The following is a 72,089-nucleotide window of genomic DNA, read 5'->3' on the forward strand; positions in this document are numbered from 1 at the left end:
CGAGGCTCGGTTTCTCCCTCACCTCCCTCCCTCCTTCTCTCCTTTTTTTCCTTCCTTCCTTTGTCCTAAGTACTTTACAAAATTATCTCATTTATTCTTCAGAACAACCTGTGAAGCAGAAACTTTTTTCATCCTTCTCATTTATAGACTGGAAAACTAAGGTACAGGGTGTAAGCAACTCATCTGTGTTCACACAGCTAGTAAGAGGCTGAGCAAGGAAGGATTCAGATCCAGATAGACTGGCCCCAGAGTCTGCGTACTTCCCTCCTATGCTCAGCTACACAGCCACTATTGTCAGCCAAAAGTAATAACCATCTCTGGGTCTTGTGATGCTTAAATAATAGAAGTAAAGTCCCTGGCAAATAGTAAGGCTTTAATAAATGACAGTCATCACCTTCAATCTCCAGGTTGCCAGTCTTTAACACACATAGAGAATAATAATATACTCTACTTGTATTGTTTTACAAGTCTGGAAAAAGGCTTCAGATAAATTATCCTCCCTGGCTCTTCCAATAGTCTGTTTTTCTTATAATAATGTTAGCATACAGTACTTTGTATGTCCCAGGCATTATTCTGTGTGCCTTATATATCCATTTAATCCTAAACTCACTGGGTCCTATAGCTCAGTGAGATAAGTAGTAGTATTATCTCCTTATTACTGGCCCAGAGAAGTTAAGACACGTGCTCAGGGTCACACAGCTAGTAAGTAGTGGTGCTGGGATGAAATTCAGAGAGTCTGTTTCAGACTGAGCTCTGATCCTCTACTCTAGGGGGACTGTGTAGAATGCAATTCCGGCTCACAAACCCTGTGATGAGTAAGAGTCAGTAAGTGCCAGAGCCAGAACTCAAACCCAGGCCTGTCTGCCACCAGTGTCCATAGTAGGTGATTTCTCTAACTCTGTTGCCTTGTACATCCAAATGGCCTGATGGTCATCGCCCTGAATTGGGGCTTAGAAGACATAGGCTCTTGTCATGCCGATAAAATAACTGGTCAACAGCAGGGAGACCTTGAACAAATCATTTTGTCTCCAACCTTCATCTAAAAATTTGGGAGTCATGCACACTCAATCTTTAATGTCCTCTAATCCTCAGCAACTGTTTTCCAAGAAGAATTGCAATTCTGTTTGAAGGAAAGAAATGTAGCATGTTTCTTATGGTTCAATGTCAATCCCACCCCCACCCCTGAGGAAAACTCTAGAAAATGCTTCTTTTTACCTGATACAAATCCTACGTGTGCTGTGAAGTACAGCTCAAATGCACAGCGGCCAGAAATACAGCCATTTCTCTGGAGGCCTCTCAAGCTTCTAGTCCCTTTCCCTCACCCTTACTGGTAAGAACTGTGCACACACTACTCTGTGCTCCTGCAATACTGAGCTTGTGCCTCTAGATTAACAATTCCTATATTCACAGACAGCAGCAGCGTGGGTGCACGTGCGTGTGTACGTGAATGCAGGTCCTAGTAGCTCCTTAAGGGCACGTCTCTGTACTCCATTCATTTTCCTATGTTTGGAAAGTTATGTTACATTGACCATATGTGTAAGTACCAATATTTGACCATTTTTGACCTACACAAATGGCAATTTAATACGGTGCAACCCAATATATGCTCATTAAATATAAGCGTACTTACTATTATACAACAGTTGCATTCCTGAAAAACTTCATGTTCTAAAAGAGGGGTAAGCTTTTTCTATAAAGAGCCATGTAGTAAATACTTGGACTTTGTGTGTTATACAGTCTCTATCCCAAGTATTCAACTTCATTCATTCAATTCATCATTGTTGTATCAAACAATATGTCAATAAATGAGTATGGTTGTGTTCCAGTAAAAACCCCATTTACAAAAACAGGTTGGACTCATGAAAAAAACAGAGAATCTTCACAGCCCTAGAACAAGTAAAGAAATTGAATTAGTAATAAAAAAAATGTTTTTAAATTCTCCCACAAAGAAAAGGTCAGGACCAGATAGCTACACTGGTGAATTCTACCAAACATTTAAAGAAGAATGAATACCACTGATTTCTTCACAAACACTTCCAGAAAATAAAGGAGGAATGAACACTTGCCAACTCCTTCTGTGAGGCCAGTATCACCCTGATACAAAAACCAAGTAAGGATATCACAAGAAAAAAAAAAAAATCTACAGGCCATTAAGAATAATGGACAGATGGACAAATGCAAAGTCCTCAAAAATTACTAGCAAATTCTTTAATTTGTTCTTCAGAAGTATTTTGGAGCCTTTGGAGAGATTGAGAATATTGAACTTCCCATGGATACAAAAACAAACGAAAGAAGAGGATTTTGTTTTATCACATATACAGATGAAGAGCCAGTAAAGAAATTGTTAGAAAGCATCAAATCGGTTCTGGGAAGTGTGAAATCAAAGTTGCACAACCCAAAGAGGTATACAGGCAGCAAGAGTAGCAACAGAAAGGAGGAAGAGGTGCTGCAGCTGGTGGACGAGGTGGTACTAGGGGTCGTGGACGAGGTCCAGGGCCAAAACTGGAACCAAGGATTTAATAACTATTATGACCAAGGATATGGAAATTACAATAGTGCCTATGGTGGTGGTCAAAACTATGACGGCTATGATTATATGGGTATAACTATGGAAACTATGGATATGGACTGGGATACGCAGACTACAGTGGCCAAGAGAGCACTTACGGCAAGGCATATCGAGGGGGTGGCAATCACCAAAACAATTACCAGCCATACTAAAGGAGGACGTTGGAGAAAACAGGAGGAAATTGCTAAAGTTAACCCATCTTGCAGGACGACATTGAAGATCGGTCTTCTGTTGATCTAAAATGATTATTTTGTAAAAGACTTTCTAGTGTACAAGACACAACTGTGTCCAACTGTATATAAGCCGCCAATTAGTTTTCTTTGTTTTTACTTTGTCTTTTGCTATCTGTGTTATGACTCAATGTGGATTTGTGTTTATACAAATTTTACTTGTATGATTTCATGTTAAACCATGGGACGCCTGGGTGGCTCAGTTGGTTGGACGACTGCCTTCGGCTCAGGTCATGATCCCAGAGTCCCGGGATCGAGTCCCGCATCGGGCTCCCAGCTCCATGGGGAGTCTGCTTCTCCCTCTGACCTTCTCCTCGCTCATGCTCTCTCTCACTGTCTCTCTCTCTCAAATAAATAAATAAAATCTTTAAAAAAAAAAAAACCTCAAATAAATACTTCCTTATGTGAAAAAAATTACTAGCAAATTGAATCCAGCAATATAATAAAAGGATTATATACCGTAAGCAAATAGACTATATGCCAGGAATGCAAGTCTCGTTTAGTATCTGGAAATCAAGTATTAGAATCCACCTCATAAACATAACAATGCACAAAAAAACATATGAACAGTTATCAAAAAAGCATTTGACCGAATTCAATACCCCTTTCTGATAAATTGTAAAAACTCGGAATAGTTCAAGCTGATAAAGGTATCCACAAGAAAAAAAAAAAAGAAAGAAAGAAAGAAAAAGGAAAAAAAAAAATCACAACTAAGGTCCTACTTAAAAGTGAAAAGACTGAATCTTTTCCCCCTAAGATCAGGACAAGACAAGAAGGTTCAGCCTCACTCCTTCTATTTAACACTGCACTGGAGGCTCCAGCCAGGAAATTAGGCAAGAAAAAGTGTCAATATTAAAAAAGAAGAAGTAAAATTATGTTTATTTGCATGATCTTGCATATAAAAAATCTTGCACATAAGAAATTTAGGAAAAGAACCACTAGAAAATCCTTCTTATATGTAAGAAATACACAAAAAAACTATTAGCATAAATAAAGGAGTTCAGCAAACTTGAAGGATGTGAGATTAATATACAAAAATCTATTCTATTTCAATATACTAGCAACAAACAATCTAAAAATGAAATTCAAAAAACAATTCCTTCTACAATATCATCAATATATTATGTAGGAATAAATTCAACAAAGGAGATACAAAACTATAAACCATTTTTAAAAGAAATGAAAGAACTAAATAAGCAGAAAGATATCCCAGACTCCTGGATCCAAAGACCTAATACCTAATGTTGTTAAAATGGCAACAATTGGTCTACTTATATAATCAGTTCAAACCTTATCTACTTACATAATCCTCATCTACTTATATAATCAGTTCAATCCTTTTTATAAATGGGGTTGATAGTATGGACAGAGTGGAATGCCAAAAGGTAGATAAGTAGAAATGAAGGGAGAAGGAAAGTCGTGGCTGGACTAAAAAAGAAGCTACTTTCATAATCACACACACAGCAAAAGACAATAAGCAATTTAAGAACTGGAAATTAATATTCATAATCATTACATATAATCTATTGCTACGTGAAAAACACACAGTCTACAATTCTCATTCTACAGTTTGGACTCATTTTTCTCAGCTTTGTCATATTCATAAAATTCAGAGTTAACTTTTGGGGAATATCATCTGAGATCGCTGTCAGAACTGAATGGACCCTCCTTGATAATTACAGTCACTATGTTGTTGCTGAAGTGGTAGACAAACCTATTTTTTAGTAGTGCCAGGCTCTATCTTTAGTTCATTTCTATCCAGGAATGTTAAACAGTACCCAAATAGGGGCAGGCACATCAGTAATGAGTATCATCATCATCTATGTGATTCTCTTGCTGCCAAAGAACTGATCTAGCTGGAAGGAACTATGTATTTCATTTCAGTTATTCAGCTTGTACTGAACACTTGCCACGATGCCACACATGGGGGTGGGTACTAGAAGATACCAGAGCCCCGACTCTGGCTTCAGTCCTGAAACTTGTAAACTGTTTATCATCTAATATCATCTAATTCAGTGGTTCCCAACCAGGGTGATTTTATGTCCAAGGCATATGTGGCAATGTCTAGGGACACCGTTGGTCACAGTGAGGGAAATACTATTGGCGTCTACTGAGTCAAGGCCAGGGATGCTTCTAGACGTTCCGCAATGAATGTCTAACAGCTTCCACAACAAGAATTATCCAGACCAGAATGTCAACAGTATATTGGGACACTTGATCTAACTTCATCTCCCCATTATTTCAGAAGGAGAAACTAGGGCCAATGTCAGCGATATACCCAAGATCATCAGTTCTTCAGCAGAGTCTACATGTCCTGGTTCCATTCTTGATGCAAAAGATTTTAAGTTTAAAAAAAAAAAAAGATTTTTAGTTTCCCCTTTTTGAAATGAAATTGAGGACTAATTCTTCTGTGTTTGTGTCTTCCTCAAAGCAATGAGTTCTGCAGTGGCATCCTAGTGGAAAGCTGCTTTAGACAGCAACAGAAAAACATTCAAGCTTTGATCTGCATGCTTCACTGCAAGAAATGGGCTCTAGACTTGAGTGACACAGGTGCCTTGGCATGGTTGGATATGGCTTCTGGATTTTACTTGAAAGGAAGGATGCTGTGAAAAAAAAAAAGCATGGACTCAGAAGTTCCATTTATTCTTTCCTTTCCTTGTTTATTCACAGATTCAACAAAAGCATACTGACCTCCTACTGTGTGCCAACAACCAGACTAGAAACCTAAGGCAAGAGGATGAATAATAAATATGTGCTCTCTCCTTTCAACAGCCTGCAGTAAACAGGAGACACACACATAAATAAGGCATTACAACATGTTGAGAGAGAAGCACTAAAGGTGGCAAGCGCAGGATGGAATAAGGATGTGCCAGTCAGAGTTAATGGCTGCAAGCAACAGAAACCAATTTTGGCTTATTTAAGCAGGAAAGAAATTTACTGGAAATATCCCAGGGAGCTCACAGCAGCTCCAGAAAGCCTGAAGAACAAGGCTCAGAAAACAGATAGGAAAAGGGAGGCTCAGCTGCAGCTAGTACCCCAGTCTCAAAACTACCATGGTGAAGACTCTGCAACCACGGTGAGTAAACACTGACCATCTCAGTTAAACAGCACTACCCCAGCACTAGACACCATAAGTTGCACTGGACTCCTCTTGACCCACACCCCTGGAGCCAACACATGGCTGCCACAGCTATTCCAGGATGGATTCTCCACTCTCCTCACTTATCTTGCCAGATCCCAAAGCAAAGTCTTTGGATTCAATTATTTTAGATCACTCACCCTCACTCTAGCTGCAAGGCATGCTGGGAAAATGAGCATCTCACCTGATAAGTTTCTACAGTTAGAGATGCACTTTGTCTCTTATCACCAAAACTCTTATGGTAAAGGGAAGTCCTCTTTCCGGTTTTGCTCAAAAGTCACCTTCTAAGTGAGACCACTCTATTTAAAACTCTAAAACCTCCCTTTTCCAGCACCTGTCACTACCCTTCCATGCTATATTTTCCCCCATGGCTCTTACAACCATCTCACACACTATATGTATATCTATTTATATACTCATCTATTTCTCCCTACTCAAATGTGAGTTCCAGAAAGAAAGATGTGTGTCTGGTTTATTCATTGCTGTGTCCTCAGTGCCAAGGATGGTGCCTGGAACACAGCAGGCTCTCAATAAATATTATTGAACAAATGAGTTAATGAATGAATGAATGAATGAATGAATGAATGAATTCTCCAAACACAGGGAAATCAAAGATCCTGAAAATCCAAACTTCCAACAAATTCTCACTATAAAAAGCCTATGAGAGACACATAACATAACCTAGTCTGGAAATAAATCAGACAGAGCGCCCTAAGGGAAAGGATACTTGAGCTGAGTCTTCAGAAAAGGCAATGCAGACAAATCAAAATTAGGAAAGAAAGACTGAAGCAACTAGGTGGGATTCCTCAAATGTATTGTTTTATGGTTTCATATGATCCTGGGATACTCCCTAGCCAAGCTCCCTGCATCTTTCCTATATGGAAGAGGCCCTCGTTTGGACCAGTGCAGCTTCAGGCCTGACCATGAAAAGCCAAGATTAGAGTTTGGAGGTGGAAGAAATCTGACCAAAAGCATCCCAAGAATTAGTCCTTTATAGAATAGAGTGGTAGATTCCAAGGAACACCTTGAGCCTTGAATAAAAAGGTATTACTCTGAACATTATTCCAGAGAAAGGCAATCAGAGCAGCGAGAAAATAAATAATGATCAAACCTAAAAGGCAAATGAGTTTTTCTCCATTTTAAAGGTGCTTGTGTTATTACCCGGATAACTTTTTGTTTAAGTGATTATGCTGCTGTAGAACTTTTTGTAATTCATCAAAATTCATAGACTGGGAAGGCCAGGAAAAAAAAGAGTAGGTGGCAGGGTTATTACTTGAAGTTCAATTCAATAAATATAATTTATCTTTCTATAGAGTCCTTTATACGAAATATTGCCAGAGGCTTTACGGTCCAACAAGACCGAGTTTGAATGACTTAAGTTATTTGCTTACAGACTGAATGGACTTTTATGAACATGTTGACTCCCCCTGCACTAAATGAAGTGATGTACAGCTATTCTCAACATAATTTCTGTCACCACCATTATCTTTTCTCGCTTCAGCTCGTTTCCAGAGCGTCAGGATGACATTAAGTGATAATTGCTGCAGTATTCCCCCTGCACAGGGAACCGCTCTTGCTTCTTTCAGTCGATCCCTTTAGAAGGGCCTTTCACAAGGTGTTGGGGATAATGTAAGAGAAAAAAAGGGAGCCGAGAAAAACGAGATCCTCATGATCATGCAGAGGATCAACTCCTCTGTCAAATACAGCTGACTCAGTCACGACTATAGGACAGTTTCCTAGGTCCTAGAGATGCAAATGGGACCCAAAGGGGACCTTGTCACCTTGTGTCTCAGCTCATCTCCTTATGACTTTCAAATAAATAGTAATCAAAAGGCAATTTACGTCTCCTCTGCAGTGTTTGCTAACAATGCCAAGGAAAAAGACTGCCTTAGTGCACAGCAAAACTCTACACTCCTCTCCCCGGGCTGTCTCTGTTCCCGTCATTCCATGCTCTGCAAGACTCGCTCATAAATCAAACCCTTGTAGTCTTTCTGCTTTTTCTCTTCTCCCTATTCGGTGTCAGCTCTCTGGCTTCTCCCACTTTTCCTTTTCTACCATCAGCAAGATACTGTGTAAGAAAAGAGAGTAGAAAGCAAGGTGGGCCTGGGGCAGAAACAGATCGCAAAGATTTATAACTTAATATATTTTCTTTTATAACCTGTCATACATTCTCCCTTCAAGCCCATTCTCTGAACATGGATGTGTTTTAGTTAAACTGAGGGTGTAAAATATTATGTTATCACCTGTTTGTTTATAAATAAGCCTTAGCATTAGTTCAAAAAAAGAAAGAACTTAAGAAGATTTAATGACCTCAAATGTGATCCAGGAATAGCTCCTTTGTGAAAGTGGAGAAAACAGACCTGCTTTTTCCTAATTCCTCTAGCCAATGGCCAGTTCTTTAAAATCAGCCTAGGAGTCAGGACAACAGTTTTAAAGACACACATATCAACACGTTCCATTTCTCAGCATAGAGTTAAATAGCACTAAGGACACTATAGTTGTGCAACCATCAACACTGTACATCTCCACAATTTTCCCATCTTCCCAAACTGAAACTCTTGTCCTCATAAAACAACGCCTTGTTCTCTCCTCATTCTGGTCCCTGGTAAGCACTTTCTGTCTCTATTAACTAGGTTACTCTAGGCATTTCATAAATAGAACCAGATAGTATTTGCTCTTTTCTAGTTGGCTTATTTCATTTTATGTAACAACCTCAAGGTCCATCCATGTGGTACCATGGGTCAGCATTTTCTTCCTTTTTAAGACTATAGAATCCTCCACTGCAGGTCTATGCTACCTCAGTTTATCCTTTCATCCCTGATGGACATGCGGGGCCCTTTCACCTTTTGTCTATTGAGAATAATGCTACTATGAACACAGGGGTATTCAAGCCACCATTTTGTTTGTTTCTTTCCAAACTTCTTTTTTTAAAAAAGTATTTTATTTATTTATTTATTTAGAGTGAGCATAAACACGGGGAGGTGCAGAGGGAGAGAGAGAAAGGGAATCCCAAGCAGGCTCCCCGATGTGCACAGTGCCCAACATGGGGCTTGATCCCATGACCCCGAGATCATGAGCTGAGCCAAAGTCAAGAGTTGGATACTTCACCCACTGGGCCACCCAGGCGCCCCTCCAAACTTCAAACTTATTAAGAGACTATGGGTATCCATCAAAGGAGAAATGCACAAATGGGGCACAACCATACAATGGAGCCCCACTCAAGGAACGAAGTACTGACAGGTGTCACAACACAGATGAATTGGAAAAACACTACACTAGGCAAAAGAAACCAGTCACATAAAGGTCACATATCAAGTGATTTCAGTTATTTGAAATATCCAAAATAGGTAATCCACAGAGACAGAAAGTAGATGAGATGCTGGCAGGGACTGAAGGTGGGGGCATGGGGAGAAAACTGCTTAATGAGCACAGGGTTTCTTGTCAAAAATGTTCTGAAGCTAGTTAGAGGTGATGGTCACACAACCCTGTACTAAACGCCACTGAATTAGTCACCTTATTTTTTCATTAATTACCTTTCATTTCAGTATAGTGAACATGCAGCCCTCTATTAGTTCCAGGTGTACAGCACAGTGATTCAACAGTTCTGTACATCACTCGCTGCTGCCCACGGTAAGTGTCCTCTTAATCTCCTTCAGCTGTTTCTCCCATCCTCCCAGCCACATATTGCTACTGCTGTATTGTACTAAGATCGCACGGTCCAGTGTGGGAGCCCCTAGCACACGGGGCTGCCGAGCGCTCCACATGTGCTTCGTCCAAGCTGAGACATGGCGTCAGTGTAAAATACACACTGGAGTTCAATGGCATAGTATGACCAACTGATGCAAAATATCTCATTAATACTTTCATACTGATAACATGTTCAAACGGCAATATTGTGAATATACTGAGTTAAAGAAAACCTATTAGTATAATAAATTTCAGCCATTTTATTATACTATTTTCAGGTGGTACTGGGAAATTTTAAATTACATATGAGGCTCAAGTTAGATTTCTCCAGGACAGGGTCAGGTGAAGGTCTAAGCCAGTCTTGGGGTGGAGGGAGGGGAACGGCCAGAGCATCTCTGACTTCCAGGAGTCCCTCTTGTCCTCAGGGGGCAGGTCAGACTGAGCACAGAATTAAGTGGGGGTCACTGCAGAGGAGCAAGGAGAGAAGGGTTGGTACCTGAATGGAGGACAGAGGACTTTCACCCTGGAAGAGAACTGGAGTCCCCAGGACCAAGACGGTACAGCAAGGCAGACTCTAAGTGCTGGAGACTTGTGCTCTTCTCGCTTGCAGTGTCCCAAAGGCCACGAGAAGGTCCTTATCTAAGCCACAGCTCCACTGAGCCACTGCAGGGAGCACTTCCCAAAACAGACAGCTGAGAACCACATCCCAGCTGGCACCAATGGAAGCTCTAGTATTTGATACTGTCTCACTGCGGGATAGGGTGGGGGTTGGGGAAAGCCCAATGTGCCCAGTGATGACAGACACTGCCCATCCCATCAGTCATGAGAGTTGGGGCTCAGAGCCAGATTTCATTTGACTTAGAAAAATGAAGAAATGTAAAGTTTTCTGTACTTTAACACTGTGGAGCAAGTTCATGCCTGTTTCACAAATAATCTTGGGCTAAGGCAGCTGTGTACCTGCAAGTCTTCAAACATTCAGAGCATCTGAAGCTGAAAGTCCATGGGCTTTTATGCATACGGCTGGCTCCAGGTCTTCACTGCCATAACCTCCACCCTGAAGCACCAGGACCCATTTGCTTCCCAAATGGATACATCTTCTTGAGAATATACTGAGAACTTCCAGGGGCCAGAAGCCGAGAGAACTATATCACAGAACCTCTGATCTGGGCAGGACCTATAGGGTTAACAGTCCAACTTCTTTTTTCTAGTGAAAAGAAGTACAGCCTAGAAGTGGGCAGGCAGGGCTTGCTCAGGGTCATACAGTGGTGGTCAGGTCTCCCACTCAAAGGCAACCCTTTTTTCCGCTCCTGGACAGCTCAAATGGCCCTAAACTGGGTCCTCAATACTATAATCTCACATCTTTCCCTCTCCAAATAAACCGAACAATCTGCAATATTCTTCGCCGAGTCTTTCTAGCTGGATAACAGGCAGATATCAAACTGGAGACCTTCCAACTCTACAGAGAAGAAGCTGCCTTTACCAGAAACATATATATGCATTATATTGAGATACGACAGACCTTCATTCAGCTTCTGTAGCTGCTATCACCAAAACCCAGGAAAGCAGCTTAAATAAGAACCTCCTTGATGTCTCATGAAACAATATGGAACAAGCAGGTAAGGGCCAGTAAAGAGGCTCCAGAGTGTGTGTGGCCCAGGATTCTCCCGTCATGTTGCTGTTCGTCCACACACAGGGTGTTGCCCTTGATGGAGTGGTCCAAGATAGCTCACCTCCCCTCTGCCTGCATTCCAGCCCATGTCAGTGAGGACCCAGGGAGAATGGGGAGAGCACATCCTGCCCTTCAGAGGCATGCCCTAGAGGTTCTTCACAGCATTTCTGCTCACACCCTATTGATCAGAAAGTACATGCCTAAACCACGCTGCTGCAAGGGGACTACAAAGCAAATCTCGATTCTGAAAAGCCACATAACTAGCAAAAAGTCTATACCATACAAGAGTAGAATAATGGATCGGGGGACAACTAGCAGTACGGTTTTCATACTCACGGACACAGCTGCTTGTGTGGCCACACTCCCCATAAACCTGCAAACTCAAACAGAAACACACGTACGTATCAATGCATGCACACAGTACCTATGTCTCTAAATACACATTCACACATACTCAAATATGCACACAGGCTTATTCATTCATAAAACAGGTCATACATCTACACACCAAGCACACATAGCAGTGTGGTGTGTCACTAACATACACACACACACACACACACACACATACACATGGTGAGTAGGAGAGAGAGGAAGGCTGCAAAACGCGTCATTCTGTCATTCTGCTCTGCCATATACTGGGGATCACATCCCAGTTATCCTACATCCCTGCTCATTGGAGATGCCCCTTGTTCGGCATTTAGGACACACACCTCTTTCTGTATTCAGAAGGACATCCAGAACAAGATCAGGGGTTGTACAAGCAACAAAGTGTAAACGAAATGAGATAAAATGGAAGTGCCTATGAAGAGGACCACAGCATACTCCACATTCAAAACCACCAGGGGCGCTGACATCGCACGCCATCTCTCAGCAGTCTGCCTACTGCATGCTGGGGGCTGCACAGCCCTCTAGGACGACACCTAAGGTGAGAGAGCCAGGATTAAGAAGACCTCTAAGCCATTAAAATTAACAAGTCAGGAAATGACAGATGCTGGCAAGGAAGTGGAGAAAGGGGAACCCTCCTACACTGTTGGCGGGAATGCAAGCTGATGCAGCCACTCTGGAAAACAACATGGAGGTTCCTCAAAAAGTTGGAAATAGAGCTACCCTACGACCAAGCAATTGCACTACTGGGTACTTACCCTAAAGATACAAATGTAGTGATCTGAAGGGGCACGTGCACCCAAATGTTTATAGCAGCAATATCCACAATAGCCAAACCATGGAAAGAACCTAGATGTCCATGAACAGATGAATGGATAAAGATGATGTGGTATATATATACAATGGAATACTATGCAGCCATCAAAAGAAATGAAATCTTGCCATTTGTGATGACGTGGATGGAACTAGAGGGTATCATGCTGAGCGAAATAAGTCAATCAGAGAAAGACAACTATCATATGATTTCTCTGATATGAGGAATTTGAGAGGCAGGGCAGGGAGCTTGGGGGGTACGGAAGGAAAAAAATGAAACAAGATGGGGTTGGGAGGGAGACAAACCATAAGAGACGCTTAATCTCACGAAACAAACTGGGAGTTGCTGGGGTAGAGAGAGGGTGGTTGGGTTATGGACACTGTGGAGGGTATGTGCTATGGTGAGTGCTATGAAGTGTACAAACCTGGTGATTCACAGACCTGTACCCCTGGGGCTAATAATACATTACATGTTAATTTTAAAAGATTTAAAAAAAAGAAGTAGACCTCTAAGCCAAGTGATACAGGAAATGTGGAAAACTTAGAAGCAAGCCTGAGATATGATCAAATACCCAGGCAGGTCAGTGAACACTGCCTGACACACAGAAGTACTCAGTGAATACTTGTTGGATGGATGGATGAACAGACACATGAGTAGACAGCACACAACACATTCTGTACCCTGTTCCCACTGTCACTCCTGGAACTCGACCCCTAGCACAGCAGCAGACATACCATAGGTGCTCACACAATAATTAAGCCAGCTTGATGACTGACTGGATAGAGGAATAAATGATTCTGAATCTTCTTCATCCTTTTTTGAAAGTGAGTGTTTCCTCCAAGCAACATTTGGGGTTAAGTAAATTAAGGCCGGGGGAGGGAGAGGAACCGGCATTTATTGGTATTTATTCCACACTGAACGTGTGCGTGTGCCATCACACTGAATTCTCAAAAGAAGTCTGTAAGCAGGGTCTATTATTATCTTCTCCATTTCAGACTGGATAAACCTGAGCCACAGAGAGATGGAGTACCTTGCCCAAGGTCATTTGCTCAAGACAGCAAATGGAGAACAAGGATTTGAACCCTCTGACTCTTGTTTGCAACCATGCCGCACTGTAGAATGCTTTCCCGGAGTGCAATGCATTGTGGAAGCCCAGTTTATATAACAATGAAGGAGAGGCAGGGCTGGCTGCTCTGACTCAAGATCCCAGAGGTGTTCTGCCCTGCTTCACCCTGACCTTGACTCCTAAGATATCTCCCTAAACCCACACAGCCCCAGGAAGCATGCTGTGAAAACTGCTGTTCTGTGGGATAGTCCAGGGCCCTTCCCTGTGCTCAGAAGCTTCCCAGGCACAAAAGCTTCCAACCCACAGGGAAATAGCAGTGGGTAGAACACGATGTAAAGAATACAGACAGACCTGAGCATTGTTGCCTCACCATGTGGAACGTCAGCTTCCTCAGGTGTTGAACAGGAAAAAGAGCACCTTCGGAAGGGTGACTGAGGATGAAAGGAAATGACACACCTCAAGTGCTTGGCTCTGTGCACGGTGCTCCATCTGAGGGCTCACTGAAGGTCAGCTGCTGATCGTGGTCATGGTGGAAGCCTCAGAATATCCTCATTTTCTGAACGTTCGTAGGCACCAACTACTTTTGTCTCTTTGACAGCAAAGATGGTAAAAAAGAATTAGACAGATTTGATTTAGAATGCCAACTCTGCGAGTCACTAAGTGACCCCGGGCCAGTCACGTCATCACTCTAAGCTTTCCTTTCTGTTTACTTAAATGGAGAAAAGATATCCTAACTTAGGTTGTAAAAATCAAATTAAATGAAAGGTGTCACTCAGGAAAAAGAGTATATAACACACATCTTTGTTCTCTTATTTCCGAAGGACCTAAAGGCTTGGAGGGAGACCTGACAGCCCCCAACCCCACGATGTCCACAGGTGTTTCCTTAGGACAAAGTGATCTCAGCTACTTCTCACCCCTGGGTTTACCATCCTTCCCACCAGGCTCAAAGAACTGCTGGCTTCAGTTCTTCTGCTGTGTGACAACTCCCTCCTCGTTACTTATCTGGAAAAGGGGAGGCTGGATCTTGCCTTAGGCTGATTATCCTCAGAGATATAAATCCCTCCTCCAGCCAGTCCAGACCAAGGTTTGGAGTCCTAGGTGGATTTTCTGCAAACTCCTACCCTACACCCTGGGCCCAAGGGAAGAGGGGATCACCAGAGTTCTATCATCCAGCTAGCACCACAGAAAATAGGAGTTGCTGGGATTCTGAGAAAAATGACATGTGAGAGGAGGCTCTTCAGGGCCAGAAAGATAATTTACTAGACTGCAGCACCATCTAAATAATACCCGAACATCTTCATGATGCCTCGACCATCTTGTGAAAAGGCACTCTGAGTGAGGCAGGAGGGCAGAATTCATAATAGCGAGAGGTAATTAGCTGTCACATCTGCCTCTGCCACTGCCCCAGGGGTCTGAGTCTCTCTCTTTCTCCCCTTGGGTTGCTCATGCTGGAGTGTATATCTGTGCAGGGTGGGGGATCAAAGAGGGGGTGAGGCTCTAAGCCTGACATTTAATACAGACATAAGAGAAAACAAGAATCATGAATAATATCTTCTCCTTATTAGATTGCCAAATACTCTCCCAAGGCTCTTTGCAAGTACTAACTCATGTAATCCTCACAATAACCGTATGAGGTAAGTGCTTTTAAGACACCCATTTTCAGATGTAGAAACTACGGCATGGGAGGGGCCCCTAACCTCCTCAGCTGAGAAGTGGCAATCTGAATATGAACCTGGGTTGTCAGGCTCTCAGTGATTCAGAATGACTTGCAGGACCATCCATGGAGTCCATGCTTCCTTAGGTACTAAGATCCCGTTTGGCAGGCAACCCTTCATTCATTCAATCTAACTTGTTGCTTCAACAGACCTGTCCTGCATCCTAACAATGGGCCTGGTGCTGAGCACTGTGGCATGGAGATGAACCAGATCAGGATCCTGCATAGGAAGAGCACTCAGTTGGGGGGGGGGGGGGTGGTCAGACATGGACACAAGTTGTCATTTGGTCATCATCATTGTGTTGGGAGTTCCTTCATTTTGTCTACACCACTGCCTTATGAAGAAGGTGCAATGATTATCCTCATTTTGTAGGTGAGGAACATGAGATATAAAAGTTTAGTGACTTGCCCAAGCTCACAGTCAGCAAGGGTCAGAGGCAGAAATGAAAACAGGGAACTGTAGCTGAACAGCCTGCCTCTTAACCACCCCCCATTCCCACTTAATACCAAAAAGGGCAGGGAGCTCTAAGGCCATATGGGCATTGGGCTAACAGACTAACAGCAGCCTACAAAGGGAGCCGGGGAACGCTCCCTGGATCCAGTACTGTTTGGGAGCCCTCGGAGGATAGGGTAGATTTAGACAGATGGGGATGAGGGAAGGGTACGATGGGGGTACTGCATGCATAAAGCAATGGAGGGGCTGAGCCCCAAGGTGAGGGATGGACAGGAAGGTGCAGGTACTTACAGATGAAACTGAGAAATGTGAGCAAGAGAAAGGGGGAGGGAGGAGAGAGAGAAGGACAATGTGAGAGGCATGAAACCCGAGGAAAAGAAAAGGAGAAAGGAGTAAAGAAAAGGCAAAGAGAAGAGGGAGGAAGGAGGGCAAGACGGAAATGACTTGCCAGAACATGCGTTCTCTCAGGGTTTTTCCTAAGTACATGGTTCGTGGATGTGGTGGCAGGGACACACCAGAGATGCCACAAGGGGGGCGCCTGGCTGTGGGATTAGACAATGCCAAGGTCCATAAAAAGAAGGGTGTCCTCTTCTGAATTCTCTCCAATCCTGATGACATCAAAGAGAAAACTACAGGGGTGCCTGGGTGTCTCAGTTGGTTAAGTGTCTGACTTCGGCTCAGGTCATGATCTCAGGGTCCTGGGATGGAGCCCCATGTCAGGCTCCCTGCTTAGCAGGGAGTCTTCTTGTCCTTCTCCTTCTGGGCCTCCTCTCTGCTCATGAATGCTCTCTCTTTCAAATAAATAAATAAAATCTTTAAAGAGAGAGAGAAAGCTACAATTTGGTGCCTCTGATGCTTGCCAGTCTTTCTAACACAGTAGGCCTTGGGCCCACAGCCTTCAGGAGGTAATGGTAAATAGCCAGTGTTTGAGAACATTATTTTGCTTTCATTTTTATTATGGGGGCCAAATAGGGCAAAACCCACAAAGGCAATACCCAAATGACCAAAGCACTGGTTTTCCATCCTGACAGAACTTTAGAATCATCTGAGAGATTAAAAATACTGATGTCCAGGCTCTATTACCATAGAATCTGGTTTGACAGACCTGAGAAGGGGCCAAGGCATCAGTATTTTCTTTTAAGTTCTGGAAATGATTCTAAAAAGCAGCCATACCTGAGAATCACTGACTAGTCTTAAAAATAGCTCATTTTCTCATTGAAATCATCACCTATATGGCATTACTCTGGGGATGGAGCAAAAAGTGCCTCCCTCACACTATTGCTGAGATCCAGGGATCTGACCCTTTGGGCAGTTCAGGTCTGTCCCTTCTCCTAGGATCATGCCCTCTCCCCAACCTTCAATCTAACACCCAGGAGGTGGGGTCCAGTCCCAGGATCGCAGCACTGGAAAGTCTTGCAGGATTCTCTAACTTGACCAAGATCATACCAAAGCTACATTCTGTAAAGATCCGTCAGTTTTAAGCTTTCTATCCTAAGCCATGATGCATTCCAAATGCCTATAAACCCAGCTGTGGCAACATTACAATTCAACCAGCCTTTGTTAGGGAGCCTGGGGAATCCTGTGCCCTCTTCCCAGGCCATCCGTCCTCAGTAGAAGGAAGCCGGCATGTGGTGTTCTTTTAATTAAGTCCCACATCAGTGCCAAGTGCTCCCAGAGACAGTGTGGGAGGAGTCTCTGAAGTATGAGGCAAGTTGACAAGGTGGGGGTCATGATAGATCTTTTCCCACCAGGCTCAATTTGCTTCTAATGACTTGCGATCCAGTTAGCATCAATCAATCCAGACTAGCAGGGGCCTCCATAATACATTTTTTTTTTTTTTCTCTGTAAACCAGAACCAAGTTTTCACTCAAAGGAAGTCAATTCCTGAAGATGCCCTTGCCTGAGACACACTGATCCATAAAATAGGAATTGTATCCTTAATGCCTACAGGGGCCAAATAAGAAACATAAGTGAATGACACAGAATGAGTGCAGGTGGGAATAGCAGAGACTATGATGGACTGGAGAACAAATGCTAAGGAAAAAGCAGATGGAGACCTCTAGCCATCTGCTGTCCAGTGTAGCCCAGTCTTCCAAATTACTTAAGAGAGAAGGTTTCGCATTTCTCCAGAGTAAAGGTCAAAGGCCTGCCAGAAGCTTGCAAGACCCTCAAGATCTGCTTCCCTCCCCTATGCTCATGATCTCTGGGGCCTCATTCCCTAGCACTCCCACCCCACCTGCTCTGCTCCAACCCCTCTGGATCCCTGGCTGATCGTCAAACACACAAGCTACTCCCCCATCTTAGGGCCTTTGCACATACTATTCCCTCTGCCTAGCGAGCTCCTGCCCTAGACATCACCATGACTCATTTCCTCACTGACTTTAAATCTTCACTCTAATCTCCATCCTCTCAATGAGATCCACTCTAAGTACATTCTTAAGTACTACCATCTGCCCTCCCCATACCCAGCCCTCTAGAACCTTCTTCCCTGCCAATTTTTTTTTCTATAGCTTTTATCACCTATTAGAATATAAACCCCACAAAAGCAGGTTCTTTTATTTACCACTATATCCTAAGCACCTAGAATCATATAGTAAGTGCTCATTAAACATCTGTTCAATAAATAATGGAAATCTGCTGTTGCAGACTGAAATTCCTATGATGAAGCCCTAACTTCCAATACGACCATATTTGGAGATATGGCTTTGTAAGGAGATAATTAAGGTCATAAGAGTAGGGCCCTGATCCAACACGACTACTGTCCTAATAAGAAGTGGAAGAGATGCCAGGAAATCACATGCACAGAGAAAAGACCATGTGTGGACATAGAAAGAAGATAGCCTTCTGCACGCCAAGGAGAGAGGTCTCAAGAGAAAATAACCTGATGACTCCTTGATCTTGGACTTTCAGGCTCTAGAACCATAAGTTCTTTGAGGAAGAACCACTCTTCCTCCATTGCACATACTGGAAAAATGGCTGGATATTTCTCCCATCTGTGTCCTCTTCCTTGGTACAAAAAGAGACTGACCACATTTCCATCCTCCTTTACTCTGAAACCATGTGACTGTGTTCTGTTAATGGGAAGAATAGAGAAGTGATAAATGCCACCTCCAGGTATAGGCTCAAGCCCCCAAGTGACCACCCACACTCTTTTCCCTTATATGGCGTTGAAGTATGGCAGCATCACATGATGGAGGCAGCTATGGCTTAGATGAGAATCAACAGGAGAGATGCCTAATTTTCACCCAGACTGTGACATGAGTAAGAAACAGACCTTCAGAGGCTCCTGGCTGGCTCAGCCAGTACAGCATGCAACTCTTGATCTCAGGGTTTTGAGTTCAAGCCCCAGGTTGGGTGTACAGATTGCTTAAAAATAAAATCTTTAAAGAAATAAGAAAAAAATAAAACTTTATTGTTTAAGCCACTGAGACTTGAGGGTGGATGTGGTGTTGGGTGCATTGTTACTATAGCACAGTCTAGCCTTTCCTGATAAATCCAGTGCAAGCGTCAATCACAACAACCTGCCTCCCTCATTTGATTCAAGCCAGCTAGATTCTTTCTCAGGATGGAAAGAAACAGAAAAACACTGGTTCTAATTCACAGCAACACTGGTGCTTCAGACATTTCCTGGCCACATCAGGAAAGCTTTGCCTATACCTAGTCCATGATACTATGATTTGACATGGCCATAGGGCTCCTTTATGTTATCTCCTTGCCAAATTCATTTATGAGCCTTTAAAGATTACAGGACAGAGGGGTAACTGGGTGGCACAGTCGGGTGAGCATCTGACTCTTGGTTTCAGCTCAGGTCATGGTCTCAGGGTTGTAGGATTGAGCCAGGATCAAGCTCTGAGCTCAGTGTGGAGTCTGCTTGGGTTTCTTTCTCCCTCTTCCTCTCCCCACACCCCACCCCGCCCTCACGCTCTCTTGAAAATAAAAAAATAAGCCTTAAAATAAAAAAGGTTATAGGATAGAAACAAACACATGTAACCCAATGGTTAAGGTTGGGCTCTGAAGTCAGATTGCCTTTATTTAAATCCAGTCCCCTAGCAAATGACCTTGAACATAACTCTCATACCAATTTCCTTATTGGTAAAATGGGCCTAGTAACAGCCCCTAGTTTCCAGGTTTAATGGATCAATATATAAAAATACTTAGGGCAGGGTCTGGTACAATGAATACAACGAATATGAGCTATTTTTAGATGCCAAATACTAATTCTATTTCCCACCTAGCCCTGTCATAAATATTATACTCTCCTATGTTCAGAGGAGGAAATTGGGGTTCAGATAGGTTAAGTAACTGGGCCTGGATCAAACAGCTTGTTTGGGAAGCAGCTAAGATTCCAAGCCATGTGTTTGTGCCCATTCCTACTACTTGGCTTCCCCCAAACCAGCAGACAAGGGAAGCCAAGATTTATTAAGCACCTATTAACATTCCAGGAACCAAGCTTGATGCTTTTCACTATACGGTTCCAATTATCCCCACAAAGCCCTATGAAATTTGTCATATCACCCCCCTAAATAGCACACGAAGAAGCTGACTCTTGGCAAGGTTAAATAAAGTGCAGAAGGTCACACTGCTAATAAGAGCAAATTTGTTCTCTGAATCCAGGTCAGTCTGACTCCAAAAGCTCACTCCACTGTGCCTGGCTACCTCTCGCAATAATCAGAGCTATTTATTGGGCTTGCTTTTATGTCCCAGGCAAAATAATACTGTCACAGCTCCCTTTGAGGCAAGGCATATCGTCCTCAGGAAACTGAGGCTCAAGGGTCTAAATTCATCACCCAAGGACACACAGCTATGAAGCAGCAGAGGCAGAACTGGAACTCAAATCTCCTGTCTCCACAGCATGTTTGTTCTTTCCCAACACAAAGTTGCAGAGACTAAAGAGCTCCTGCAAAGATAAAGTTCTTCCCATCACCTCACTGGCCACTATGAGGCGGTGCCACTTACGCTCATTGACTTGAATGCTTTTACTGTAATTCAGAATTCACAATACTTTGACAAAGACGGAAGTTTCTCTGCATGCTACAAAAAAGGACTGATCCAGCAAATGAGGAGTGAAAAAAAAGATTATAAGTTGTTCTTGACATAAGCAAGGCATTTTTTCTAACAAAACTCATGCATCTGAAAATTGCATCCATTTGAAGAAAAGGTACCCTAGAACTTACTGGGAAGAACTTCAGGGTGCCAGCTTCAGTAGCTGATTAAGGGTCTATGAGCTGCTGATATCAGGAGCTGATGAGGCTGCTCAGGCCCTACCCCACAGATGAGAGCCTCCCAGCTCTGAACACTCCTCATCCCCCTTGTGACGCATCCAGCCTCCTATCTGCTGCGCTGGGGGAGACCACATCCTCAAAGCAGTCCCAGGAGGGTCCTAAATAAGGACTTTTGGGATCTGAGCTTGCCCACATAATAGATTACTTAGAATCCTTTCCGCTAAGAGGCAAGAACAAGTCACAAATGGTTAATGAAACAAAAGCAAATTTTGCAGTGAGATAAATCTTCACCTGGACTTTTCCAATTACAAGAGCCAATGATGCCTCTGGCTAGAGACTGAAAACCTGAGGGAGCAGAAGGAAAGGTAGCCTGTGGCACCACATAGCCTGGCAATGCCCCTGTATTATAAGAACCTTGATATTCTTCACACTGGTGTGCAGAAGATCACAAAAGAGCCAAAGACAAAGCTGCTAGTCCAGAATCACATAAGGCAAACACAAGTAAACCCAGAAAGCCTTGATGTTTTCCGTTCTTAAGAGAACCTACTGTTTTAATTCATGTTAGCATATTAATTGCCCTTATGCAGCTGGGTGCTGCTAATTACAAATGAATGGTGTTTATTCATTATAGAAGACCCAGCAGGAAAGTCTCTCTACTTAGCAACACTATGTTAATTTGAGTTTGGCTTTCAAAGGTCATAAAACTGCTTTGAATGAAAAGATTTTTAGAGAGAGTTGTTTCCCCTTCTCCCCTTCACTCATTGCATGGAAGTTCTGGGTGGAGAGCTTCTGGCCCTTTCCCAGCTCCCTTATGTGCCCCTGTGATCAGTGCCAGCCTGTTTTACTAGTGGGCAGATAACAGTGTTAACAGCTACTGCAAATGCATGGCACACACCCAGGTTGCCTCTTTCCCTGTTTATTTGCTTTTTCAACAACTATTTGCATGTGAACCCATCTCTCCTCTTCTATCTGTACGTAGGAAACACCCCTCATCATAACCAGATTTTGTTTGCGCATCCTTGAATGTGCCTGGGTAGTAAGTCTGCACTGACCAAATAGCTGCCTTCAAGTTAAGAATTAAGGAAGTAAGAATCTGGGCTTGGATCTAAGCTATTTCCTAGACCAGTTTTTTACCTGGGATCCTTGAATTTGGGGGTGGAAGTGGTAGAGTAATTTTCTATATAATCAAAGCATCATTTCTCATTTGGCCGTGATGGTTGTGTACAGGGTATCCTGGACACAGCATGCAAGAGGTAGTAGGAAGGGGGCTCCCTGAACTCTTCCAGTCTATAATATAGATAGTTCAAATTATCTTTATCATGATTAGTCTAAAGTATTCAAGTTCAAACCTGTATGTTTATCTCCCCCATAGAATTACCTGAGTTCACTGCTATCCAATTCTACAATAAAAGAGTTGATATTTATTTAGGTACCAACCTTCATCCTAATTTTTTACATGCATTATCTCATTTCCTCCTACAACAATCCTAAAAGACAGTACTATTGTCATTCCCCTTTTTCAGATGAGGAAACCAAGTCCCAGAGACCTCAAAGAGCCTTCCCAAAGTCACAGAGCAGAACAATATCAAAGTGAAAACTGACTATGCCTGACTCCAAAGCACTGAATCCCAACTGCTCTCCAGTGACCCAGCAATAACTCAGGGCTTTTCAGTGTAGAAAAAAACACTGTGCTGGGAAAACTGGGAGAATCCAAACTTTCACTGGATAGCCTGACAACAAAGTTCCCTCCAGCACTTCTGGAGCATTGGCGGCAAGCTATATAAGATGGCACTGCCCCCTACCAGAGCATTTTAGATGCACAGGTATTAAAAATAAATAAAATGTAACCCATCAAACTACTGAGGAGTTCAGTAGCTAATAGCATAAGACATAGTCCAGAAATGCTCTAGCCACCATGAGGGAAGAGCTTGTCTGAAAACGTAGACGACATTGAGGAGAGAAGGTGAGACACTAAGACGGGGAGAAAGAGAGAAACCAACGCTAATCTCATGAGGCCAGCCCCTGGATCCAGCCACACCTGCATATTTAGTTCTTAAAATTACTTAAATGAATTGCTATCCGATTCTTCCATGTCCTGGTATTTATAATTAAAAATCAGTTATGAAGTGTTAATTCTCCTCCTGAACTTTTTCAATTACACGAGCCCATACATCTTCCCTTCCTTATTCAATTATGAGTTGGATTTTCTGTCATTTGCACCTATAAGAGTCTGGAGTATACACTGGTTTTATATTGCTAATGTTATTTTTCTCTTTATTAACAGTATCATTATTTTTATAGCACATGGATAAATCACTTACCTGTGGGTTTAGAGGACCTCAAACTTTACCTCACACCAAATACAAAAATTAATTCCAGATGGATCACAGAATTAAATGTAACAGCTAAAACTATGAAAACCTCTAAAACAAAATGTAAGGCAATACATCTGAAATCTTGGTTTAGACAAAAATTTCTCAGGCAGGACAGAAAAATATTAACCATAAAAATTTTTAAATGATAAATTAAACTTTATCAAAACTAAAAACTTTTGCTCTTCAAAAGACATCATTAATCACTATATTGTACAAATGAAATTAATATAACACTGTATGCTAACTTGATTTTTTTTAAAGATATCATTAAGAAAATGAAAAGGCATGGCATAGAGAAAATATTCACAATACATACATCTGACAAAGAACTGCTATCTAGAATACATAAATAAGTCATCAGGCCCATAATAAAAAATATCTAATGGGCAAAAGACTTAAACAGATATTTCACAAAAAATATTCTCAAATGGCCAATGAGTCATATGAAAAGATGCTCTATATCATTAATCTTCTGGGAAATGCAAATTACACCTGCAATGAGATGTGTGTTCATACCCACAATAAAGGCTAAAATTGAAGACTGGTAATCCCAAATACTGGTGAACACATGGACCAGCCAGAACTCTTATACATTGCTGGTAGAAGTGTAAAATGTTAAGAACCACTCTAGAAAACAATTTAGCAGTTAGTTAAAATACACCAGGAATGATCCAGTGATTTTACCCCTAAGTATCCAAGAGAAATGAAAATACACGTCCCCCAAAAAAATTTTTTGTAAGAATGTTCAGAGCAGGGGCACCTGGGTGGCTCAGTGGGTTAAAGCCTCTGCCTTCGGCTCAGATCATGATCTCAGGGTCCTGGGATCAAGCCCCACATCAGGCTCTCTACTCAGTGGAGAACCTGCTTCCCCCTTTCTCTCTGCGTGCCTCTCTGCCTACTTGTGATCTCTCTCTCTGTCAAAATAAATAAACTCTTTTAAAAAAATGTTTAGAGCAGCTCTATTAATAATCAAAACCTGTAAGTGATTCAAATGTTATCAGAAGAAAGCTCCGTATATTCATGCAATGAACTGATATTTATCAATAAAAATAAACAACAAATACAAACATAACATACCTGAATCTCAAATACATTCTGCTGAGTGAAAGAAGCTTGGAACAAAACCAAAAGACAACTGACAAAATGGGAGAAGATATTTGCAAACGACATATCAGATAAAGGGCTAGTGTCCAAAATCTATAAAGAACTTAGCAAACTCAACACCCAAAGAACAAATAATCCAATCAAGAAATGGGCAGAAGATATGAACAGACATTTCTGCAAAGAAGACATCCAGATGGCCAACAGACACATGAAAAAGTGCTCCATATCACTCGGCATCAGGGAAATACAAATCAAAACCACAATGAGATATCACCTCACACCAGTCAGAATGGCTAAAATTAACAAGTCAGGAAAGGACAGATGCTGGCGAGGATGCGGAGAAAGGGGAACCCTCCTACACTGTTGGTGGGAATGCAAGCTGGTGCAACCACTCTGGAAAACAGCATGGAGGTTCCTCAAAACGTTGAAAATAGAACTACCCTATGACCCAGCAATTGCACTACTGGCTATTTACCCTAAAGTTACAAATGTAGTGATCCGAAGGGGCATGTGCACCCAAATGTTTATATCAGCAATGTCTACAATAGCCAAACTATGGAAAGAACCTAGATGTCCATCAACAGATGAATAGATCAAGAAGATGTGGTATATATACACAATGGAATACTATGCAGCCATCAAAAGAAATGAAATCTTGCCATTTGTGATGACGTGGATGGAACTAGAGGGTATCATGCTTAGCGAAATAAGTCAATCAGAGAAAGACAACTATCATATGATCTCCCTGATATAAGGAAGTGGAGATGTAACATGGGGGGTTAAGGGGGCAGGAGAAGAATGAATGAAACAAGATGGGATTGGGAGGGAGACAAACCATAAGTGACTCTTAATCTCACAAAACAAACTTAGGGTTGCTGGGGGGAGGGGGGTTGGGAGAGGGGGTAGGGTTATGGACACTGGGGAGGGTATGTGCCATGGTGAGTGCTGTGAAGTGTATAAACCTGGCGATTCACAGACCTGTAGCCCTGGGGATACAAATACATTATATGTTTATAAAAAATAAAAATAAAAATAAAAATAAAAAAAGAAAGAAGCTTGGACACAAGAAACTACAAATGGCCTGATGCCTTTTACATCAAGGTTTTGTACACGCAAAACTAAGCTATGGGAACAGAAATCAGATCAGTGGTTGCTTGGGTGGAAGTGGGAGGTAATCGAATTAATATTCCTTTCTTCCTAAAGGAGGATAAAAGACGTAGAGCAGAACAGTATAAATGTAGAGATTTTGGAACAAGAATGCCCAACTCAAATCATGGCTTGATAATGTACCAGATGTATGTCCTTGAGCAAATTACGTAACCTCTCTGAACTTTCATTTTTTCCCCTCTATTCATTCTACTTACTGCATAGGACTGTTGGACAACTAAAGAAGACTATATGAGGTGTAGTAAGTTAAATAGGATCCCCTAAAAATTCATTCAAGAACCTTGGAATGTGGGGCACCTGGGTGGTTCAGTCGTTAAGTGTCTGCCTTTGGCTCAGGTCATGATCCCAGAGTCCTGGGATCGAGCCTTGCATCCGGCTCCCTGCTCAGCAGGGAGCCTGCTTCTCCCTCTCCCACTCCCTCTGCCTGTGTTCCCTCTCTCACTGTGTTTCTGTCCAAAAATAAATAAAATCTTTTTAAAAAAGAAAAAAAAGAATTGGAATGTGACCTTGTTTGGAAACAGGGTCTCTGTAGATAAAATTAAGACAGATCAAGAGGAGATCATACTGGGCTGGGGTGAGGGTCTACAGTCAATGAAAATGACAGAAAAAGACACAGAGTGACACAGAGAAGTGACATGAAGAGGAAGGCAGATACTAGAGTGATGCATCTACAAGCCAAGGAACACCAAGGATGGCTGGTAACCACCACAAGCTGGAAGACAGTCATGGGATGGTTTCTCCCTCAGAGCTTCTAGAAGAAACCCACTCTACCCACACCTCAATTTCAGACTTCTGGCTTCCTAACTGTGAGGGGAGAATTTCCATTGTTTTAAACCATCTAGTCTGTGGTAATTTACTATGGCAGCCGTAGGAAATAAATATATAAGGGAAGAGCCCAGGTCCAATTAATGGATTTTTTAATTGGTAAATGGTTTTTCCAGCTATTGAAGAACAAGGGCCCTGTCCTATATTCTGTGAATACCATACAGCATCTAGCTAGGATGTTTGTATCAGTTTCCTAAGGGTGCAAGAACAAAATACCACAGACTGAGTGGCTTCAACACTAGAAATTTATTTTCCTCATCATTCTGGAGGCTAGAAGCCTAAGTTTAACATGTTGACAAGGCTGGTTTCTTCTGAGGTCCCATTCCTTGGCCTGTGGATGGCTGCCCTCTCCCTGTAACTTCACATCATCTTTTCCGGGCATGTCTGTGCCCAAATATCTTATTCTTATAAGGACACCTGTCATATTGGAATGACCCCTCCCGCCAAGCATCATTTTAATTTATTTATATTTTCTATGACCCTATCTCCAAATATGGTCCCATTCTGAAATACTGGGGGTTAGGACTTTAAAATATGAGTTTTGAGAGGATACAACTCAGCTCATAGGATAGAGTCTTTGAATCAACAACAGCCTGGTACACCATGACCAATACTAAATGCTTATTGTACTGAAGCATCAGAGCACTGGGCCTGCAGCTTGCAAGGATGATCCAATTGTATCAAACAAGGACTCACTGAAGCTTGTGGGAGTGCCCATGGAGGTGCCCAGGTCAGATCTTCCTTCAAGCAAACCTATTGCAGGGAGCAGGGCTGCTTGACAGGCTCTAGCCATAGCACCTTTTTAACTCTTGTGGCCTTCCCTCCAGAGCACAGCGGAGAGTGGGTACCGGCCAGCTATGAGCCATTCTTTCCTGCTGCAGGATTCCTCTGATGGGCAGCTTTTGCTCTGGGTGTCCCCATCAACCTAAGGCTTGTTCTAAATCGCACAAAAACAAAACTCTGAGATAGCCAGAATTTCAATTTGGCCCACCCACTCATACCCAAGCCCCCTCCACTTCTCTCATGCTACGCTGCTCCCCAGGCAGCCCAAAAGGCAACCTGCCAACAGGTAGCTAAAGATACGATGGAATGGGCCAATGGGACAGTTCTTGCCCTTTCTCAATATTGAATGGGTTGGACTAGCTGATTTTTAGCTCCTTTCCTGCACTGACATTTTATTCTAGGAGGTTTGTTATCTCTGCTTTTGACACTGCCTGAACTATTCGAGACAAGTCCCTGCTTTAAAAATAATGATAAAACTGCCTGTCAGTGGAAATAAGCCCCACACACTATCTCACTAATAGAAGCAGGAGAATTTCTGAGATACCTCTGTGAGTTCGTTAGGCATGCAAGATTAAACTCAAATTCATCTCGGCTCAGTCATACGCACTCTGAAACTGAATTACAGGGGATGGAATTTTCAGTTTTTCAGCTGGTTCAACATGAAGGTGAGGGAGACCCAGACAAACAATCAGAAATCTGCCCATTGGGAGTCAGGGGCTTCCAGCTACCAAGAGCCTGGTATACCTTGACCACTTCAGAGACACAGCACACGGGGTAAACATGCAGACTGTGGAAGTAGAATCCCCAGGTTCAAACCCAGCTCCACCAGTTGCTAGATGAGTGGCCTTGAGCAAATTTCATCTGACTATTCCTCAGTTTCTTCCTCTGTGAAATGGGGTGAATGACAGAACCCATATTATTGGTTATTATGGAGAACAAAGAAATCAATGCATGTATTTAGTGCAGTCCCTGGTATATAGGAAATGTTTAGTAATCTAAGTTGTAATAGTTACACAAGGCCTTTCCAAAAGTGTCTAGAATGTTCTGTTGCTCACTGGACACAGCTCAAACTCAGGATCATGCTTGCATGACCCTGTATACTGTGGTCTCTGATTATCCATCCCTCCAGACTTGCCTCTTGCTTCTGGCATCCTTCTGCATCCTTGCACAATGACGTATGGTTCCCCCCAGATGTCCTCTACTCTCTCTTTCCTTCCCCACCACTGCTGTCACATATCAACTCCTGCTCACCCTTTAGAGCTCACCTTCTCTATAACCCTCTTCCAACCTCCCCAGCAGGCAGGAAGACCAGATTAGGAGATGCAATAAGAATCTCCATGAAGCCATGAGGCTTGGTCCTGGTGGGGGATGACAGTCCTGGGAAACTGCCGTTCAATTCACCTCACCCCACTGTAGACATATGGGAATGTATTAGGTGTCACCAGGGCACCCCCCCCTTGGTAGGCAGGCAGCTCAAGGGTCAGTTTCTCACAAAATGTGAAGAGGGAAGAGGATGCCCATCATGAGAACCAAAAGAAGTTTCCCTGAGAATCAGATGGGATCTGTTCTCCCCTCAGGCAGTATCACTGGTAGCTGGGTGCCTTTGTGAGAACCTGGGTGCTACATATCCTATACAGGATTTTTCTCATTCATTACCCATGACATCTGGCTTCCTCTTCTCCAACACACCAACAGCACCTCCATTACAACACACAGTACCTCTCTTCCAGGAGCCCCTGGCACCCTTGCATTTCTTCTCTTACAGTTCTTCTCGTGCTGTATATGCTACGCATTGAAGAATGTGGATTCAAGAACCAGACTGCTTGATGCCAATTCCCAATTCTCCGTTTACCAGCTGTGTAACACCAGGAAAGTTACTTAACCTCTCTGCACTTTGGTTTCCTCATCTGTACAATGGGTAATACTAAGAATCCATTTCTTATAGTGTTGTTGTGAGGGCTAAGTGAGTTCATATATGTGAAGCACTTGGAATAGCACCTGGAATGCAGAACTTGTTCAAAAAACACTAGCTATGACTAGCTAGACTAATAACTTGTATCTACCTCCCCCTTCCCCATGGAGTTGCAAGATTCAAGAGACTAGTGATTATCTGCAGAGTTCATTCTTTGCACCCAGCATAGGAGAAACAAAGCAATTACTCAGTAAATGTGTGTATAAGTCAGAAAAAGACAAAGAGAAAAGGAGGGAAGAGTTGGAGTAGGTAGAGGAGAGGAAAGGAACGCCTTGAAAGTTCTTTAACTATGACCTCTATATTACAAATAGAAAATTATCTAGAACTGAAGAAAGCCAATTTCCCCCCAAGTGGAACTGATTACCTTTTTTCAGTCTGTCAAAATCATGTAACTATTCTCAACCATTAAATGTTTCAACATTCCTTTTATCAAGTTCATTATTTGTTATTTGGAGGAAGGGGACCAGGACAACATTAGCAATTACTTAAAAGATACACATCATGGCACAAAATGACTCCCTGCACTGGCCCAGGATCCAATTGCCCTTTGGAGAGCTTTGCTGTGGGTACATCTCTATCCCTGCCTAAAGAGCCCAGTAAAAGTCAGTGGCCACTTCAACACTTACCCTGCAGTCCCCAGATCAACCTCAGCTTTGCAGGTGGAATCCCTGATTTTACTAACAAGGGACTCAAGTTCTCAAGATTAATGTTTAAAGCCAAAAAGTTCATTAAGCAGGGTTTCAGAACAAAATCCTCATCATATGGGTTAGGTTCTTCTAACTCCACATAAGCAGCACTTTCTCTCCCTGTCAACAGCCAAGTAACATTGAAAGGACACGTGACAATCAGCCACTCGGAGCTACAGGACTTGGGTGAATCAAATCTCAGCAGCATCAAGAGAAGATGGACTGGCGTGTCCATCTTAGAGGAACAGATGGCCTGGCCTCATACTGCTTCAGCCTCACTCAGGGACACTTCTCTGACTTTGTGCCATACCCACTGGTACTATTACTGACTAGCTCCATACAGGGGTCCTGGACAATCCCTTTGTGAAATGGTAGTAGGAACCTCCAAACTAACACTTCTTTATACTTCTTTTTTTTTTTTTTCACTTGTCACAAGATAGTTTCCTAATATAGTTGAAGGCTATAGGTCTTCCTTAACTATAAAACTGGCTCTGCAACTTACTTTAATTATATGATGACTGAGGGGAGATAACAGTTTTATGTTGAAATGCATGTTGAAATGTAATAATGTTCTTGCCTTTCAGAATGATGAAATTATGAAATTATGCTGTTTCTCTAAGCCTGACCAGTCCTACTCTGGGAACTGTAGCCACTATTAATAGATGTTAGGTATGCTCAGATGGCTCCAGCGCAGCCAGAATCAGTGGGATGCCCACCCAGTTTTTCCATTAGTACATAGCGTTCTCTCATACTGAGACCCATTGATAAGCCTGATTTTCACTGACTGGACACAGATAAATCACAAGCCTCTTTGGGAACTCACAAAGTGTTTGAACAATCAGTCTGAAGATCAAAAAATTATAGTTCTTTACTCCTCTCTTTGACTAGGGATCTCCCCTTCTTCCTCACTGGGTTTAGGGAAGCTCACATATATTTAATCTACACCTTACACATCTGCTTTCCCTGTGCAAAGCCCACCCATTTGGTAAGAAAAATGCTTCCAACTCCTCTGTTGGTACTAGAAAGTTGGTCCTTAAACTGATGCATTTACATGACTTTTAAAGGTCAACTCTCTTGTATATTACTTGAATACACTTATTTTTTAAATAAAACTTTATCCTTCTAATCTACAATTATTTCACAGATATAAATAAGTGGGAAATCTTTATCACTTGCCAGAAATAGAGGCAAAAAATACAAATAAAATAAGACAATACCACTGGGGCGCCTAGGTGGCTCAGTAGATTAAGTGTCTGCTTTCAGCCCCATGTCATGATCCCAGGGCTCTGGGATTGTGTCCCACATCAGGTTCCTTGCTCAACAGGGAGTCAGCTTCTCTCTTTCCTGCACCCCCTTCTTGTGCTCTCTCTCTCTGTGTCAAATAAATAAATAAAATCTTTAAAAAAAAATACCATTAAACTCTAAATGGACACAATTTGCTAAAGGCACTGAAACCAAAATCCACTCTCTCTTCATCAAAAAATTTTAAAATCATTTAATGTTAGAGAAGTGTTTGGTCTTGGTTTGCTGATGTGGGGTTTAGCACAAGTGACTTCATTTAGGGCATGCTATCTCTTTTTAAACACAGTGTACAAGTCTTTCACCTTCTTGGTTAAGTTTATTCCTAAATATTTTATTCTTTCTGATGTTGTAAGTGGAATTGTTTTTTAATTTCCTTTTGAAGTTGTTCATTGCTAGTGCAAAGGAATGCAAGTGATTTCTCTGTGTTGATTTTGTATCCTGCAACTTTGCTGAATTTATTAACTCTCTCAATTATGTGTGTATGTGTGTGTGTACTGGAATTTTTAGAGCTACACCAGTTTATTTTCTGTCTAAAAACTGCGGTCCTGGAAGCTATAAATATCTAGAAAAATGGCTAAATCTAACTAAAAAAAATCTAGAATTACAATGGCCATTATGGGGAACATTCCAATTAGACAAGATTGTTCATTTAAGAAGTGCACTTGAAAGTAAGAGTTCCCAAATTAAACAAACAGAATGGGATATCTATTTTAATTAGTATGCAGAAGCTTCCAAAAGGCTTCAAGATCCCAAAACAGTTTCATTAAAAGACGCGTTACTCCAGGCTAATGAAATATTAAAGATACAAGAGGTTCTTAAAACAAAAGATGATAGGACTGACATGAGTCCTTCTGCTCCCCTTTATCCTTCTCTCCTGGAGTACTCATGTTTCACTAATTCTGTCTAAACTGCCTTTCCGCACTGAACAGACAATTAAACAGATAACCTTTAAAGTAAAACCGCTCTAGGTTGTAGGTAACCTTCCTCAGATATTTTTCACAAGGGCCATAATTAAAGAATTTCTTCAACCCAGGGAGGATCCCCAAACATTTTCTAAAGAGTTTAGAATCCTTATCAGGCCACCACATCTTTATCAGCCTGTGGACCAGCTGATAGGGCCTAGTGAAACCCAAAAAGGGATGCAGGAAGCAGAGTGGTACAATCCCAAGAATGATATTCAAGATCCTCTACCGCCAGCGTGGTCCTCTAATGGACCTGAAAAAGCTTGCAATATAGCAACTAATCTTTTGAAAGCCATTCTTAGAGTCTTTCCTGCCCACAGTGTGGGCAGGAAACGAAAGAAAACAAAACAAAACAAAGATGAATCTGTGGTAGACTTTAAAACCTATCTGGAAGCTCTCTTCCTACAGAAATCTAGATTCCATACAATAAATACTCCACCTTCTTTAACTGTAAATGGATAATCTTCTAAGATTAATGGACTATTAAAAAGGCAGGAAATGGAATGGAAAACCCCTGATCTAACCAAACTCCTGGCCATAGCCTAGCACTCTGAAAGGACTCTGGAACAAAATCAATGAATAAAGATCCGTCAAACTATTGGCTTTACAGCTACAATAGTTCCAAGGCCAGAGACATCAAATAACACCTGATCCTCTCCCGTTTCACCAAGTGCAGGGTCCATCATTAAAACATTGGGCTGAGGATCAATATCTCATTTGTAATCAACTGGGGCACTGGGAAAAAAAAAAATGTCCTCAAAGGTCCCACAGAAATTCCTTAATATCAACTCAATGTCCCCCAAGGGAGATCCTGCACTGGGGTCTTACCAGAAACAATGGGGCTCCCTGGGACCCTCTAGTAAACTGCTACCAATAATAACCTAAATAGCCAAGGAGAAATTAAAATTAATGACAAATCTTGCCAAAATCTGGTAGATACCAGCGCTATACTTCCTATTTTAAATCCTACTCTCGTAGGACAACAAATCCCTCAGAGTGAATAAAAAAAAGTTTCCATAGCAGGGGTATCCAATAAAGTTCAAAGAGTATTCTTATGTTAACGGGTAAAAATTACTTTGGGACCTTCAACTGAAAAGCATACTTTTTTGCTATATGATACAGTCTCAGTCAATCCACTGGGTAGAGATCGCCTTTCAAAATTAAAAGGGCTGGGACGCCTGGGTGGCTCAGTTGGTTGGACGACTGCCTTCGGCTCAGGTCATGATCCCGGAGTCCCGGGATCGAGTCCCACATCGGGCTCCCAGCTGCATGGGGAGTCTGCTTCTCCCTCTGACCTTCTCCTCGCTCATGCTCTCTCTCACTCTCTCTCTCTCTCAAATAAATAAATAAATAAAATCTTTTTTAAAAAAAATTAAAAAAAAAATTAAAAGGGCTAATACTCTTTGCTTCCAGTAGAGACCTCACCTTAAAATTTTCTGACCAACCTGAACTTGACCTTTTATGTTATGTACAATCTGTCCTTGATATAGAAGAGGAAGGATTCCAACAAAAATTCCCTTATTTAACTGAGGTATCCTAAAATCTGTGCGCTTTTTTAAAGATTTTATTTATTTGTTTGACAGACAGAGATCACAATAGGCAGAGAGGCAGGCAGAGAGAGAGAGAGAGAGAGAGAGAGAGGAGGAAGCAGGCTCTGTGCTGAGCAGAGAGCCCGATGTAGGGCTCAATCCCAGGACCTGGGATCATGACCCGAGCCGAAGGCAGAGGCTTTAACCCACTGAGCCACCGAGGCACCCCTGCATGCTCCTTTCTAATACTGACTTTGGGAAAATAAATAAGTACAGGACCTATAAAAATTTAGACATGACTAAACCTCTTCCTAAATAGCCTCAATATCCATTAAAGCCTCAGGCCATAAAAGGCCTCACACCCAGAGTAGAAGACCTAATCCCACAGGAGCTGATCATTCCTTATGATAACCCTGTAACACACAGATCTTGGAGGTCTAGAAACATAATGGGTGGGGATAGCAATTTGTCCAGCACTTGAGAGTCATTAACAAGATAGTTGTTCCAAACCCAAATACTCTTTTGCCACAAGTCCCACCAGACTCAAAATTGTTTGTTATCATAAGCTTCAGTTCAGCATTCTGCCAGCATTTCTAGAGACGCCCAACAGTCAATATCTACTTGCTTTTACCTGGAACAATCAGCAATATACCCGGAAAGTCATGCCTCAAGGGTTCACTGAGTCCCCTTCTTATTTCTCCCAAGTGCCCCACCAAGATTTAAGTACCCTCCAATTTCCAGGGAAATCAACCCTTTTACACTATGTAGACCATCTCTTGCTATGCCCAGTTACAAAGGAGGTGCTTATAAAAGATTCCATTTATTTGCTGCACCAGTTAGCTGAAAAGGGACATAAAGTCTCAAAAGAAAGATTACAATTATCTCTAGACACTGTTCATTACCTAAGTCATAATCCAAGCAAGGAAGGGATCCAGCTATCTCCAAAAAGGATTAAACTAATCCAAGAATTTCCTAGGCCTACAGCTAAGTGACAGCTTTACGGATTTCTAGACCTAGCTGGCTACTGCAGATGATGGGTTCCTAAATTTTCCTATATTGGCTTCCCCACTCAATGAACTTAAAACTAGAATTTCAGCCCCTGAACCCATTCCTTGGGAAGACAGATTTGAGTAGGCTTTCATAAGACTAAAGCAAGCATTAAAAGAACCCCTGTCCTCAGGCCACCTAACCAAAACCTTTCACCTTATTTGCACCTGAAAGAAAAGCAAGCTCTGAGAATGCTCACACAAGAGCATAGCCATAAACATCGACCTAATGCCTATGAGAGTGCACAGGTTGCTTCTGGTGCTTGTGCCCCCAGCTGCCTTCAGGCAGTAGCGGTAACTGCAAAGTTAGTAGAAGCCTCAGATTTAACCTTAGGAAATGACATTTATTTACAAACTCTACAAGTTTGTTCTAAGTCTTTATTCTGAACTGACTCACCACTTCTTTGTAAACAGCTTACCCTCCTATGAGATCCTTCTCTCTCACCACCTAACCTGCATTTTAAATGGGGCAACATTCTTAATCCTGCTCCGTTACTACCTCTGCCTAACTACCTCTGCCTAACGAAAGCAACCCCCATGCCTGTCATGTCCCATTCCATGACCTCGTATCCTGATAAGAGACACTTTGACTAAATCCTGATCTAATTTTGTCTGTTGATGGGTCCTGGTGTAAAAGTGAGAAAAGGAATTTCCAAGATGGTTATGCTGTTGAAACCCAAAACAAACTACTCCAGAGAGGAAATATCCCACAGGCTGAATCAGCCCAACACGCAGAGCTCTGTGTCCTTACCAGAGCATGCCAGGTGACAAAAGGACAAATTGTTAACAGTTATATTGATAGCCTATATACCTTTGGGGTCAAATGGACAAGAAAATAAACTTTTTACTGCCAATCTTTGTCTTCCAAAAATTGCTGTGATCAAAACTGAGACTTAATCAGGGAAATTCAAATCAAAACCACATTGAGATACCACCTTATACCACTTAAAATGGCAAAAAATAACAAGGCAATTAAAAATAGAGCTATGCTATGACCTGGCAATTGCACTACTGGGTATTTACCCCACAGATATAGATGCAGTGAAAAGAAGGGCCATCTGTACCCCAATGTTCACAACAGCAATGGCCAGCATTGCCCAACTGTGGAAAGATCTGAGATGCCCTTCAACAGATGAATGGATAAAGATGTGGTCCATATATACAATGGAATATTACTCAGCCACAAGAAAGGATGAATACCCAACTTTTTTTTTTTTTAAGATTTTATTTATTTATTTGACAGACAGAGATCACAAGTAGGCAGAGCAGCAGGCAGAGAGAGAGAGGGAAGCAGGCTCCCTGCCGAGCAGAGAGCCCGCTGTGGGGCTCGATCCCAGGACCCCGAGACCATGACCTGAGCCAAAGGCAGAGGCTCAAACCCACTGAGCCACTAAGGCGCCCCCTCACTTTTGCATCAACATGGATGGGACTGGAGGAGATTATGCTGAGTGAAATAAGTCAAGAAGAGAAAGTCAATTATCATATGGTTTCACTTACTTGTGGAACATAAGGAATAACATGGAGGACATTAGGAGAAGGAAAGGAAAAGTGAAGGGGGGGAAGTCGGAGGGGGAGAGGAACCACAAGAGCTGTGGACTCTGAGAAACAAACTGAGGGTTTTGGGGGTGGGGATGGATGAACATGGTGGTGGATATTAAGGAGGGCACGTACTGCATGGAGCACTGGGTGTTACACATAAACAATGAATCTTGGAACACTACATCAAAACCGAATGATGTATTGTATGGTGACTAACATAACAATTTAAAAAAAAAAATGAGGCTTACACTAAAAAAAGACTGACCCTGAGTATCAGCAAAACTATGAGCTGACTTTCATGTAGAGGCAGTGGCAACAGAATCTATAAAGACTATGGCACATGTGGATGAAGTTCATTCTGTTTCTGCAAAACATAACTTTTGACATCCTGACATCCTCACCAACAGGAAGCAGTCTACTCCCAAATCAGAGAAATTAAGATAGGCACACAATAGTTGTAATTTCAATAAACAGTCAGGGCTAGGGGAGAATCAAGATGGCCATTTGGTTCTTCCAGGCTCCCCAGCAAACCCCATTTTTCAGTTTTTGCATTTCTTTACCCACCATGGTGCATTTAAGAGGCCGTGAATTATAAATAAACATTGGTGGGGAGGCTTCTTAAAATTTCAAAATCAGGTTACCATCAATGTCTGTGTTCTCAGATCCATAATCCTGGAAAAAATATTTTTGTTCCCAGAGGCCTCAAGCCTCCCATCTCTGGACCCTTTAACTCCAGCAAATGGACTTCATTCAATTGCCACTTCATATGGGTTATCGATGTGTTCTTGTTTTCACTGTTATGTGTGCTAGATGGGTTGAAGCCTTTCCCTGCCACAAGGCTGATTCCCTTAGAAGCAAAGAAAATGTTAGAAAATAGGTTTCCCACTTGGGGTAAACCTCCCATAAACCCCAGGGATTGAGGCAGCTGCTTCACTGGACAAATCATACAAGTCTTAATGAAAGTCTTACAATGATCACTGTCCCTATTGCCCTGTTATCAGGCAAGGCTGAAAGAATTAATAGGACCCCCAAATTTAAAATCTCTAAAGTGGATGAAACTACTGAACTCCCTTGGCTTATGGTGTTGTCTCTGGCCTTGCTGACTATTGACAGGTCCCCCCTCAGGAAACATAAACTCACTCCACATGAGACAGTCACCAGCAGACCCACATTCATCAGTGTACAACTTTCTGCTAATCTTTTGTTATTCTTTGTGAGTTTCACCAGCTACTCGAAATCTTGAATGTGTTATGCTGAAACCTATCATCAACAGGTTAGAAAAGCCTTCCCAGATTCCAATTCAAAGGATCCTATTGGTCACAGTGTTGTGCCTGATGACTGGGCATTCCAGAACTGGCATCACAGGAAATCAGTCCTTAGAAAGGACTCCACCAAGTGCTCCTGTCCACTGGCATCACTGTAAAACCAGAAGGCACTGAGCCATGGGCACCTCTCACAGCTAAAGAAGGCTCTACCTGATTTCTGGTCTTGTATAGACATTGGAGACCTTCACATCAAACTGAGGACTGACACCAAGGCAGACTGCTTCCACCCAAGACATAGGATCAAGACTTCATATTCTAACTGAACATGAAACCTTTTTTCTTCTCTTTCTTTCTTTTATTCTGGCATTGGCCTAGAAAGATAATGCCTCTTCCATATTCCTAGGTCCTTGCTAATGGGGGTAATTTATCAGTCTGCTAGATTTCTCATCAAAGATTACAATCAATTTGTGGGGTCAGAGACGCACTGTCCTCCCTGTGACCAATTTCTCTTCTATTCCCAGTGTCACCAGATGCCACGATAAACTCCCGCCCCCTCCCCCACCAACTTAGAAGTCTCTTCCAGAGTTCAACTCTCAGGGCCAGAACATCCAAGGCGCTGCTTCTTCTCTTTCTTCAATCAGAACTGTACATACCCAATCAGACACCAATACCTACATAAATCTTAGTAAACTTATACCACCATGTTCCCATGATTATCTGAACCAGATCTGTCCCTACTCACTAAAAATCCTCACCATCAGCACCCATCCTTGCAAGTTATTTAGAGTGAATCTTCATTTCAGGACAGAAGATTTTCTTACAGAATGCTTTAAAAACCTAACTGAACCCTGGCTTGAATGGGTAAACACAGCAATCCCTGTGAATGAATCCATTAACACCAGTACCTTAGTGGGGATGGTTTGTGCCCTGAGAGAGTTTTTGTCTCTGGTGGTTATCATTCCCCTTGGGCCCATGAATGTGTAGATGGCAGGTGTACACCTGGGCAATGTCTCTTAGGCTATCTGTGATCCTTACTTTCCATAAGCAAAGACATCTCATTGGTTGAATCCTCTGGATTTATACCATTAAGTCAGAAAGGAATTACCAGGAGGCATTCATGACTCATGATTCATTTCCTTTGGCAGAGACACACTTCTCTGATTAGGAATAAATGTATGAGATTATGATCAGAAACCTCTCCTTAATTCTTGAAGATGCTGTGGAATCCAATGCTAAGACAACAGCTACCTAACAAAGATCCTTAGACTCTCTGGCAAAGTTCTTCTTGATAATAGGATACCCTCTGATACCTATTGAGTCTTTTTCTTGAGCAGAGTGGTATTTGTACTGTAGCCAACATCACCTGCTACACCTGGATTAACACTTCTGAGGAAGCTACAACTCAGTTATGCAAGATCATGGAGCAAGCCACTTGGTTTAAAAAGGTCTCTCCTTCAGCAGGGTCTTTGACTTATTTGATTTTGACTAGTTTGGGTCTTGGGGACCATGGTTCTGAAGTGCACTCCAAACACTGAGAATTATCCTCTTTATAATAATTATAATAATCTCTTTGGTGCACAGTATTTTCTCAAAAGCATTAAATGCATGTTCACAAACACTAACCCCCAAGCAAATGATCTCCCTAAGACTGGAACATCTGAAATGCAATGAAGAGAATGACCAACTCAAAAATTATGAACCTGAAGTCATAACCTGTGAATACCACAGACCTTAAGCAAAAACATCACGACCTGTGACCGCACAAAGGATCAGTAACAGCTCTGAGAACTATACAACAGTAGTTCGGGTATTAATTAAGTAGGAGAGTGGTATGAAGTAGGAGAGTGGTATTAATACCTTAAATCCTGGTCACTGAACCTGATCAAAAGTAGGAAATTGTTAAAAAGGAGAGAGCAGGTCTAAAATGGGAGTCACTTGTGCTAAACCTCACTTAATCCCTAATCTAACTGTAGTTTCAACCCCCATGAACATAAACTTTAATGGGTCAACATGGAATTACCTACAGTAGTCAATTCACACAGATTCACACAAGATTACCAGAGGCTAGAAGGAGGGGACAATGGAGAATTATTGTTTAAGGGTACAGAGCGTATGTTTGAAATGATAAGAAGTTCTACAAGTGGATAGTGATAATGGTTGCATAAAAGTGTGAAATGTGTTTAAATGCCACTGAACTGTATACTTGAAAATGTTTAAAATGGTAACACTTATATTTAAAAAAATCCATTGCTCAATCATAAGCAGCTGAATGGATAAACAAATTGTAGGATATTCATACAATGAAATACTAATCAGCAATATAAAGAAACCACTGAAACACCCAGTAGCATGGGTGACTCTCAAAGACATTATGTAGTGAAAGAAACCTCACACACAAAAGGATATATACCAGATGGTTCCATTTATGTGAAGTTCCAGAACAGGCTAAATTATTCCAAAGAGAAAAATATCAGAAGGTGGTTACTTGGATCGGGAGGAGGGTACTGATTGAAAAGAGGCTTAAGGGAATTTTCTAGGGGAAGGAAATGTACTGTATTCTGTTTTAGTGGTTGTGTACAATTATCAAAAATCATTAAATGTACACTGAAGATTTTAGCATATATAAATTATACCTCACAAAAAATTTTCTATTGGTTAAAATTTCCTCCTCGCTGGACAACGCTGGGCTGAATATGGCACAGTCCCAAGCTTTCTTGTCTCCATGGCTACACAATCTCCTGCCCATCTCTTTTTGATTGGCACATTCTTTATTTGACTCTGTTAATACATTCAAACTAATGACATTAACATTCTACATGCCTGATACCTATTGAGTCTTTCTAAGGTGAATTTTCACATCACCTTTTCGACTCTTTTTGAGGTTATATGTCTTCCCCACAATAACCTTTGAAAGGCAACCCTATCATAATCAAAATTAAAGATATACTTCACCATAGCCCCAATACTAGATGATGATATTATTTGCAGTAGTTTACAGCCATGAGATGATTAAATACATTGAAATTCATCAAGTAATTAAATAATTGGTTAAAATGTTTAGTTAAGTAAACGAAAGATTTTTAACTAAACATAATTCACAGACACACATGCTCAAAGTGGCCCAATATTTTGCTGGAAGCCATCTTACAACCCCAGAGCACATTTCCAATAGCCAACGGAGTACCTGGAATATAGAAGGTGCTCAAGAAGTACCTGTTAAAATGTGCAAATGAGTAATACTTTTGATAAACTGACTGCCCCACTTCCAAAACATGTATCTCCAAAGTCTCTTAATACCAAAAAAAAAGAAAAAGAAAAAGCAAAGATTCTACATTACTTTCATTACATTTTTTTTCTGTGTCCATATCACATCCATATCAACGTTTCTGCTTCTCACCAGGATATACAAGTGCACCAATCAAAAGAAAAATGTGAGAGTATCAACAATCCAAATTTCTTTCAGATCATATCTTTTTTTTTTAAATTTATTTTCAGCCTAACAGTATTCATTGTTTTTGCACCACACCCAGTGCTCTATGCAATCGGTGTCTTCTCCAATACCCACCACCTGGTTCCCCCAACCTCCCACCCCCACCTTCAAAACCCTCAGATTGTTTTTCAGAGTCCATAGTCTCTCATGGTTCACCTCCCCCTTCCAATTTCCCTCAACTCCCTTCTCCTCTCCATCTCCCCTTGTCCTCCATGCTATTTGTTATGCTCCACAAATAAGTGAAACCCAGATCATATCTTCTTTTTGACTAGAATAAAAACAAACTCGGGTTTGACAATAACAGAAAATTTCAGAATAGATGGTAGAATGCAAGCAGAGTATATCTTCTGCCATGGAATAACTAATTTGCTGAAGTCAGTAGGAAAATCTGTGAAGAGCATTAGGCTTATGAACTGGACAGATTTGCCTTCAAAGTTCAGCTTTTTCCCTTTTCTAGACGTATGACATTGAGCAAGTTCTTTAACCTCCTTGAGGCTCAGCTGCTCATCAGTAAAATGGAAATGATAATGAATTGCTTACTCACTCATCAAATATGTACAGAGCACCTACTATACTCAAGCTCTTGAACTGGCTTCTGGGATGTAACAGTGAACAAAACAGACCAAACTTCCTCTCCTCCTGAAGTTTACATTCTAGAAAGCACAAGAGGCAGTAAATTGTAGAGGTGTTTAAAGATGGGAAGAATTTCATTACACCAAGATTCTAAGTGAGCAGGTAAGGCAAAAACCAAAGGACTTTGAGTTATTATCAGTAAGGGGATTAATTACACGTACCAACGTGCAGCTTAGAGTAATCACCTAAACAGGTTTAAGAAAGCACGAGCACTAACAGGACAGGTGGACACTTGGATAGACTAGTATGATGGATAAGCAAACAGAGTGACAGCTGCAGGAATTATAGTCAGGCGACAAAAAGACCTACGGAGAGAGCCAAACAGTATCTCATGGTACTTTAACAGCAGCATCCCCTGCTGGAGTGACTGGCTGCTAATCCTGTGTATTTGACAAGTGAGGTGGGCATTCCCATCTCCCTCCCACACTGGGCCACAGGCATCCTTACAAAATCCTCTCCATCCTTGAGGATGATTTGGAAGAAGCTGGCTCTCTCTCTCCAGGGAGTACCTCCCTCTCTCCAGAGAGCACTTCCATAAACCCACACCAGGCTTTCATAACTTACCATTTCAGAGGACTGACTGAGTATTAAAAGCTATTGGAAAATTACTGTTGGTCTTCTGGATGTGCTGATGGCATTGTAGTGCTATAGAAACAGAAAGGTCTTATCTTTGGTGTTGCAATAGACTGATATGCTATCTGACACTGACTTTGGCAAACTTCAGCCAGGAAAATAAAAAAAGAATTTGGGGATTTAGATGGAACAAGCTTGGCAACATGCATATATTTGTTGGGGCTGAATGTTGGTTTCTTGGGAGTTTGTTAGATGGTTCTCTCCACTACTGAGTGTGCTGGGAAGCCTTCACAGTGAAAAAGAGTTAAAATAAAATCTTTCCATTTATTTCCAGAAAGGAACAAATGCACACAGGCACATATATATGCACTCGGAGCATTCTTCCAGGTTTGGGGATTAATTCTGTTTGGCAGATGAAAGCCATCCTGTTAAATCGTTTATGGTATTTAAAGAGCAATTTGGTTCCACTTAACTGCTACCTTAAATTAACTGTTGCCTAAGCCTAGAGAGGTTATCGTTAGGGCCAGAGCGGAGGAAGAGGTAACAGTGGGCTTTCCAATGGGATTGAGTGGTTTCAAATGTGACTAGCTTAGGGAAAAGCACCCACCCCCCTGAACTGCCAGGTGGAAGAAAAAACTCCCAAAACTAGTGATGTCAGTGGCTTATTTTCACTGCTTTCAACAATCTGTCCCTATCTACGTGAGGATTTTTTTTACGATTTTATTTTTATTTATTTGACAAAGAGAGAGATCACAAGTAGGCAGAGAGGCAGGCAGAGGGGGAAGCAGGCTCCCTGCTGAGCAGAGAGCCCGATGTGGGGCTCAATCCCAGGACCCTGAGATCATGACCTGAGCCTAAGGCAGAGGCTTAACCCACTGAGCCACCCAGGCACCCCTATGTGAGGTTGTTTGAATTCCTTCCCAACTGTTCCCAAATAGAGGGTTTTGGAATGAAAGAGGTTTTTTTAAATAATTGAGCCTCCCCTTCAACATTCATTCACTATGTATTTATTGAGTATCTACTCCCCGGAAGGCACTGTGCCAGGCATAAGGGATATATGGTAGTGGGTAACCCAGAGAAGGGTGCTGCCCTTACAATGTATGTGGTCTAGCTGGAATGTCAGACATTTCAATAACTAAGCACACAATAAATAATTAGTTATTGCCTAAGTGCTGTAAGTGAGAAGTATAAACTGCTTAGAAGGGTGTCTTAGTCCATTTGAGCTGTTATAACAAAATACCACAGACTTGGTGACTTAGAAACAACAGAAATCTACTTCTCACAGTTCTGGAGACCAGATGTCCAAGATGAGGGTACCAGCATGGTCAAGTGAGGGCCGTCTTCAGAGTCACAGACTTCTTGCTGTATCCTCACAGGGTGCTAGGTAGTTACCTGGGGTCTCTTTTCTAAGAGCACTAATCCCGCTCATCAGGGTTCATGGCCTAACCACCTCCCTCCTCTTAACGCCATCACACTGGGCATTAGGATTCTAAGATGTGAATATGGGAGGTGGGCTGGGGGGAGACAAACTTTTAGACCACAGAAGAGGGCTACTACCAGAGGGACTCCATGTAGAACAGGAGCCAGGAAAGGCTCCCTAGAATGTCGGTGGTAAGTGGGATCCAGATAAAGAAGCAGGGAAACAGTGTTGGGGGCAGAGGTACTTGCCTGTGCAAACCTTCTGAGATGGGAAAATGCATGGTGCACCCGAGAAGCCGAACGCCTAGTGTAGCTGGTATGGAGGTGCGAGGAGTGTAAGATGAAGCGGGGACAGGTCACACAAGAGTTTTTAGTCATTTCAAGGACTTAGAAGTTAGTACAAGTATGAAAACTGCAGCCCAAAAAGATTAAAATGATTTCCACCAACTTACTCAAGTCCAGGAGAGACTGGAATTCAATAATAAAAGTGAGCATTTATAAAGCACAGGACACTGGTCTCAAATGGTCCATAAGTACTAATTCACTTAATCGTCCCAACAACTTTCTGGAGTATTATTATACCCTTCCTACAGATGCAGAAACTGAGCCACAAGGAGGCGAAATAACTTCTCCAAGATCATCAGATATCAACCAGCAGAACCAGGATGAAAAACCTGGAAGATTTCCTGCCAAGCCTTACCTCCTTATCACTCTGCTATACTGCCTTTCAAATCAAAGTGCCTATTACATAACTTTATTGAGGATCCACCATGTGTCAAGTACTGTTCTTGGCCCTGGGATAAAGCAGAGAATGAAACAAAGTTCCCACTCTCATGGAGCTTTCTTGGGGTTGTGGGAGGAGACAGTGACAAACACCTAAATATAGAACATTCCAGAAGGTTATAAGGTTGTCCAGGGAAATAAACTATGGAAGTGGCTAGAATGTGACTGGGGGCTCTTAGATAAGATAATATTTGAGCAGAGACCTCAATGAATTCTTGAGGGCATGTAGGAGAAAAGTATCCCACAAAGAAACAACAGCATACAGACCCTGAGCCAGGAAAGTTTTTAGGAAATTCAAAGACCTCTCGAGAAGGAACCAAGAGTGGAGGAGTGAAGGGGACCTGCACTGAGAAGGTGTCAAGAGTCAGAGGAGGTGCAGTCTTGTAAGTCAAGGTGGGCACTTAGGATGTTCTTGTATGAGTGAGGAGCCTGGGGCAGTAAGCAGCGGAGTGTTGGGATATGCCATTTTTAAAAGACTTGTTCTGCCTTCAGGGAATAGAGGTGAAGAAAGGAGAAGTTTTAGAAGGCTACCGTAACAATCCAGGGATTTGTAATGGTGGTTTAGACGGGGCCATGACGACAGGGAGAATGAGAAGTAGTCAGATTCCGGATGTGTTTGAAGGGAAAGCCAATAGGATCTGCTGACATTGAACATAGGTGTGAGAAGAGAGTCCAAGTTATTCGGCCTGACCATCAACAAGGAAGGAGCTGCCTGGAATTTGGGGAGAGAAGGGGAGAGATGGAAGAGCAGAGAGGAGGGGAGGGGAGGGAAGAGGAAACAGAGCTCACTAGAGGAGCGCAAAGTCTCCCTCCTGACTTGGAAAACCTGGCAGAGTGGAGGAAGGAGACTGAATGGGTCTCCTCACCCACTGGAGGTACATACACAGTGTGTCAGGTCAAGGCTGGAAACGGCTTATAAATAGATGAAGAATAAGGATTAGGACTGGTCAGAGAGGATGAAGAGGGGGTTGTCTGTAGGAATCCTGCAGGGTCTTTCACCAGGGTCATTTAAAGAGGATGGAATACAGAATGTTTGGCATTCAGCACTGAAGGATGGGGAAGGCACAGGGAAGCCTAGGAGAGAACATCCTGACAACCACACAGGTTGAGATGCAGAGCAAGGCATGGCCTTGACACTCAGATGGGACCATCAGTGCCTCCAGTGACCATGAGGCCAGGTTTCCAGGGTCCCGTTCTCAGTCCAAACAGTGGGTAGGGCGGGGTGGGGGGGGCAAGCAGCACAGAGTCTTTTTGCTGGAGTTTTCCAGGAAGACACATTAAGCCTAAAAGAGACAAACCAATGGTCTGGCAGTGACCACAAGCCACCCCTTCATGGCTCTTCTGTTTGGAGTGTACAATTATTGATGGAGGCTGAGCACATGGAATCTGGGGAGACACAATTCAGTTTGGTGAAGTCTCAAGACCTTGTTTAGACACAATGATTCTGAAGAAAGGATTTAGACAGTCCCCCTTCACTGTGGCTCCTCTCACTCCTCTTCACTCAGCCTGGCCACCCAAACTGCCACCCCAGGCTAGACCGCAGGCTCGGTAGGAGCTGGGAAGGGGCAGGACAGACCAGTGCTCAGGAAAGTGGTTCTGGACTCTGACTACTGGATTTTCTAAGGTGCTCTCCTACTTGCTAGCTGTGTGACTGTGGACAGCTACTGGGCTGCTCTTTGCCTCATGCTCTGGGGGGATGATCATAGTGGCTCCTGCTGGGATGCTTATGAAATCAAGTGAGTTAATCCATGTAAAGTGTGTAAAACAGTCCTTGCAATACTAAGTACTCAGTGAACGACCAGACAGACATAGGTACTCCCATGGTTGTGGCAGCATTGTTCACAAGAGCCAAGATATGGAAACCAACCAAGTGTCCATCAACAGATGAGTGAATAAAGATGTAACAGATAGCTACAATGGACTATGATTCAGCCATGAGAAAGAGAGAAATTCTTCCATTTGCAACAACATCGACAGAACTTGAAGACATTATGCCAAGTCAGGTAAGTCAGACAAAGGAAAGACAAGTACTGTTTGGTACCTCCTTTTTTTGTTGTTTTTAGGATTTATCTATTTATTTATTTATTTATTGAGAGTGTGCACACATGCGAATGCAAGTCAGGGGATGAAGAGAGGGAATGGGAGAGAGAGAATCTCAAGCAGACTCCACACTGAGCATGGAGCCCAATACAGGGTTCGATCTCACCACTCTGAGATCATGACCTGAGCCAAAATCAAGAATTAACGACACTTAACTGACTGAGCCACCTAGGCATCCCTGTGTGGTACCTCTTATGTGTAGAATCTAAAAAAAACAAACTTGTAAAAATAGAGTGAAATGGTGGTTACCAAGGACTAGAGGTGGGGAAATGGGAGAGGTATTGCTCAAAGTACATATTTGTAAGTGAAGGATAAATAAGTCCCAGAGACCGAATACACAGTATAGTGATTATAGACAATAATTATATCATAAACATTAAATTTGCTGAGAGATTATATCTTAATTATTCCCCAAACTATACGAAATAAGAATTATGTAACATGATAGAAGTGTTAGCTAACAATACAATGATAACCATATTGCAATATAAAATTATTAAGTCACCTTAAACTTCCACAATGTTCTAGGTCAAATATACCTCAGTAAAAATAAATAAATAAACTGTAGTTGTTATTACACAATTCTGTACCCACAGGGCTGAGCATACAGCCTGGTTCATGACTGCAGTTCTATGAAGAGTTGTTAATATAATTTGATGTCAACACCATCACTACCACCACCATCATCAACATCATCATCATCATCATCATCACTGGGTCCTTACGGTGTCTGGTTCTTTGTGAAGCATTTTGCAGACCCTTGAGTTTCTTAAACTGTGACGAAGGAAAAACTCTTAAAACATATGTCCAGCATCAGTTTTTGTCAGAGAAAGCACTTTCAGAAGGAGATTTTGGTCTGATAGTTGGATATGGACAGTGGCAAAGCAAAGGAGAAAGGAAGAATGAACTGGGAGAAAAGGTTCTCCTGAGCCACAAAAGCTGAGATTTTTTATGTCAGGAATGGTCTATGTCCATACAACACCTTTTTCTTCTTACACTGGAGCTCGGCTTTTGTTAGTTAGTCAATAAGTCACTTAATTAGTTTTACCTCAGGAATGATGGTCCTTCCTTTTTCCCTCCTTCTCCCCTTCCTTTCTTCCTTCCTTTTTTCCCCTTTCTTCCTTTCTTTCCTTCTTTATTTCCTTCCAAAGGAGAAAGACCAAGAGCTGATGAGCTATGAGATATGGAATCAGGCCAATACCCAGAAAAACCAGTACCCCAAACACCAACTGAACAACAACAAGCAATTACCTGAAAGCCAGTTTGCTAAATTTTCCATTTAGCAATCAACTTTCTCTGAATTTACATAAACCCCTGAGATATAGCTGAAGGTGGAGAAATAAGATCACAGGAAACAGGGCCCTTGGAGAATATAAGGCATCAAGGATTGTTTGGAGAGTTGTTCAAAGATGGTACTTACAGCTGAAGGGGATGTTGCCGGCAGCGGGGGGTGGGGGGGTGGGGGGGTTGTCCTCAACAGACCCAAAGGGAAATAGACACTGGAGACTTTAAACAGGAAGGACTATAAACGGAAGAAGAAAGCTTCAAGCAAGACCTGGAGACAGGATGCTCCCTCAGGACACATACAGTTGTGGCAGGGAAGTCAGCATAAATAACTCAGACAAGTCCCTTGTGATGGAAGAGAAGGCAGGCAACGACAACACATCTGTGGATTTTCCCCAGAATGAGGGGGGCAGAGGGTCCCAACCTCTTTGTGGGAGACTTTCTCAAACTGAGTTTAAATCTATGTTTCTTAAATTCTACACAAGTGGTATAAAGTAACCTAGCATCTTAGCAAAGCATAAACTATGGAGATCGTCTTCTTTTTCCTATTTTCTGTGTTTCCTCCTTCCCCAGATAACACTAAGTCTATTAACTGAACCCGGCCAATGGAGACATGTAGCCTTGTGGTTAAGAGTGTTTGGGCTCAATGCAGTGCCTCCGTGGCTTAATTTGTGAAGCATCTGTCAGTTTCAGCTCAGGTCGTGATCTTAGGGTCCTGGGATCAAGCCCTACACTGGGCTCCATGCTCAGCACCTTTGTACTTCCCCTTACTCCTCTCTCTACATACATAAAATAAATCTTTAGGAAAAAAAAGGAGTGTGGACTCAAGAAACAACCTATATGTGCTCTTGGCCAAATCACATCACCCTTCTGTGCCTCAATTTCCTCATCTATAGAATGGGAATAAGGTAATAAGAGCACCAACTTCATTAGATGGGTTGTGAACATTAATTAATATTTAAAGTTCTCAGAATAGGGGCCCCTGGGTGGCCCAGTTGTTTAAGCCTCTGACTCTTGGTTTCAGCTCAGGCCATGATCTCAGGGTTGTAAGATCGAGCCCCGCATGGAATTGTAGATTTTAGCTCAGGTCATAATCTCAGGGTTGTAAGACTGAGCCGGGCTTGGAATTCTCTCCCTCTCCCTCTGTCCCTCCCCCATCCTCTTTCTTTCTCTATCTCTCTCTCTAAAATGAATAAATAAATAAAATCTAAAGGTCTTAGAACAGTCACTGGCTCATATTAAGTGATTGACAAATGATAGTAATCATTACTACTACGAGTAATAGTAGTGGGGGTGGGGTGGGGGTGGTACTACTACTACTACTACTACTACTACTACTACTACTATCATTACCATTGTTATTCACAGAGTCAAATCAAATTACCCAAACTAAGACAAAGAAGTGTAAAAATTGGGAAGAAGAGAATGTCAGGTTTTCATGCCTTCAAATTCTGTAAGGAGAAAGTGAGTTACCAAGGGAGGAGTTACATGGTTTCCATTTGGAACAGACTAGGATCACAAAAAACCTAGATTGGAAAATATCACTGGGTATAGTCTGAGGCGGGCATTGGAACAGACAGTACATTTCCAGCCTCTTCATGCAGAGAGCCTTCACTGAATGATTGAGTGGTCACGAGCCATTTCAGAGAATCCTGGTGGGCAAGAGCTGAACCACCCATTCAAGTGATTCCAGGAAAATACCCAAGGATGTGTAAGAAGGGAATTCTCCTGAAAGTAGAAGCAGAATTGCCTAGTTCTGCCTTTCCAAATCCCCCAAGGAGGAGAACTATACTCCAACTGACCACTGGGTTAGCCTTTGAATGCAGTCATGGAAAAGAACAAATCTAGACAATGTTTCCAATAAGAGTGTGTTTCTTCCCCACTTTGCTCACATTTTGGGACACTTCCTCAAGGGAGAAGAGAATTCTTGCCCTTTGTGTGCCACCTAATCCCGGAAGCAGAGAAATTGCTCATCTAATAATCTTCACTGGGCCAAGTGTAGCTGCAGGTCACTACACTGAATGGCAAACATGCTTTCTTCTGCTTTATGCAATAGACCCAGCAGACGGCTCCCAGCAGTGCTTTCTCTTCACTTTCTCCTCCTGCATCTGCAAGATGGAGAAAAGGTCTTACTTGTCAGAGTTGGCCGGATGATACTCCAGCCTCAGTAGAGAGAGGCACAGACTTTCCCTATTCCTTTTCTTTCTTCCCTGGGCCTCCATGTAGCCAGCTCCCAGGCAGAAGACAAAGCCAGTCTCCAAGCCCTGTCCCAGCTCTGCCTGCATCCAGTGTGGAAGACCAGTCCACCATTCTCATCCAGGCCATATTCTATGACCTATGCCTCCACCCCTGCCCACCTCTCTCCCTCCCAACTGTCCTTTAGTTCTTGTTCATGGTATGTAGAAACATGTTGTTCAGACCACATGCAGGAAAGCAGAAATGAGTGACAGCATCTAGTTACTCAGAAAACTCTGCATATACCCAGAGAACAATGGCTTGTATAATTCCCACTTTGCGTATGAGAAAATAGAGTCCAGGGGACTTAAAGAGCTTAATATATAGAGCAGGTAGTAGAGCCAGGATTCTATGACTGATTTTCAAATTCTAAATCCTTCTGCCCTTTATCAACATTCATTATTTTCCACTTGTAGAAATTCCACTCATTTCACCCCAAAGAAAAATGCATCTGTATATATCTGTGTATGTAGCAAAGTAAAAAACATGCATAGAAGAAAAATATAACATATGTATATAATATAAAATAAAATCATACAATCCCCCATGTAACATCTAGGTGGTTGGAAGAATGTGTGAAAACCAAATTTTGTTATCTACCACCTTGACTTATTGGGCTCAGAGCTCCTTCTCTCCTTCCTCACTCACAGGAGACTCTCAAGGCACCAGCCTTGCTTCATCTGATTCCTCAGTCTGAGCAATGTTCTCATTAGAACAGATTCCACCCTCAGTGCAACCCAGCCTTTGGATAGAGGCTCTGTGGAGTTCATGATAATAGACTTGGCCCACAGTTCCAGTCAGGCAGACATGACTGAGACGCCTGCAGTGCTCAGCCCAGAGTGTGGGTGGAAGACAATAGAATTGAACATGGACCTGGCTAGACACAGAGAATAGTGGTGGTTTGCAGAGACTGAGCAGCCAGAGTCTTCTCCTCCTGCTTAGCTTTCAGGCAGGGATCTAGGAGGAGGTAGACGCTGAATAGGGTGTTGAGTAATGGGTGCAATAATGCCAACTGGATCACCAGGTGCTCTGGGGTCGAATTTTTCTCAATTAATGAATTAATGCTTGCCACACAGGGACAGCATGTGCACTTTGGGGCCTGGTGAGAGAGCAGGACAGTGCTCTTCTCCCATTAATCCCAGAAAGGATTTTCTCATCTTCTGAACATGAGGGCAGGTGCTTTCGGGTTGTCAGAGCTGGAAGCAGCTGCAGTAGAATAAAAGGAGCATGAGCTTTGCAATCAGAAACCTGGACTCTAATTCCAAATTTGTTTACATATGAACCACAGGGCCTTGGGCAAATCACCACGTTTTCCCGAAGTGCACCTTTCTCATCCTTATCAATATATACATAAACAAATAATATAAGTAAATACATAAATATTGTACATATACAAAGCAATATATATGCAATTTTTATAACATATTTACATATTTATATGTGTGTTTATATACATTATATAATACATGCATTAAAATATAATAAACTTAAAATATATTTATACATATATATAATATTTTTAAAGATTTATTATTTACTTTTCAGAGAGAGAGAGAATGCCGTAGGCAGATGCAGAGGGAGAGAAAAACTGAGTAGACTCCACATGGAGCATGGAGCCCAACGCAGGGTTTGATCCTAGGACCCTGAGATCATGACCTGATCTGAAACCAAGAGACAGACACCTAACTGACTGCACCACCCAGGCACCCCCAAATATATAAATATTATATAACATACACACACACACACACACACACACACATTTGATCTTGGGGAAAGTATCCTCTGAGACTAAGTTTCCCCCTTCTGTAAAAGAGGTCTTGTATTGGGCCCACATCAGTGGGCTGACGGGAGGACAGAATGAGACTAATGACATAAGACGTGGAGACACTCAATAAGTGGTGCCCATCTCCCCTTAGCACAAGTGTCATCTTGGGAAACATTGATCCCATTATGTGCTTCACGTCTGTCACCTCTGCCAGATTTTGAGCCCAATGACAGTAGGAACCATCTCTGCCTGTGGGTCATTGTTCCCAAGTCCATGCCAACGTGGTACTCAAGAAACTGCAGAGCTTGAACAAATGACTAAAATGAGGACATTAGGTCCTTCATCCAGGAACTGTGGCAGCAGCAGAAGAGATCAGACGCAGGGGAGGGTATTGTGTGCCGCTGAAGGCCATGAAAACAAGAAAAATGGTTATTGACATCGTCGGTGAGATGCAGAGGGGATCACAGACCACTGGGTGGGAACAGGGGTGAGAAGGAGGAGAAAAGGACTGGGGAAAAGATGCCAAGAGGAACTGTGAGGAGGAGGCCTGAGGGAATGGAAGGAGGAAGGACAGAGAAGGTGACAGACACCATGGCTTTTGTATAAAATATCCAGGCCCTAGGCAAGGACTGAGCATCAACCCATCTGTGCCAACCACGAAGCTGACGTGTGTGTGCATCTTTTCCTCCTGAACACTGACCTTTCTCAGAAGGATTGTTTGAGGCATTCGTTCATTCATTCATTCATTCAATAATTACGTACTGGTTCCCCAATGAGTGCACCTTACTGAGCACTTACTAGTTTCACTTCAAAGTGCAGTGAATATAGCAATGAACAAAAGAAACCAAGTTCCTGTTCTATGGAACTTACACGCCAGCGGAGATAGACAAATAATAAGTAAATAAGCCCCTAAAGACATTATGTCCAGGATAAGTGCCATCAAAGAAATAAAACTGCAGAGAGCTACAGGGAATAACAGGAATTGGAGCTCTGTTATTGAGAGAGGTCAGAAAAAGACCTCTCTCCGAGAGATACGAACTGTGAGGAAATAGGATAGAACAGTATTCCGAGCAGATGGAACAGCAGGAGTAAAGGCTCCTGAGTGGGAGCCCAGTTGACGCAGCTGGGCGGGGTAGAGTGAGCAAGGCAGAAGCAGGAGGTGAGATCAGAGAGGTGGTGGGGCACCTGATCGTGTGGGGCCTCCTCCCCCATGACAAGGAGGAGTCAGATGAGTGTGACTGTCTGACACAGTCTTTACCAGATCGCTCTGGCTGCCTTGTGGAGAACAGACGGAGGGCAAGAGTGGCCGGAGGAGACCAGTGAAGGAAGGGGACTGTTGTTGTTCAGGTGAGAGTGATGGGGCCTGGAACCAGGGTGTGATGCAAGTCGTGGGAAGCCCCTGAAATGAGGCCTTTTTCCACCTGCGAAGGCACTCGATTTGTGTCAGAAATCAGAGGTGGAACTAAAGGGAATCTTGAACCTTAGCTGGTCTAGGCACCCTCATAACCTGGCATGAAGCCCCAGTTCAACAGTCTTCCACGTCATGGCTCCTGTTTGGTCCCTGTCACCGTCCCTTCTATTTCTGTGGCTTTGGAGAGACAGATCCACCAAGAGCTACTGCACTTTAGAGGCTGACAGTAAAATTAAGAACAACTTGCTTTTCATTTATAATTTATGCATTATACACCACCTACTTCCCAAAAGGATTTGAGACCGCTTACAATAACAATCATCTTTAAACCATCTGCACAGCCACTGAAAAACATGTTTTCGGAGAATCCTTAATGGCACAAGAAAATGTTCAAAACACAACTTTAAGAGAAAAAGACAGGACACGACACTGTATTTACTATAATATTGTTACATAATATAAAGACAGAGAGAAGAGAGAGAAGAAAGAGGGAGAGAGTGGGGAAGAGGAAGAGAGGGAAAAGGAAGGGAATAGAAATGGGGAGGCGAGGGAAAAATTAACTGGAAAGGAACATTAACAGTGGTTATTTCCCTTCTTAAAATGGTCTGGAGAGACCTCATTTTTAATAACATGGTTCCCTGAGATGTTGTAACTAAGATGATTTTGAAGGGTAGTAACATCTTTTTAATGTTAATAGTTATGTATTTATAGATCAAATGCGTATTTTAAAAATACAACTGAAGTGCACAGGCTCAATCTCATCTGTCCCTCCAGATCCATTCTCTACTCCCCTCTGCCCTGCTCTGTGCAGAGGAGACTCCTTTTGTCTCTTCTAGCCTTTGGCTGGTTGGAGCCAATAGGGACTCCAGTGAAAAATGAGAGGGCAGAAGAGAGAGGGCTGAGGGTAATTCTCTCCACAAGCCCCCCACCACCATGACCTTCTTGCCTTACCCCAGCCCTGGAACCACCATGTCCCTCGGCTGTCTCCCAGGGCTCCACCTGCCCTCGCGTCCCACTAACATTGTCTGCTTTCCTCTCTGCTAGTTCCTACTGTTTCACTGTCTTTTGCTGCTTCTCTCAACCCAGCCCTCAACTCAAGAGCAGTCCCTTTATACAGATTCCTGCTCACCCACTTTACTCCCTCCCCCAACCTGAGACTCTGATTCTGTAAGTCTGGGCAGGGCCTGAGAAGTCATTTCACATAGACTCTCAGGAGACACCAAACCTTGAGGAACAGTCCCTTGGTTTAACTCTTTGCACGTGTTGTCTACTTCCTGCCTACTCATACTTGAGCACAGCAGTCCAACAGAAGATTCTGCGATGGTGGAAATGCTCTATAATATTCTGCACCCTCCAGTGGGGTAGCCATACGGGGCGTGTTAGTACTCATAAGTGGCTAGTGCAATTGAGGAATTTTATTACATTTTAATTTTATTCCATTTGGTTAATAAAAATAATTAGTTCTGAGTTAACAGAAGTAGTTGACACTTTCAACATTTGACTTGGAAATTTCTTTGACCAGACTGACAGGTTCATGAGGTACTCTTTCCACCTCCAGGTTCCTGCGGGGCACATTCTGCTAATGGTTCTGGCAGTTCATTCTTCGAGTCCCATTTTCTCCTGCCTCCACGAGCAATATTCTCCCTGCCCTTCCCGCCTCCGTTTACAGTCTCCTTGAGGTCAGGTAATGCCTGGTTCCAAGGCCATTGCCACCCATTTTACGTTTAGGTGACCTCAGCAACATACGTCCAGGTACTGATTTCTCTTTCAGTTATGTATCGATGCTCAAGACTTAGTGACTTAAATCAATAACCATTTTACTATCTCTCCTGATCCTATGGATTGACGAGGTTCAGCCAGCTAATTCTTCTGCTCTATATGGCTGAGGATGCAGTTATCTGTGAAGCACAACTGGTACAGAACATCCATGATGGCTTACTCACCTGGCCAGCAGCTGAGGTCAGCTGGATGCTCAGGTGGGACCATTAAGCAGACTGCCTCACTTCTTACCCATGTGTCTTCTCCATGCAGCCTGAGCTTCTCACAGCATGGCATCTGGGTTCTGAGAGGCAAGAAGCAGAAACTGCTCAGAAATCCCAGGACATCATTTCTGGCTTCCTTTTAGTGGCTAAAGCCAGTCATGGAACAGTACAGATTCAAGGGACACGAGTTCCACCGCTTGGCGTGAGGCATGGCACATGCACAGGTAGAGGAGAGGGATGGCTGGGGCCAGCTTAGGAGACGGGCTGTCACATTGCCTCTGCCCTTAGTGAGCGTCTTTCACAGCCAGGATAAACTACGCAGACCGCCGCTTCTCAAACATCAGTGTACCCATAATCCCCCGAAGGTTGCGTGACAACGCAGCTCTGTTTTAGTAGATCTAAGTGGGTCCGAGGAAGCCAAGTTTCAAGTGATGGCAGATACTGCTGGTTCAAAGATCACACTCTGAGTAACAAGGATGCTGTTTTATACTGGAGGTAGCGAAGGGTTTAGGATCACAGACGAAGTTCAAAAACCTTTTTTTTGCTGTGTATCCTTGAGTACCCACTAGCTCAGTTCTCCCACGTGTTAAAATGGAATAGTGGAACAATTCCAAGAACCAATAAGAAGAAGCACAATATGGTACCACTGAGTCTCTTGTTATCTGTGTGTCTTGGGGCACTTAATTTCTCCTCTCTGAGCTTTAGTTTCTTCACTTAAAATTACAGTGGGAATGGGAATGATAGTACGTACCACACAGGGTAGTTATGAATATTTGGGAAAACATGGAATTAACATGTGGTGAATATATGAGAAGATATGGGATATATACTGTTTCCCCTTTCCCCTTCCTCCCTCTCAACCCATCAAACATATCCCAGCAGGTCAGCATTTGTTACAATTTGGTGGGTAGATAGGGTGGAAGGAAGCCAGGACTGAGGTTCTAAGGTAAGTGAAGTTGGAAGCTAATCCATGATCCACATCTAACAATGACCAAGTCCACAGAAAAGTAGGAGTTTGCTTCTCCTTCTCCCCCTCGTGGATTAGAGCCAAGGGAATAAGCAAGAACCGTATTTGTCCTGGATACCTGGCAAATAGCCTCAGCTCTATCCTTTGTGGGATCAGTGGCTGCTGTGATTAATGATCCCAGCTGGGAAATTCAGCTGTGCCATTATCACAGTGAGAAGGGTCACCAAGTCCCAGAAAGCTCCTGAGCGAGTTCCACATGGGCTATGCCCCCATGGGGACCCTTGAACACTCCTGGAAATCAGAGACTCCAGACCACTAAGGACAGTTCAAGTCTGTCTGGTCATGTATTCAGACTCTCTTGTAGTCACTGAAATCCGTATAGAAAACAAAATGGCTCTCACGACTTGATGTCAGGATGGGAATCCAAACTATCCTACCTGGGAATAAGGCCACAAATGACAAGGCAAGAAACAATGCTTGATGTTCATTTTGCACTTCACGCTATGTTCTGAGATAACGTATACACATGCACTATCTCATCTTTACAGCAACTCTAGGAAGAAGACAGCATAATAACCCCCATTGCCTATATAAGGAAACCAAGGACAGAGAAATGAGGTGATCTACTCAAGGTCCTACAGGGACGTGGCAGGGCTTGCACTTAAAATCAGATCTGCTTCATGACAAAAACTGAAGAGGTTTTTGAGTGCTGGAGGCAGGTAGCATCTCACAAATACAAATAAGGATTCTCTCTTGGTTCAATGACTAAGATGTTGGTCCCTTGTGCCAACACACACATATACCCCTTGGGAAGAGAGAGCAGCCATAATAAAGCAGGACTTTAGGAAGCTAACTCCTGAGTTCTAGTGACCAAGGCAGAATTGGGGGAATCTATTGCTCTGATCCCATCTGATCTGAATACACTGCGCTGTATATATGGGACCTGGCACCGTATACCTGGGTGACCAGTGGTTCCAGGCTGGGTGCTCCAGGCATCTGAGGTTGGGCACTGTTCTATGTCATTTTCCCTCCCATGCAGGCCTCTTCTTCCCCAGTGGGCTGTGCCTTCCTTAAGGACCCAGACCATATCACATCCTGCTTCAAACCCTCTGCACTGCCTGTCCAGGTCCCTCAGAGAAGATCCTCCTCCTCTGGAGTCACTCCGTCTCTACTGGCTGCTCCTCCAACCTTTCTTCAGTCCAACTTAAAAATCCCTCAGGGACACTGTCCTTCAGCACAGAGCATCCAAAGTCCTTCGTAAACTCATCCTGTGCCCTTCCTTCACCCACATCTGTCTCTCCAGCCACGCCCTGGAGCGTCACAGCAGGTTCTCACTTGCCCGCTTTTACTCATGCTCTTTCCTACACCTGCAAGGTCTTTTCCTCAACTTACTCCCCTAACAGTATGGCCTTCAGCAAATCACCTCACCTCTCAAAGATTCAGCTGACCCAGCATTCCAAGAGGCTAATAACTATGCCTCTCTCACAAGTGGTTGGACGATTAAGAAAGACAAGATAGGCAACATTGGGGGCGCCTGGGTGGCTCCGTGGGTTAAAGCCTCTGCCTTCGGCTCGGGTCATGGTCCCAGGGTTCTGGGATCGAGCCCCGCATCGGGCTCTCTGTTCGGAGGGGAGCCTGCTTCCTCCTCTCTCTCTCTCTCTCTCTCTGCCTGCCTCTCTGTCTACTTGTGATCTCTGTCTGTCAAATGAATAGGTAAAATATTGAGAAAAAAAAAAAAAAAACATTTAAGATAGGCAACATTGCCAGAACAGTCTGGCAGCCATTAGTGACTCCACCTGGCTAGAGTGGGGAGGAGGTCTAATCCTCCGCCCAGAATCCTCCCTGCCAATAGCACCTTAGTCAATTTTATGTTTTTCCAAGGAAGCGTCTTTTTCTCGCTTGTCCTCTACCCAAGGCTTTTTCCTTCCAGAAAACCTAACTCTGAATGATTTACAGGGAATAAAGGAAAGTGGTGCTTTCTTCTCTCCTATGATCAAGGGAGAAAAGAGACGGAGAGATAGATAGTCCAAGGAAGAGACAACTTTGGAATGGTCATTGGACTTGGAGAGATTTAGAGCCAAGCTTAGGGATGGGGGACAAGAGGATTGATCACTTCCTTTCTCTGAGAGAGTGACTTGAAGTGTAAGGACAGTCTCATTCAAGACCAAACAAATCACTTTCTTGGCAGACTACTACCATTTGTTGCCCTTTGGGAAAATCATGAGCAGAAGGGGAAAAATATTAGAAAAGTATTTTACCCTAAAAGCCCCACAGACTTTTGGATGAATTGCCTGCCATGACTAGAGCCACAGGGAGGTTTCAAGCAGTTACTCGCCCAAGATTCTCATAAATTGTCAGCTTCGACAGTCGGATGCTAAACTGAACTTGAGGGAGAAGAGAAAGAGGCATAAACATTAAATACATAATCTTTCAAGTGTGTCCCTTCATTTCCTGACTGTTTCTTCTCCAAAGGGAACCATTTTATCTTTTCTTTCTCCTTTTTTTTTCTGACTTGACATTGCACGGAGGAGTGAGAGATCATCGGTAAGATTTCTGATTCACCACACTAACAACGGAACTCTAAGAGAGAGCAATTCAGCGAAAAGCAGAGTGTGGGAGACAGCTGTCTTGGTTGTGTCTCCCTGCTCTGTCACTTTCCCAGGACATGTCTTCCAGTGAGGGGCTGAACCCAAGCTCCACTTCCCTCATCTGCAAAATGGATAACACCATGCCAACCACTCAGGGTTGTCGGGAAACCAAAGTGGAAGAAGACATATACAAGGCAGTACATAGTATGCACTCAACACATGGCTGTGATTATTGTTCTGAGGGCTGTTATTTTACTTGAATTCACTGAAAATACTTCCGTAGTCACCTAGAAGAGTCCTCTGTGCCTCAACACTCTTATTTCCCTCCCTGCTCCATTTTTCTACGTAGCCCTTATTGGCACCTGATATTTACTTCCTTGTTTGTAATTATCTCTTTTCCTCATAATAAATGCAATCCCCTTAAGGGAAAAGATCATCTACTTTGTTTTATTACAAAAGTTCCAACACTTATCAAATGCTTAGCACATAGTAGATGGTCAATAAACATTTGTTGGAAGAATGACTCACAGAGTGTTACAATCATTAAAGGCTCAATTAGGGCCAGAGACTGTTCCAAGATGGAGTACACACAAGGCTGGCCACTGATGCCCACTGTCAGCTGGTAGCTCAGCAGGGCCCAACCCCAGGCGTACTTCCCATTGCCTCTCCAGCATGGCAGTCTCAGAGTAGTTCCATATCTCACACTGCAGTTGGATTCCCCCAAAATCAGTGCCTCAAGATGACAAGGTAGAAGCTTTGCCTTTTACTGACCTCAAGGCTCAATAAACTGAAACTCACAGGGTGTTACTCCTGCCATAATAGTCTATTAGTCAAAGCAGTCACAGGCGTACCCGGGGACAAGAGGAGGGGACACAGACTCAACTTCCTGATGGGAGGAGTGTTAAAGGATTTGAAGCCTTGTTTTCAAACCTCCACAGACATGATCTCAAATGCCTACAGGGACTAGACAGGTAGAAGAAGTACGTGAGGTAGATGTTGATGCGTGCTTAATAGAGAGGAGTGGGAACTATGGGGGAATGAAGTCTTTTGCCCTTTCTGGAAAGACCAACCAGAACTCAGCTCAAGTGAAGCGTGGAATTTCCCAATTTTAAAAACACATGAGCCCAAGAGGGTAAGTCTCAGCACCCATGGGTTTTCACTCGTTGACTCCAAAGATAAATGATCTTAGGTAGTGCTTTGTGTGAGCAAGGGGTGTGCCTTCCTTCACATTGGGTAACCTTGAAGGAACTCTGGAGTACACCTCTTCAAAACATGAAACGATGGGAGTCAGACAAAGACTTCTTTGGTAGAAATGGGTTGTTCTGGGAGCTAGGAAAAAGAATAAGGGGGTGCCTGGGTGGCACAGTGCATTAAGTGTCTGCCTTTGGCTCAGGTCATGATCTCAGGGTCCTGGGATCGAGCCCCGCATCGGGCTCCCTGCTCAGCGGGAAGCCTGCTTCTCCCTCTGCCACCACCTGCTTGTGCTCTCCCTATCGCTATCTCTCTCTGACAAATAAATTCTTTAAAAAAAAAAAAAAGAATAAGAAAATGGAATGAGGTAAAACATTTCTTGACACGTGCCAGGCATTTTACATGTATCATTCCATCTAATCATCACCAACAACCCTATGGGATCGTGCAAATAACCTTCCTATCACAGGGTGATTAGGTCCCAAGTGTCACACAGGTAGAAGGTGGTGGAGTCCAGGTAGCCAGGACCCAAGAGCCCAAACACACAAACCCTCCCCACCAGACCAGGCTCCTGGGAGCTACCAAGGATGCATAATTAATGTGCTGGCCCAGAAGGGGTCACCCAAACACGAGATCACTGAGCTGAAGGGGCCAAATGGTTTACCATCCTCTACATCGAACATCTCCTGCTTGGTGGTCTCCACGCCGGAAGAACTTCCTTATGATAATATTAATATTAACCACAATGTTTAGTAACAATAAAAATACCATTTCTAGAGTGCTCCCATGTGTCATCTTCCCTTTGTATATATGTATGTATACATATTTTTACATTTACATTTAATCCTTAAAATAGTCCATTTTACAGACAAGGAAACCAAGGCATAGAGAAGGAAACACAGGAACATGGGGTACAGTTAGAATAATAGTCTAAGGCTATTTGACCCAAAGCCTGTTCTCTCAAAACCCAGGCTACCCTGCCTGAACACTCTCCCACCTTATATGCCACCTTCATCGATGAAGTTGGAATGGCCTGTGTCCATCAATACAGGACCCAACAGGAGAGGCCAGCAGGCTGTCTCTCAAGGAGCCCCACTGGATTCATTCATTCCTTGTGCCTCACAAACCCAAGGACTGAGGACCCTACAGTCAGTGGTGTTCAGAGAGACTGAAGCTTGCTGGCAAAACTCACGAGAGATGGGCACATATGCCAGAATGAATTCTCAGTAAATGTGTCCGCTTACAATGATTAGTTGAAAGGCCAAGAAGACCAGAGTGCCTCTGCTGCCATGAACAGCACATTTGTTCCTTGTCTGGAGCCAAAGGACAATCATGTTCCCACTAAACAGATATTTGTGGAACATCTGCACAGCGGTGAACAAAAGCAGGTATAGCAAAAAGGTAGTTAGGTGAGCATATCATATCTAAACTATGCGGAGTTTCTCTGGGTTGTAGGTGACAGAAGACCACTTGTATTTAAGCAGAAAGAACAGTTTATTACACACAAAAATATGGGGGTGTCTCATGGTACCCACCATAGACAAAAATTAAACCCTGGTCTCAAGAGAAATAGAAGAACAAGAAAAACAGAAACCATGGGATCCTCTTTCTCTTTCTCTCAAATATATATTTGAATATGTATATAGAAATTTATATCTCTATATACATATTTATTTATATATACATATATTATATATTAAATGTATATATATATAATATTTATATAATAATTACAATTTATAATGTAATAACAATATATTTTACAATATATTTTATATAAACATATATTCGTATATATTTATATAATAAATATATTTATATATTAAGTAAATAATATATTTATATATTTATGAGTATAAATATATTTTCTGTTTCTATATAGTATACATATGCTATGTATACTATATGAATTTTATTTATAATACATATAAATTACATATTTTTTTATATATGTATTTCTCCTAATGCCTCTCTCTCCACCCATAGTCTGTCATATCATCTTTTCTCCATCCATCTGCTTCATCCTTGTATAAGTCAGAATTCTTGGCTTCACAGAAACTGATTCTGAATGAATTGAACCGAAAAAGAATTTACTGAAAGGCTATTAGGAAGCCCAAAGAACAAGACCAAAAACAAAAACAAAAACAAAAAACAGGGATAAAGAAAAGCTAGACAGACAGACACAACCAACATCCCACTGCAGACCAAGCCCAGTAAGGACGCCACTGCTGCCACTCCTGCAAACCCATCATCTCAGCTTGGCCAGCCTCCCCACCTGCTGGCACCAGGCGCCACGTTAACAGGCGCCACGTAAAGTCTTTACTTCGCCCATAGCACACTTGTGAGCTTTTGTTATGGTAACTTATAATTGCATATAATATACACACATACTATATACACACATATATATACAATATAAACATACAGATAGATATATAAGCACACACCCAAGTAGAGAGAATAATATAAGGAACTCCCATCACTAACTTAAATAATTCTCAACACTCGGCCCATTCCCACAGACCCCATAACATTTTGAAACAAATATCTTCATCCTATCATTTGACCCACGGCTACTTCAACACATGTCTGCAGAACAGGGTTTCATGACCTTGACATTACCAACACCTTGGGCCCCATCATTCTTTGCTGAGGGTGCTGTCCTGAGTACAATGTTTAGAAGCACCCCTGGTCTCCATACACAACCTGAGGGTAGCCTCTTCCTCACTCCTGCTTCTGACCATCAAATACATCCTAGACATTGCCAAACATCTTCTACAGAGCAAAACTGCCCTTGCTGGACACACACATAGATAGACCCACAAAACTATCATCACACTTTACACATTTCAAAAAAATTTCTCAATATTATAACATGTCAAGTAAGAGTTCAAATTTATCTGATTATCTCATAAATATTTTGACTATACATATCTGTTAAATCCTAAATTAGAATAAGACCCATACCTTGCAATTGGTTAATTGGTCTTGCAAGCCTCTTTTAATTATAGGCTTCACTTTCTCCCTTTCCTTTTTTTTTACCCCTTGAATTTTATTTTCCTAAGACATCAGGTCCCGTAGGGGTACCTGGGCGGCTCAGTTAAGTGACTGCCTCTTGATTTCAGCTCAGGTCATGATCTCAGGGTCCTGAGACTGAGCCTCACATCAGGCTCCATGATCAGTGTGGCATCTGCTTGAGATTCTCTCTCTCCCTCTCCCCCTGCACTCTCTTTCTATAAATACATACATACATACATACATACATATATAAAGTGAAATCTTGAAAACAAAAAAAGACATCAGGTCTTGTAAAATTTCCCATAGTCTAAATTTTACTGATTATATCCCCATGGTTGAATTATACATGTTCCTCTGTTTCCTGCATTTCCTGAAAATTAATAGTTAGATCTAGAGGTCTGATCTGATTCAGGTTCTATTATTAACTGTTTCATGGTTACAGAGCACATCCTTTATTGGAATACCATAATGCCAGTTTGTCTCTTTCCTTGGGTATCAGCAGCCACTGGCAACCATTTCCTAAATCCTTTATTTCATAGATATTAAAACTAGTGGACTTCTATGATTCCTTCTCCATTAATTAGCTGGAATACTTACCAACATAAACTTGACTTTTTAGGGGTGCCTGGGTGGCTCAGTGGGTTAAAGCCTCTGCCTTCGGCTCAGGTCATGATCCCAGGGTCCTGGGATCAAGCCCCGCATCGGGCTCTCTGCTCAGCGGGGAGACTGCTTCCTCCTCTCTCTCTCTGCCTGCCTCTCTGCCTACTTGTGATCTCCCTCTGTCAAATAAATAAATAAATAATCTTTAAAAAAAAAAAAAAACTTGACTTTTTATTGTTTGGTTACATTGACAAATAGTTTATAGAGGTAAGTAGAATGCTTGATTTTTTCCTTTTACTTGCCAGTTTTCAAAAATAATGCAGTGATAAATTAGCATCCTCCAAAGGGAAACTGTGAGTTTTACTGTTGTCAGTATAATCGTGAACTCACAAATTAAAACCTATTAGAAAATTTTTTTCAGTCCGCATCAGTTCATTACAGTTACATTTCTTTTGATGCTCAATTGTTCCATCTTTGTACTTGATCTTAGCCAAAAGGCCAAGAAGTGATCAATTAATCGTTCCATCTTTGGTCAGGGATAGCCCCTTCAGGTTGACTCCTAAGTCCTTTGGTAGCCCCCCGGTGGTCTGGTGTAGCTTCCTAATATGATAAAATATTCTAGGCTTACCGTGTATATTTCCTGTGTATGGCCAAATGTCAAGTCATTTCTCTAAAGAGCCCTAGGTCCTTCCAATGTGTCTCAGCTTCCTGGCACCTCAGGCTGCAAACTCACTCCCTAAGCTGCTGAGCACATCTAGCCAAACACCACTTGCCCCTGCATCAGCAGCCAGGAGGACTGCGAAACAAGGATTTGGTCTTTGGGACTTGGTGACTGGTTTCTTTCTTCCCACTAAGCCAACAGAGGAGGAAACTCCTCAAACAAGGGGGAGGAAGGGTTGGGGTAAATCAACAGACAGCCCCTCAAATGAACAGATGCCCAGTCTCTCTTTCCCTCTCTAAAACAGACCTTCTCAGTATAGGTGGCTGAATGTGGTTGTCTGAAAGCACCTGAGTTCACACATCCTCCCCAGCTCAAGTGCCATTAGAAACTGAGTCCCACCTCTAAATTCCCAGGAGCTCTGGTCTGACTATCCCAGTGTGGGTCAAATACAGTCAAGCTGCTGCCTAAGGGCAGGGTCAGGCAACACAAACTCTGCCACAGAGGCTCCCCACGGAACATGGAAAACAGCAAGCTTCAAAAAAAGGGAGAGCTGCCTGAGTAGGTACGCAAAAAAGATGTTCTTTGCCCAGAGCCAGCACTGAAAACTAGACGATGACTCAAAACATTGCAGGTTTTGTGTTCTGGGAACTTAATGGACCCATTCCTGCACACCCTGAGCTCTCCATAGTCCTACCTGGCCTCCTGTCTCAGTGACATCAGTTACTAATCCCTCTTTCTCCAGTAAAAACAACAGCATGCATTCCCAGAGCCCTCACTGTGTGCCAGTCACTCTGCTACCCATTGCACATGCCTCGTTCCTCTGAATTTTTTAGGTCTCCTGTGGTAGGCTCTACTGTCATCATCCCCATTTTTCTGAGACAAAGATTTGAAAACAAGAATACATCCAGATTTCGTCACCCTACTCATAAGTGGTGAAGCCAGGACCTGAACTCAGGTGGTCTGAAGCAAGAGCCTGTGCTCTTCAACTGGACACCATTGGCCTTACCAACATTTAGGGACACTCAGGCTTTCCTGGTCCTGTAACTGTGATGTCTTGTGAAGGTGACTCTTTAATTTTATCCAAGTGACTTCCTCCCAATATTATCTCTTAGCGGCCCACCCAATTTTAAAGCCAATGCAGAGCAACCACAAAGTAAATTCAACAGCTACACTATCTACTGTGCTCTCATGCAAAAGAGCCTGGGTATCACAACCCTCCCCCAACCCAAAAAAGCCTCATTATAAAACTTGTCCTTAGTATAGATAATGTGGGTTTTATGGGACAATCCAAAAAAATACAAACTCACTGCTACAGACTGAATGTCTGTGTCCCTCCTTTCCCCAAATTCATACGTTGAAACTAATTCCCAGTGTGATAGCATTTGGAAGTGGGACCTTTGGGACGTGACTAAGTTATGAGGTTAGAGCCCTTGTGAATGGGACTGGTACCTTTACAAAAGGGACTCCACAGAGCTTCCTTGCCCCTCTGCCACATGAGGACACAGTGAGAAGACAGCTGTCAATGAACTAGGGAGTGGGCTCTTATCAGACACAAATCTGCCATCACCTGGATCTTGGACATCCCAGCTTCCAAACTGTGGGAAATAAACTTCTGTTGTCCATAAGCCACCCCGTTTATGGTGTTCTGTTATAGCAGACTCTCATGCAATCATGCAAGAAATATTTGCTAACCCCTGTTTTAAGCATGAGGGATAGAGTAGTTAACAGAACAGATGAAGAGATAAAGTGCTGGAGGTACCATGGGACAGTGAGACAGGCAATAAATAAAGAAAAGAAGTATATGGTATATTAGATAAAGATAGTGCTATGGAGGGAAAATTTTAAAAGGAAGACGAGTATAAGGTGTTGAAGGCAAAAAGCTAAAATTCTAGATTGGGTAGGAGGTCCATGGAATAGTTATTTGAATAAAGTATAAAAGGAAGTGAAATAGCATGTAGCTATCTGAAAACAACATTCCAAGCAGAATGAATACCTAATGTGCAAAGGCCCTAAGGTAGAGTCTGACCATAGATGTAGTCAAGAAACAGTGAGAAGGCCAGTGTGGTAGGAGGGTTTATAGTGAAGGAGAAGCAGAGCAGTGTCAGGGAGAGAGCACAGAAACAGTTCTGAAGGGTCTTAACAGTCAAGGTGAAAACTCTGCCTTTTACTCTGGGTGAGGTGGGAGCCAGAAGGACAGCAATATGATCTGACTTACTCTTCACAGCATCTCTCTGGCTACTGTGCAGCAAACAGACTCCCCAGTGAAGAAACCGGGAAAGCTGAGAGGCTGTTGCAGTAATCTGGGTACAAGCTGATGGGGTTTGAACACAGGTGGTAGTAATGGAGGTGACTATACCGATCTCCCTTCCTCACAAGGTGCAAGTGACAAGATCTATCTGGTGTGTGAGAGAGTCGTCCAGGGGATTCCAAGGTGTGGCCTAAGCCAGTCCTCCAAACTTTAAGACGTCCCAGTGAGACAGAATCCCACTCAAGTTACCTCCAGGTTGACCATGCTAACAACCTGAAGATGACTTTTTCTTTCCCACTATGTTTGTTCTTTTTCTTTTAATAAGGCAGCTTGAAGCCAATTTGTTTATAACTTAAAAATCCCAGAGGATTTCTGCAGGTAAAAATTAGCCTCCCTCCCCCTGAAAGATAATCACTGTATTTTCAGACACTGGATACTGGTAACATCTCTCTGCCTGCACAGCCTCTGCTCCAGACATGCAAAGGCATTAGTTTCCTGAGAGCCAAGTTCAAGTAAAAACATATTTTTCTGGCTTACTGTCCTAGGCAGAATTCCAACACACAGCTGAAATACTGTCAGCCAATCAGTCAAAGATGTATGAACTCACACTACGGGCTGAGAGTATGTGAGGTTGTGTGTGTCTGTGCGTCTTTAAAATATACATTTTCACAGAACATGCTGAAATCAGGAAGAAACTAGAGTGAGTAAGAAACAGAGATGGGAAAGGAGAGTATAACTGGGGTGAGAAGGTTAGACCTAGAAATTTAGGATCATAAATCAAGAAGTAGGTAGAAAGAAGTTAGTTAGGTAGAAAGAAGAACTATAAGCAAAAACATCTATCTCAAGTCTGCTTATACACACACACACACACACACACACACACACACACTCTGTGAACACTTGTCTCTAGGGACACATCTTTAGACATCAACCCGTTCTTCTTCAACTTGGAACAGATTTCTCCTCCAATAGATCCGCAATGCTATTTTGCAGCATTTTGAATTTTTTTTTTTTTTTTTGATCTAAAGCATTTGGAAAGATTCAGGTATGTCATCTTACAGAGGAAAAAAAAAACAAGAACACAAAAACAGCCGTTTCTAATCACAGATGACCAAGTATTCTGAGTTGGATGAATAAGGTATCCTATTAACTGACATGTTTCCTGACCAGGAGGAACCTTAGTGGCGTGGCTGAAAGCCCCAAACAGAACTGGGTTCAAATCCCAGCTCTGCCCCTGTGGAAATCCTGCACAAGAGACTTAAGCTCTCAAAGTCTCATTTCCCTCCTCTGTAGAGTGGGAATCATTCTATCTACTTCTAGAGAAGCTGGGAATATCAAATAAAGGAAAATACAAACTTTAGCTTACCACAAAGCCTGGCACAGAGTAAGACCTCAGAACATGTTGGTTATAGCTATTCCACTATTAATAAAACAGCTTCAGTATATCAGTGGTTGGTTTTGCGCTGCATCTCCAGATTCACCGACAAAGAGCCCCCCTGGGTCTGTTGTGACACCCCATCAGTGGGCTGTGAATATTTAATGGAACACAGAAGCCTATTTCAACAGCATGTTTTCCTTTGTCGGGCTGCAATTTCTTAATTGCTGTGAAGCAGATGTACTTGCGTTTGCCAGCCAAGTTGCAGAAGATCAGTTTCAGGATTTAGGTTTCAAAACATGACATTGGCACTGAGTCATTTCATCTTTGCACACTAGTCCCTGGGAGTGATACAAGCAGGACTGGAGGCAGGAGTGGGAGATGGTATTTTCTGGCTTAATTAGGACAGACCAAGGGCTGTTGTGAACCTTTGGTTTCCAAAAGATCTAGAGACCTCCTTGACACAGAGCGCAGGATGGGAGATGGAGGGATCTAGTGGCTGCAATGAGCCCCAAATAAAGTGACAGCAGGGGGGAAACTTTAAGGTGTCATCTGAGGTCAGAAGTTGTTAAATAGGGCTCTGCAGAGCTCTGGAAGGGGAACCACGGGCCCCATTACACTGCTCCCACCCTCCCCTTTAATAACATTAATTATCATGATAGGAGCCAACATTTATTGAAGACACAATATGCACATTTCTAATTAGTTTGGGCAGGTCGACACATTACATCCCTACAACAGATCCCACCTGCGGGAACCAAGGCTGAGAGAAGTAAGGTAACAGGTACAAGGTCACTCAGTTTGTAAGAGCAAGGCCAGGACTCCGACCAGGCAGTGCAGGATCAGCACTCGGGCTCTTAAACACTCAGTCTTCATCATGTCTGTGCAGGTTTCTATGTAAGATGCCATTTTGTTATGTGTGCACGCATACGCACTCACAGAAATCACTGATCTAGACACTTGAACAGAAGAAACTACCTTAGACAATGTTCTTGCTCTTTTGGTTGCTCCTTCCTAAATACTCATCCACATATTTGTTCATTCACTCATTTAACAATTATTCATAGAACAACTGTCAAGAAAGGGAGCACAGCTCTGGTCTTTAGGACCCTGGCTATGGAGCGTTCTGCAGGACAAAGCAACAGACTGGCAAGTGGGGAAGGGGGCCATTCTACCCGGGGGCAGAAGAGGTCTCAGAACTATCACCGCCAAATGTACTGAGGGACTCGCATGGATCTTGATTTGAAAAAAAAGAAAAAAGACATGTTTGAGTCAATCAGGGAAATATGAATACAGATGGGTACTAGATCATATTAAGGATTATTGTTAATTTTGTGACAGTGCTAATGGCATGGGGGATATGTAAAATAGGGCCTTGATGGCCTGGTTTCTCTAACAACAAAAAAAAAATCCAAAGGGAAAAAGAGAGAGGGAAACTCTTTTGATTAAAACAGACTTTAGAGACATCTCAACCAATTGCAACATATGGACCTTGTTTGTATGCTGATTCAAACAGACTGTAAAAAGAAAAAAAGGAAAGAGATAGAGGGAGAAAGGGAGAGAGAAGAACAGCAATAAAACAATATGAGAGAATCAGAGAACCGTGAATGTCAACTGAATATTTGATATTATGAAGGAAATCACTTATAAAATGCTTAGGTGTGATAATGGTATTATTTAAGAGTCCTTATCTTTTATAGATACATGCTGAAACATTTACAGATAAAATGATAAAAATGCCTGGAATTTGCTTCAAAATAATTGGCAGGGGAGAAAAATTGGAGTATAGATGAGGGTATAAGTCAGCAAGACCACCCTAGAATTGATAACTGTCAAAGCTGATGATGCATGCAAAGGAAGTTTTTACATTATTGTCTCTACTTTTGTCTCGGTTCAGAATTTCTACAGTAAAAATTTTTTTTATGTTCACGTAAGTCAGAGATATAAACTGACATATTTGTAAGTGATATAACATTATGTCTGGGATTCACTTTAAGATATTCTAGGAGAAAGATTTAAAATGTAGGAAGAAGGATTAAATAACATGGCCACAACAAACCTGCTGGAGCTGAAAGACAGATCCATGGGTGTGCATTATTCTATTATCCCAATTTTTGTTTATGTTTGAGACTTTCCTTAGATAGAGGAATGGAATAAAAGCTTGGTCTCTGGACCTACAGTACCTCAGTCTGCATATGGAGCTGCCATTTATTAGCTCTGTGGCCTTAAAGCAATTGACACACTCCTGACCTTGGTTACCTCACCTGCAAAATGAGATAAAAAAATAAAACCTATATCCATAGCAGCTTTCTTTGTAACAGCCCCAAACTAGAAACAACCCAATGTCCATCAACAGGGGAATGGATAAATAAACTGAGATGTATACATATAACAGAATACCACTCAGTAGTAAAAAGCAATGAGCACTGATGCGTGCAACATGAATGAATCTCAAAATAATTGTGCTCTGTGGATTAGCCAGACAAAAAGAGTTCATAATGTAGGATTCCATATACATGAAATTTTAGAAAACACAGATACATCCAGAGTGGTAGACAGCAGAGCAGCAGCTACCTGGGGATGGGATTAGCAAGGGGGGATGAAATGGAAAGATTTATAAGGGGGCACAGGGAACCCTTGTGGCTGATGGTTATGTTCATTACCTTGATTGTGGTTTTTTTTTCTCATTGATATATATGTGTCAAATGTATCAAACTGAATTCTTTAAATATGTGTAGTTTATTGCATGTCAACTATATTTCAATAAGATGTTAAGAATAAAATACAATTTATGTCAGAAAGTTGTGAGGATTAAATAAGTCAATATATATAAAATACAAAAAATTCGATCAGGCCCCTGGTGAGCTCTCAGGCACCCATTACTGGGTGTCAGATTCTGTGCTAGGTGTTGAGAGTACAAGAAAAAACAAGGCAGATTAGGGTCTTGAACTCTGCCCTCATTAACCTCTCAAGCATCTCGAGGAGAGAAACAAATTATAAAACACTGCAACAGCAAAGAATCACAGGGAATGGGAACTCTAAGTCAGTGAAGCCTTCTTGGAAGAAGAAATGTATCAGCTGAGGCCTGGAAGATGAGTAGAAGTCAGCCAGGAAAGACTGTGAGAGAAGAATGGTCCAGTTGGAGGGAAAGCATGTACAAAGGCCATGAGGCAAGAAAAAGCATGGCATACTTAGGAAGTACAAACTGTTCCAATGGGTGGAGTGCAGAGGGCATGAGGTCTGGAGAGGAAGTGGCAGAGAAGAGGCTGAAATTAGAAGGAAAAGGAAAAAGAGAAGGGGTAAGAGGAGGGAGAAAAGAATCAGTAGCATTTATTGTTCACTATGAGCTAGGCTCTATATTAGCAGTTTACATTCATGAACTCATTTGCACTCAACAAACCTATGAGATGGGTCTTGTTACTACACTCTCTTTACATATGAGGAAACTGATATACATAGTGGTTAAGCTACTTTATCTAAGATCACACAGCAGTAAGGACAGCAGGGGGATTCAAATCCAAGCCTGAATGATTCTAACTCTCAACCACACCCTAACACCCTAACAACACCCACGGAAAGATAAGAGGTTTTGCAAGATTTAAAGAGGTGTTAAAGACAGCCTCGTACCAAACTGAGTCTTTCTTCTTAACCTACTGAAAAGGATTAATAGAAAATTGTTAAGGGAACGGCTTTTTCTGGAATGCCATCTGTGGGAAATATTGACCAGGCAAATATTACCATCCTCCCTTTAATGGATGAGGTAATTGAGCATCAGAGAAGTCAGGTAATTTGTCCAAAGTCACACAGTTGGTAAGCTTCAGAGTCTGACTCCAAATTCCAGGCAACACCCTATCCTAAAATTACTCTTCCCTGAAGGTACCTCTCACAGTTCCCTTTCTGTCCTACTTTTGATAGCTTGTGTCTCTGCAGAGCTCAGGACTTCCGTTTTCCCTTCTTTTGCCAGCCTAGTATCCAGCAAATCTGTCTGAGGAAGGTCATCATGACCACTGCGGGCAGAAAGGGACATCAGACTTCCACTTCTTGAAAGTGGGTGTCAGAATCCTATGACACAGCACTCTCCAGTCAGCTCCTCTTTCTTATTGAATTAGCACTGCTTGACACAATCTCTCTTTTGCCATGTTAATGTGATAAGTGGCTAATTTGATTGGGTTCAATGAGATGTAAATGATCGGATTCAATAAAGAACCAGGGAGTGTTTCCCTCCACCCTGCTGACCTCATTTCTTACTGGAGGTAC

The 72,089-nt window shown here is 42.5% G+C and overlaps 1 long non-coding RNA gene and 1 pseudogene across 1 annotated transcript; one reads left to right on the plus strand and one right to left on the minus strand.

The window, feature by feature from the left end:
• Positions 1 to 2,234: 2,234 nt before the first annotated feature.
• LOC116580793 lies at positions 2,235 to 2,974 on the plus strand (annotated as a pseudogene).
• An 11,048-nt stretch (positions 2,975 to 14,022) lies between these two features.
• On the minus strand, positions 14,023 to 55,263 carry LOC116580800. The gene is made up of 3 exons (XR_004281796.1): positions 55,146 to 55,263; positions 18,695 to 18,800; positions 14,023 to 14,150 (listed from the first exon to the last, which is right to left on the minus strand). It is a non-coding gene; the product is annotated as an uncharacterized LOC116580800 (long non-coding RNA).
• Between the last annotated feature and the right edge of the window lie 16,826 nt (positions 55,264 to 72,089).

This window comes from Mustela erminea, chromosome 20 (assembly GCF_009829155.1).
Source record: "Mustela erminea isolate mMusErm1 chromosome 20, mMusErm1.Pri, whole genome shotgun sequence".
Lineage (NCBI taxonomy): Eukaryota > Metazoa > Chordata > Mammalia > Carnivora > Mustelidae > Mustela > Mustela erminea.